This window comes from Camellia sinensis, chromosome 10 (genome assembly GCF_055761805.1).
Source record: "Camellia sinensis isolate YWXY chromosome 10, ASM5576180v1, whole genome shotgun sequence".
Lineage (NCBI taxonomy): Eukaryota > Viridiplantae > Streptophyta > Magnoliopsida > Ericales > Theaceae > Camellia > Camellia sinensis.
The window spans coordinates 308,900-370,363 of NC_138970.1; the positions used below are offsets into that span (position 1 = coordinate 308,900).

At 35.0% G+C, this 61,464-nt stretch overlaps 3 protein-coding genes across 14 annotated transcripts; 1 reads left to right on the forward strand and 2 right to left on the reverse strand.

Annotated features, from left to right (window-relative positions):
- The first annotated feature begins 7,551 nt into the window (after nucleotides 1–7,551).
- Nucleotides 7,552–35,606, forward strand: LOC114290587 (conserved oligomeric Golgi complex subunit 3). 11 transcript variants are annotated; one of them, XM_082890698.1, is made up of 30 exons: nucleotides 7,585–7,708; nucleotides 7,884–7,931; nucleotides 9,044–9,174; nucleotides 9,302–11,390; nucleotides 11,631–11,805; nucleotides 12,399–12,482; nucleotides 12,583–12,690; nucleotides 14,283–14,327; nucleotides 14,416–14,490; nucleotides 14,650–14,745; nucleotides 15,267–15,344; nucleotides 16,191–16,276; nucleotides 16,872–16,938; nucleotides 17,092–17,154; nucleotides 17,230–17,331; nucleotides 17,527–17,631; nucleotides 17,710–17,802; nucleotides 19,172–19,260; nucleotides 20,791–21,010; nucleotides 22,820–22,906; nucleotides 23,522–23,638; nucleotides 23,735–23,767; nucleotides 26,507–26,593; nucleotides 26,676–26,738; nucleotides 28,549–28,665; nucleotides 30,879–30,971; nucleotides 31,162–31,287; nucleotides 31,556–31,656; nucleotides 32,185–32,558; nucleotides 35,580–35,606. In XM_082890698.1, exons 5-29 carry the CDS (start codon nucleotides 11,704–11,706, stop codon nucleotides 32,315–32,317), a joined length of 2,370 nt encoding a protein of 789 aa, XP_082746824.1. In that variant the 5' UTR covers nucleotides 7,585–7,708; nucleotides 7,884–7,931; nucleotides 9,044–9,174; nucleotides 9,302–11,390; nucleotides 11,631–11,703; the 3' UTR covers nucleotides 32,318–32,558; nucleotides 35,580–35,606. The 11 variants fall into 11 exon arrangements, with proteins under 11 accessions (XP_082746826.1, XP_082746833.1, XP_082746834.1 ...); XM_082890700.1 differs by lacking the exon at nucleotides 9,044–9,174 and having other exon boundaries at nucleotides 7,552–7,708; nucleotides 11,277–11,390; XM_082890702.1 differs by lacking the exon at nucleotides 9,044–9,174 and having other exon boundaries at nucleotides 11,274–11,390.
- A 1,681-nt stretch (nucleotides 35,607–37,287) lies between these two features.
- LOC145800935 (1-phosphatidylinositol-3-phosphate 5-kinase FAB1A-like) lies at nucleotides 37,288–39,768 on the reverse strand. The gene is made up of 3 exons (XM_082890711.1): nucleotides 39,631–39,768; nucleotides 38,457–38,723; nucleotides 37,288–37,908 (listed from the first exon to the last, which is right to left on the reverse strand). The coding sequence occupies exons 2-3, from the start codon at nucleotides 38,538–38,540 to the stop codon at nucleotides 37,576–37,578; spliced, it is 417 nt and encodes a 138-aa protein (XP_082746837.1). The 5' UTR covers nucleotides 38,541–38,723; nucleotides 39,631–39,768; the 3' UTR covers nucleotides 37,288–37,575.
- Nucleotides 39,769–47,724: 7,956 nt separating this feature from the next.
- LOC145800934 (1-phosphatidylinositol-3-phosphate 5-kinase FAB1B-like) lies at nucleotides 47,725–50,385 on the reverse strand. 2 transcript variants are annotated; one of them, XM_082890709.1, is made up of 2 exons: nucleotides 49,473–50,385; nucleotides 47,725–47,975 (listed from the first exon to the last, which is right to left on the reverse strand). In XM_082890709.1, the coding sequence occupies exons 1-2, from the start codon at nucleotides 50,111–50,113 to the stop codon at nucleotides 47,786–47,788; spliced, it is 831 nt and encodes a 276-aa protein (XP_082746835.1). In that variant the 5' UTR covers nucleotides 50,114–50,385; the 3' UTR covers nucleotides 47,725–47,785. The 2 variants fall into 2 exon arrangements, with proteins under 2 accessions (XP_082746835.1, XP_082746836.1); XM_082890710.1 differs by having other exon boundaries at nucleotides 47,725–47,972; nucleotides 49,473–50,378.
- Nucleotides 50,386–61,464: the final 11,079 nt, after the last annotated feature.

A 61,464-nucleotide genomic window follows, 5' to 3' on the forward strand; every position in this document is an offset into this window, starting at 1 on the left:
GTTGTACACATTAAAATAAAAGATAATTTACACCAACATCCTCGAAGTTTCAAACTAATACATTAATAACCACCGGGATGGTGGTTCAATGGAGCTTCGCCCTTCTTCCATACAAGATGTTTGCATTCAACCTTCGAGAGGCACGACTTTCTTTAAAAGACTGTGTTGTAATCTTGTTACAAAAGCCCTAAGATCAAAATTTTAAAAAGCGGTGTTATGTAATGGTTGCGGCGGTAGACGCTACCCGTTACACCCGCTTTGTAGTGCGATGAAAATTCGCATGTATAACAATTGTTTCGGTATTAAATAACGGCCATAGCGATACTGTAACAGCCATAAAGGCTCGCTACACACCGTTACACACTTTTACAATATTCTGAATAGCTTCCTTTCTAAAAAAAATTTTAAAAAAAAAAAATTACAAAAAAAAGAATACTCAAGTGATCCAAGCCTAAATAAAAACTTTGTATGACTATTTTTTCTTTATATTTTTTATAAAAAATTATTTTATTACATTAATATGTAAAATAAAAAAATTATATAAACAACGGTTGTATTATTTTTATAATCATTTTATTTAATATTTTATCGTAAATATTTTTTTATTTTATTACCGTAATGTGTTGTCTAAAAAATGTCTTTTACAAAAATAAATAAAATCAATAGCTCAAAAATGATTTTTGTTTATAGCATAAATTTTATTTTTATAATCATTTCATTTAATACTTAATTGTAAATAATTTTATTTAGTTAGGTATAAAGTGTTGTCTAAAAAATATCTTTAAAAAAAAAATAATAGCTCAAAAATAATATTTTTTTATGGCACAATTTTTATTTTTATAATTATTTCATTTAATAATTATAAATATTTTTTATTTAGTTAGTTCAGTTATTGTTCAAAAATAATTTTATAGACATTTAAAATCAAATATTTTTAAAGCCATTAACTATTGAAATAAAATGCAAAAAAACTTTTTTTATAGTGATTTAAAAATATGAAATATATTGGATCATATTTAAAAACTAACAAAAATTTATCAAAATCTATTTTAAATCCCAATAAACGTGATTTTGAAAGGGAAAAAAATGAGTACTAGTAAGTTTTTTCAAATTGTATGAAAAATAAAAAAATCACGGTTTCGATTACTGCAACTATTATGCTACAACCTTTACACCCTTCAATTGCAATTGTTATAGTGGCCGCAATCGTTTTTCAAAACATTGCCTAAGACCCTTGTTATAAAGTGGGTGTGGATCCCACTACTACTCCGGTCGAGAGTCCCTTCCTTTGAGTTGGGGTAAATTTAATCGTCAACCGACTATATCAAGGCTAAGGTATGTAGAAGCTATGATATACCCACAGAACTTTTCTTTTTTTGTAAAAGTTAGGGTTGGGCGTAAGGTTATCCAACTCGTCCAAACTGCCATACCCAATCCGAACCGCACACGTATGGACGATTTTGCAAACACATTATGGTAGGGTGCGGTTTGAATTTTATATAAGTTTCGGATTGTGGGCGGGTTACAGGTTTGAACCGCACCCGCCCAACCTGCTCGCATTAACCCTTATTTTATTTTTATTTTTTTAATATTTCAAATTTGATCGTCCATCTCATCTCACTATCCATAACAAACAAACAAAAGAACCCTAATCTATCTCAACCCTCACTCTCTCATCTTATCAGTCCCTGGCCCTGTTTAGCACAACGTATAAGCTGTTTATTTCAGCTTTTAACTTAATTTAAGTTATAAATATGTGTTTGGTATAATTTAAATCCTCAGATTATAGCTTATTTATAATCTATTATCAACTTAAAAGAGAAGCAGCTCTGAAGGTGCTTTTGCACATAGCTTATGCGCTCAGAAGTGTTGAAATGACTTAAATGCCCCTCTAAAACTTCAAAAATTACAGAATTGCCATTATATAAACCCTCTTTCGGTTGCCCTAGCACACTCCTCTCCCTCACAACACTCCTCACCTCTTCTCTGCGACCGACGCCTCTCCACACTCTCCTCTCCTCTTCTGCTTGTCTCTCGACGATCGACGTCTCTCGATGATCGACGTCTCTCCCTCACACTCCCCTCTTCTGCTTTCCTATCATCGACCGACGCCTCTCCCTCACACTCTCCTCTCCTCTTTTGCTTTCCTTTCGGCGACCGACGACGAGAACTCCGGCACATCTGGAAGATCGCAGCCGATCGAACTCCATTCCTCCCTGTTTTCCGTTGATCTGTACCAAAAAGGTAAGATTTCATGGCCTTTGTTTGTTATATGTAGATATATATATATACACACATCGATCTCTTTTCCTTTCCTCTCTGATTTTGGGTGATCTCTTCCATGTTTGAAATCAACAAACAAAGCTACAAACCCTAATCTTCCCTTGTATATAATTAACTTCCCAATAATTAATTGCTTCATAAATTGTATATAAATGTTGTGTTAAACACTCTGCCCCATATTTTAATTTTTTTTAAACAATAAAGTCATAAAAAAATAATTTATAAATAAACTAAGAAATCTTACAAGTTTTTTCCTAATAATGCGAATCCGTAACAGTATTGTGAGCTCATGTACGGATTTTAAAATTTTCTTATTGCATGACACATTGATTGAAAAAAATTATAAAATTTATTTCTTCACATAGAGAAGAGCTAATGGTATACAAAGTTTTCTCTTTTAAGACTGTCGCAATAGGGAAAAAAAAAAAGAGAAAAATAAACATAATGTGTATATATGACTATGTTGCAGTCATATATGCATTATCCCTGTTCCAGGATCCCATTTGGGTATATACATAATGTGTATATATGAGTTGAAGATTGAGTTAAAAAATTGTTAATATGTGGTTTAATTTATGTTAATGTTGGTTTAAATTGTCCAGGGCGTGGTTTAAATTGATTAATAAGTGGTTTAAAAGAAAACAAGGTATTAAGGTCATTCTACAAATTTTGTTAACAGAATTAGCATTGCATTTAAGTCCAAAACCATGGAGGGTAGATTTATAGAGTGCAGAGATTTTAATTTATAGAGTGCACTAAATTGATATTTTTTCTAATAAAAATTCCATAAGCAAAAAGAGGAAGGAATTGATGATGATGATGATGATGATGATGATGATGATGATGATGATGATACTTCTTGTTATTTTTAGCTCTGATTATAAGGGAAAGTAACTTTCATCCCCATAATTGGTTGGTTGATTGCATGTGTGTAGTCATAATTCTAAGTCAAAAGACAAATTTAAGGTGGGAAAAAGTAGAAACACAAGAAAGAATATGAAAATAATAAATAAAAAAAAATTAGCCAACTCTGAGTTGTAAACTAATGATAACATTTGACAATAGCATCATTATCAAAGACATTTTTTTGGTGAACAAAACTCCTTTTCATTGTGAGTATGAATATGTTGGAATTAACTTATCAATAACTCCTTTATATATGTTGGAATTAACTTATCAATAAGTTGTTTTTAAGCTCCCACCAATCATGGAAGCTAATAATGAATAATTTCTAAACTTTAATTTCTTTTTGCATCAATCAACATTAATTAGAAAAGTATATAGGATATGGATCACTTGTCCATGTTCAACGACATTTAGACACTTTGCAAAATGTTTTTACAGTTTATTTTAATGCATCCAACTTTAATTCATTTTAGGTGTAATTTTTATACATTGGTGATGAATATGGACTTTAGTTAGTTCGTTGGTGATATGAATTCCTGTCTCATTTCAGACTATGAATTTTAGTTTATATTTTCAATTAATGTTTATATGTTGACTGTAGTGATATTTTGAACAAATCTGGTATGATATTCAATTAATGTTTAAATATGATAATGAATTAATGTTTAGTTCATTAGATGTTGTGAGGTGTGTGTTTATAGTTGTGTGAGAAGTATTATCTCAATCATCTTTCACAAAAGAGAGAGATACCATCTAGCTCAATTTGAACAAGGTCAACCCCCCCAAAATGCAGAAAAAAAATTCAACCAGGCACATTCATCACTTAGAAGTGTAATAGAAAGAAAGTTTGGGGTTTGGAAAGCCAGATGGCCGATGATAAAGGATATTCCACCGAACTACAAGTGGCCGACCCAAGTTAAACTTGTTTGTGCAACAGCGGCAATTCATAATTTCATCCGACGAAGTGAGTTCCGCGATATTGCATTTGACTCTTATGATAGATTCACGGATTATGTGCCCCTCTAAAACTTCAAAAATTACAGAATTGCCATTATATAAACCCTCTTTCGGTTGCCCTAGCACACTCCTCTTCCTCACAACACTCCTCGCCTCTTCTCTGCGACCGACGCCTCTCCACACTCTCCTCTCCTCTTCTGCTTGTATCTCGGTGATCGACGTCTCTCCCTCACACTCTCGTCTTCTGCTTTCCTGTCAACGACCGACGCCTCTCCCACACACTCTCCTTTCCTCTTTTGCTTTCCTTTCGGCGACCGACGACGAGAACTGCGGCACATCTGGAAGATCGCAGCCGATTGAACTCCATTCCTCCCTGTTTTCCGTTGATCTGTACCAAAAAGGTAAGATTTCATGGCCTTTGTTTGTTATATGTAAATATATATATATATATATACACATCGATCTCTTTCCCTTTCCTCTTTGATTTTGGGTGATCTCTTCCATGTTCGAAATCAACGAACAAAGCTACAAAACCTAATCTTCCCTTGTATATAATTAACTTCCCAATAATTAATTGCTTCATAAATTGTATATAAATGTTGTGTTAAGCACTCTGCCCCATATTTTAATTTTTGTAAAACAATAAAGTCATAAAAAAATAATTTATAAATAAACTAAGAAATCTTACAAATTTTTTCCTAATAATGCGAATCCGTAACAGTATTGTGAGCTCATGTTCGGATTTTAAAATTTTCTTATTGCATGACACATTGATTGAAAAAAATTATAAAATTTATTTCTTCACATAGAGAAGAGCTAGTGGTATACAAAGTTTTCTCTTTTAAGACTGTCGCAATAGGGGAAAAAAACAGAAAAAAATAAACATAATGTGTATATATGACTATGTTGCAGTCATATATGCATTATCCCTGTTCCAGGATCCCATTTGGGTATATACATAGTGTGTATATATGAGTTGAAGATTGAGTTAAAAATTTGTTAATATGTGGTTTAATTTATGTTAATGTTGGTTTAAATTATTCAGGGTGTGGTTTAAATTGATTAATAAGTGGTTTAAAAGAAAACAAGGTATTAAGGTCATTCTACAAATTTTGTTAACAGAATTAGCATCGCATTTAAGTCCAAAACCATGGAGGGTAGATTTATAGAGTGCAGAGATTTTAATTTATAGAGTGTACTAAATTGATATTTTTTCTAATAAAAATTCCATAAGCAAAAAGAGAAAGGAATTGATGATGATGATGATGATGATGATGATGATACTTCTTGTTATTTTTAGCTCTGATTATAAGGGAAAGTAACTTTCATCCCCATAATTGGTTGATTGATTGCATGTGTGTAGTCATAATTCTAAGTCAAAAGACAAATTTAAGGTGGGAATAAGTAGAAACACAAGAAAGAATATGAAAATAATAAATAAATAAAAATTAGCCAGCTCTGAGTTGTAAACTAATGATAACATTTGACAATAGCATCATTATCAAAGACATTTTTTTGGTGAACAAAACTCCTTTTCATTGTGAGTATGAATATGTTGGAATTAACTTATCAATAACTCTTTTATATATGTTGGATTAACTTATCAATAAGTTATTTTTAAGCTCCCACCAATCATGGAAGCTAATAATGAATAATTTCTAAACTTTAATTTCTTTTTGCATCAATCAACATTAATTAGAAAAGTATATAGGATATGGATCACTTGTCCATGTTCAACGACATTTAGACACTTTGCAAAATGTTTTTATAGTTTATTTTAATGCATCCAACTTTAATTCATTTTAGGTGTAATTTTTATACATTGGTGATGAATATGGACTTTAGTTAGTTCGTTGGTGATATGAATTCCTGTCTCATTTCAGACTATGAATTTTAGTTTATATTTTCAATTAATGTTTATATATTGACTGTAGTGATATTTTGAACAAATCTGGTATGATATTCAATTAATGTTTAGATATGATAATGAATTAATGTTTAGTTCATTAGATGTTGTGAGGTGTGTGTTTATAGTTGTGTGAGAAGTATTATCTCAATCATCTTTAACAAAAGTGAGAGATACCATCTAGCTCAATTTGAACAAGGTCAACCCCCCAAAATGCAGAAAAAAAATTCAACCAAGCACATTCATCACTTAGAAGTGTAATAGAAAGAACGTTTGGGGTTTGGAAAGCCAGATGGCCGATGATAAAGGATATTCCACCGAACTGCAAGTGGCCGACCCAAGTTAAACTTGTTTGTGCAATAACGGCAATTCATAATTTCATTCGACGAAGTGAGTTCCGCAATATTGCATTTGACTCTTATGATAGATTCACGGATTATGTGCCCCTCTAAAACTTCAAAAATTATAGAATTGCCATTATATAAACCCTCTTTCGGTTGCCCTAGCACACTCCTCTCCCTCACAACACTCCTCGCCTCTTCTCTGCGACCGACGCCTCTCCACCCTCTCCTCTCTTCTTCTGCTTGTCTCTCGGCGATCGACGTCTCTCCCTCACACTCTCCTCTTCTGCTTTCCTGTCAGCGACCGACGCCTCTCCCTCACACTCTCCTCTCCTCTTTTGCTTTCCTTTCGGCGACCGACGACGAGAACTCCGGCACATCTGGAAGATCGCAGTCGATCGAACTCCATTCCTCCCTGTTTTTCGTTGATCTGTACCAAAAAGGTAAGATTTCATGGCCTTTGTTTGTTATATGTAGATATATATATATACACATCGATCTCTTTTCCTTTCCTCTCTGATTTTGATTGATCTTTTCCATGTTCGAAATCAACGAACAAAGCTACAAACTCTAATCTTCCCTTGTATATAATTAACTTCCCAATAATTAATTGCTTCATAAATTGTATATAAATGTTGTGTTAAACACTCTGCCCCATATTTTAATTTTTGTAAAACAATAAAGTCATAAAAAAATAATTTATAAATAAACTAAGAAATCTTACAAGTTTTTTCCTAATAATGCGAATCCATAACAGTATTGTGAGCTCATGTTCAAATTTTAAAATTTTCTTATTGCATGACACATTGATTGAAAAAAATTATAAAATTTATTTCTTCACATAGAGAAGAGCTAATGGTATACAAAGTTTTTTCTTTTAAGACTAGGGCTGGGCATAGGGTTATCCAACCTGCCCAAACCGCCCTACCTGAACCGAACCGCAAGCGTGTGGACGGTTTCGCAAACACATTAAGGTAGGGTGCGATTTGAATTTTATATAAATCTCGGATTACGGACGGGTTACGGGTTTGAACCGCACCCGCCCAACCCGTCCGTATTAAATTAATTAATTAATTATTATTATTTTTTTTTCAAATCTAACCGCTCAATGTCCATCATCATCTCACTTACTTACCTCGTCCATACACCAAACCAAACAAAACAAAAAAACCCTAATCTAATCGTCTCCCTCCTTCACTCTTTCAGTCTGCTCTCTCTCTCTCACTCTCGTTGTTCATCTCTGCACCGATCACTCTCTCACTCTCACGTTGTTCATCTCATCGCACCGATCATCGCACCGCCGATCTACTCACAGGTAAACTCTCTCTCTCAACCTCTGTCTCTCTCTCTCTCTCTCTCTCTCGGCCCGATGGTTGATTTTTGTTTTGTTTTACATATATATATATATATCAAATATGATCTAATCTCATCAGATCTTGAACCCTATCTCTCTGATCTAATCTGTCTCCCGCACTCTCTCATCTCATCAGATCAGTCTTATCTCTGTCTCTCTCTCTCTCGCCCCGATCGACTCACAGGTAAGCCTCTCTCTCTCTCTCTCGCCGATCTTTGATTTATTTTGCAACATATCAGATCTGTTAATTTTTTTTTTTGTAAGCAACAGATCTGTTTAATGTATGTGTCTGTGTATTGAAACAGATTTTTTGTATGTGTTTTTTTGTAAGCAACAGATTTTTTTTGTGTATTACAACATATCAGATCTGTTTTTTTGTTTAATGTATGTGTCTGTGTATTGAACCAATCTATTTTTTGTTAATTTTTAAATTTGTAGCAACAGAGTTTTTGATTTAAATCTGTCTGTGTATTGAAATTGAAATTGGATTTAATTTTTGAATCTGCATTGAATTTTTTGATTTAATTTTTGATCTTTGAATTGAATCTGTGTATTGGATTTGATTTAATCTGTGAATTGAATCTGCATTGATTTTTGATTTTTGAATCTGTGTATTGGATTTGATTTAATCTGTGAATTGAATCTGCGTTGATTTTTGATTTTTGTATTTTGAATCTGTGTATTGAATCAATTGGATTGGATGAGCACTTTGGTGACACAGGTTCTTAGTGCCTTGTGGGTATTCTCAGCTTTAACTGCACTGGTCCTTGTAATTGAACAACAAAATAGTATTATCTAGGAATCATTCGTTAGTGTGCTATTGTGTTAATTCTCTTAGTTGTAATTTAAACATGGTTGTTACTGCTAATCTGGATATCAAATCCTTGAACCATTTCAGAAATTTGTCTTGAACTCTGAGCATGCTTGCTTGTTCATGTTTCATGGAATTTTTTACATGTCTTCTTGGTTTTGAAGAAGCTAAGTAATAGTAAAACAAAATGGGTGGAAAAAAAAGGGTCTAAAAATAATTTTTGAAAAAAAGTTTAATCCGCAACTGCCCGCACATCCGCGAACCCTATCTGCACAAACCGCAAACCGCATTGCGGGCAGTTGTGGGTTGACTTTTCTCCAAACCGCATAGATGCGGGCAGGTCCAAACCGAACCGCAAACCGTCCCAAACCGAGCGTACACCCCTATTTAAGACTGTTCGCAATAGGGAAAAAAAAACAGAGCAAAATAAACCTAGTGTGAATATATGAGTATGTTGCAGTCATATATGGATTATGCTGTCGCAGGATCCCATTTTATCAAACGGGGCCCCTTTTTCACTCTTTGGTTTTGCATTTGCACTGCGCCGATCGAATTCTCTCGTTCGCAAGATCGATCGATCGACCTCGCTCTCTCATCTCACCGATCGACCTCACAAGTAAGCCTCTCTCTCTCTCTCTCTCTCTCTCTCTCCCCGATCTTTGATTTTTTTGCAACATATCAGATCTCTCTCTCCATGATCGGTCTCCCTCACTTTCTCATCTCATCAGTCTCTCACTTTCTAGGTTTGCATCTGCAGATTCTGCACCGATCGACTCTCTCTCATCGCAAGATCGACCTTGTTCTCTCATCACACCGATCGACCTCACAAATAAGCCTTTCTCTCTCTCTCCCCGATCTTTGATTTTTTTTTGCAACATATCAGATCTCTCTCTGATTTGTCTCCCTCACTCTCTTATCTCATCAGATCCGTTTATTTTGTGCAATCAGATTTGTTAATTTTTTTTGTAGCAACAGATCTGTGAGAAGTGGAAATTAAAATAAAATATTCAACTTTCTTCTTATCTCCACTCTCCACTTTCTCCACTGGTCAATGACTTGTCCATTTTCTAATCCCACCAAAAAGAACTGCTTCTGTATTCTTTTTTTCCTCAAGAGTTACTGCCATGACTGTCAAAAAGAGTGGAAATTGAATCTGTGTTTCTGTATTGAATCTGTGTGTGTTTTTTTTTGAAATTGAATGTCTTTTTGGAATTAAATCTGTGGTAGTCGTACGGTGTTGGAATTAAATCTGTTGTTAAATCTGTGAGAAGTGGAAATTGAATCTGTGTGTTTGTTTGGAATTAAGGCCTTGTTTGGGAACGTGCTTTTTTAGTAACTTTTTTGGCTTTTTGGCTAAAATATGATGTAAAAAAAGTTATTATATTTGGGGATGACTTTTTGATTTTTTTCGAAAAAATGTGCAAAAAAGTAGATAGAAAAGGGAATCTTTGACTTTTTGGTATAGATTGGTGGCTTTTTGGCTAAAATAGTAACTTTTTGGCTTTTTGACTAATTCAGCCACTTGCCAAACGAGGCCCAAATCTGATTTTTTTTTTGTAGCAACAGATCTGTGAGAAGCGGAAATTGAATTTGTGTTTCTGTATTGAATCTGTTTTTTTTTTTTTTGGGAATTGAATCTGTCTTTTGGAATTAAATCTGTTGTAGTGGTATGGTATTGGAATTAAATCTGTTGTAGTGGTATGGTATTGGAATTAAATCTTCTGTTGAATTTATGAGAAGTGGAAATTGAATTTGTGTGTTTGTTTGGAATTAAATCTGATTTTTTTTGTAGCAACAGATCTGTGAGAAGTAGAAATTGAATCTGTGTTTCTGTATTGAATCTGTTATTAATCGTGTTGAATCTGTAATTAAAATTGAATCTGTGATTGTGTTGAATTTGTAATTATGTTATTGAAACTGAATCTGTAATCTGTTATGTTATTGAAATTGAATTTGGAGTATTTTAGAAAATTGAGGAAAAATGGTCCAAAATAAATAGACAAAATGGGGGGGAAAAAAAAGGTTTAGAAATGAATTTTTGAAAAAAATTTCAATCCGCAAACCGCCCGCACATCCGCAAATCCTATCCGCACAAACCGTAAACCGCACTGTGGGCGGCTGCGGGTTTGACTTTTTCCCAAACCGCATAGATGCGGGCGGGTCCAAACCGAGCCGCAAATCGATCCACGGGCACTCCTAGTAGAAGCTATAATTATTCTTATTTTCTTTAATTAAATTTAAATTTAATAAAATATATTAAAAAAAATTCTAATAATTTCATCAAATGTTTATCAAATTAAGTAATATTAAATTTTTTCATTAAATTGAGAACTTATCAAATTTAAATTTGATAAAAATTTAAAAAGATGAAGTATTGGAAATATATATATATTTTTTTATAAAGAAAATTTTGGAATAAGATGAGATTTTTTTAAAAAGATTTTGATAAAAAAAATTGACAAAATTTAAAATAATTTATATAAAAGTAATTTTGAAATAAAATTACATCTAAAAATTGTTGAATGATGGCCGGGGGATGGTTTGAGAGGAATTTAGATCCAAGTGACCCCAACAACAACAACAACAACAACAACAGAGATTGAGTTGCTTAAGTGAATTCAAGCGGTAGCGGTTTATGACAAAGCGGTCGGTTGACTAGCTTAGCTAGCTATTTAATTTCAATTTCATTTCATCAGTCTATTATCAATTTATCAGCAGCATCGAGATCGAGATCGAGAGAGAGAGCGCGCTTTGAGTCCCCTGAATCGCCAACAAACAGGCAGTGAAAAAGCAGTCCTCTGATCTCCGGAACCCTCCCACTCTCCGTCCTAGGTAAGCACGCCCAATCTGTCTCCAAAATTTGAATCAATTTGAATGAGGTAGAAAGCGAGAGAGTTCCTAGTTTTGAGATATCTCACAATAATTGAAAAATCAGCATATCTCTGTTTTGATTTTAGTATTTTGAATATAATTTAGTTCCTCATACATTTATTTACTTGTGACGAGATTTGATATCATAGTTTATCTTGATCACGAATAACTATCGTTAAAATTGTATGAATGCTTCTACAGCACAGACGACCAGAGAGCCATTTGTAATTATACAAGTATAAGTATCAGCCGCAGATCCCTGGGAGAAAAAAAAATGTCGACGACCAAAGCAGCAGTAGCAACAGGTGCCTCTCCAAGCCTTCCAAAATCCGGAGCCATTTCAAAAGGCTACAACTTCGCTTCTACTTGGGAACAGGTTTCATTCTTCCTTGTTTCTTTATCCATTTTTTATATATCTATGTTTATATCTATATCTATTTTTGGTGTCTTTGCAAAATGTTTGCTTTTTGTCAAATATTTTAAGGTCTGCATATGCCACAATGGCATCTAAGGAGGTTGTAGTTTTCTTCATTTTCCCCCTTTTTTCATTTCTCCTTCATTTGATCTGTGGTTTTCTTATGTGTTTTGATTTTGTGATTTGGTTAAATTTGGTTTGCTGATTTTAAAAATAAATTATGAGGAATTGTGTTGTGTTATGGCTGGTCATTATAGGGACAAGAAACCCATATTAGGATTTTGGAAATCGGAAAACGAGGGTTTCTATTTCCTAAAAATATGCAAAAAATTAGTTTTCCATTTCTCAAATTAGGTTTTGATGATATATTAGATATACACACTATACAAAATACATGCCCCCTCTCGATAAATTTCCCAGCTTTGCCACTGTGATCTGTTTGTGTGTTTGGGTGTTTTATTTATTTATTTATTTATTTTTTTATAGTAGTAAAACCACATTTGGTAGAGGTTTTGTGGGTGAGTCATTATGTCCTGCAATTTTTGTTTGTGCAGAATGCTCCGCTGACAGAGCAGCAACAAGTAGCAATAGTAGCACTTTCTCATGCATTTGCCGAGCGACCTTATCCTGTCAAATTGGTGAGACTCATCACTGTGCTATAATGCGTTACAACCTCTGTGAATGCTTATGTTTCAGTGCAACAATTTCATGCCAATTAGCGAGCTTTTGCTTTTGTAGTCCCAGGAGCATGTACATGGACAAGATAATGGTTTGTCCATTTCAACTAAGCACTGCACTGTGGAAGAATCGGGGGCTATTGAAGCAGTTTTGGTCAATACGAATCAGGTAAGCCACTTGATTTCTTGTCTTCGTTTTTTTTTTTTTTCCTTCTCTCTTTTTTAAATAAGCAAGAAAATATATCAATTGAAGACTGCAATAGGAGAGTAGAATCCATTTGCATATACAAGGAGGGGCTAAATCTTATTTCTACCCAAAAAACTGAATCTAGCAGTAGACTCCACAAAAGGATCTATAGTAGAAAGCCCATGCTTTGAGAACCAAAAAATGTAGAATATTCAAAAAAAGAGGTAGCGTAAGATTTCACACTAGCCACTCAACATCCTCAAATGACCTTCTATTATGCTATAGCCAAATGCTTCCAGAAAGACAAAGAAGGTTCGTTTTTCAAACAAAGAAATGTTTCGCTTGTTGCCCATCCTTTTTGGATTCAACACCCATTAGAAGCACCTTCTCCCTATTAGCAAGGTTTTCAACAGAAAAAACAATGATGACAGCTGTCTTCATAATTGTTTAGCATGCTTTCTTAGACAGGTAAAAATAAATTTATGGGAATTGAATATTTTTTTTCATATTTGACTCTGAACAACATTTTTACTACAAATGATCATCATTCTTTCTCAGATTCAAAGAATGTCAGTTTTACTGTGATATTTGTCTTTGGGTTAAACTGCCCTGTTATATCAAATGGGAGTCCTCTTTTTCAATCTTATGGCACCGACTTTTCTTCCTATGTAACAATTCATGGAGTGACTAAAGCATGGGAGCTTTGTGCATGCTGAAATGCATTATGACATGTTGGGTGAGATTGTTTCATTGTTCAAAAAAGACCAATTACTACTCCTTTAAGATGTCAACTTTTGTTGAATGCATTCTAGGAAAGTTGATGTAACAAGAAAGATTACAAAAAAAGCATCACTATATACACTAACAGTGAGTACAGCCCTAGACAAATCAAAATGGTGAAATAGGGTTTATGTAGCCAAAATGCTATGTTTGGTAGGTGAGAAAAAGAGAAGAGAAGTTAAAATAAATGAAGAGAAAAGACAGGAAAGAAGGGAAGGAAAATTATTTCTCATGGTTGAGAAGAGAAAATGTGGAGAAATTCAAGGGCAAAATCTTTAAATTTTGTTTATATATTTGTATCTTTTGCTTAATGTATTTCATGCGACAACTTTTGTGCAAATTTCCTCTCATTCGTGGTGATCCTATGAAGAAAGTTTTAAAATGATTTTTTCCATCATTTTTCCCTCTATACTCTTTTAAAATGGAGAATCGTAACAAGAGAAAAGAAGAGAAAACAAAAATATTATACTTTTCTCTTCCTTTCCCATTTAGCAAGCACAAAATGAATATTTGGCTGGGGCACTCACCCAAAAAATATTTGAGTAGGCCATTCACTTTGTAATTGTCATACTTTTTGTAGTCCTTGGTTCCCTAAGTTCTCTACCTTATTGCTATCTCATTTCCCACCATGTACCCCACATTTGAAATGCCATTAAGAGCAGTTTGAGAAAATTTTGATAGCAGTATATAGTTCCTTATGGTTGTTTTATATGTGCTAAGTTTTGTGAGTGCTTTGTAATTCAGATTTCACTGTGAAAGATAATTTTCTATATCTGTTGCTTCTTTTGGTGTAGTTTTACAAATGGTTTACAGATCTTGAAGCAGCCATGAAATCAGAGGTTAGTGTTGATTTCTTACAAAATATTTATTTTCATAGAGAAATTGTGATCTTGATCGCTATTGTCCCTGGTTTTTTTCTTTGCATAGACCGAGGAGAAGTATCAACACTACTTAACCAGTTTGACCGAACGCATACAGACATGTGACGGTATACTCCATCAGGTAAAGTATCTATGAAAACACTTGTACATATTTTTCTACTTTTGTCTATTAGTTGTTTTTAACAATTATACAATCTTGTCATATGGTTGAACTTTTCTTGGGTTTTAATTCTTGCCTATCAAATTAACAAAACAGTAAATTGAACTAACTTTTTTGTAGGTGGATGAAACCCTGGATTTGTTTAATGAACTACAGCTGCAGCATCAAGCAGTGGCAACAAAGACCAAAACTCTTCATGATGCATGTGATCGACTGGTATGGACCTCTTTCTATTCACTTTGCATTGATACTTCACTCGATTAGATTACCAGTGGCAATTGTTGTTAATTTTGACCTTATAAAGTGTAGCTTCAAGGTTTTTTTAAGTGTTAAAAGCTTAATTTGGACCTTTTGTAACATGATAGGGCACAGGCTTAGAACTCTGCTGACCATGGCATGAGATAATTACATTTCTTTAGGGCCAAATGTTCAAAGCTTATTCAAATGGTTAGATAATCAATGAAATAGGCCCTGCTTTTGTTTAGCATTGGAACAAGCAATCTTTGGGTGTCAGATTATATGTGTGGCATTTTCCGTTGCTTCAGTTAAATTGTTTTATTGCGTTTTCTTTTTCCTTTAAAATCCAGTTTTGATAATTGTACCTCACAGGTTGACTTAGATGGTGATGGTTAGTTTCTTACATGATTATTTATTTATTTTATTATAAAATGGAATAATCTGTGTACAATGTTGAATGCCCTAGTTTGACTTGTTTTAGTTGCTTGCTTTTGTTGCAGCTAATAGAGAAGCAAAGACTCATTGAATTTGCAGAAGCACTTCGTAGTAAGCTCAAGTACTTTGATGAATTGGAAAACGTAAGGTTCGATTGCTATGTTATCTAAGGGATTCATATTGCACCAACTCATATTTGTGTGGAAGCGACAAATTCAAAATTGAAGTTAAAAGTAACAATGGAGTGACACATTTCATTTGAGATTATAGGTTTTAGAAAAGTACAACATATAAAAAATGAGTCTACATGGCTTGTGAGCTTGGTGAGTAGTGGCTAGGCGGTTAGGTCAAGCTCACACAAATTTTTAGGAGCTCAACCAAAGCTTGAACAGCCTTTAACTCATGACCCATGCTTGAACAACTATTAGATATTTGGGCTGGCTCAATCCAGTGGCTTCCCTAAAGGTGGATGAGATGAGATGAGACACATTTTCCGTGACTTTTCTATTGTATTTAGATTCTAAAGTTTTGATAAAAGCTTGCTTAATAGACTAAAAAAATTAATTAAGATAAATGGGGTACACACACACACACACATGTAGTACTAATGTTGATAAAAAAGAATGGGTGTCAGTTTCTGAAAAGATGTAGATATTATGAGGTGTCTAATTGTATGTGCCAAGATTCTTGTGTTTTCACATTGCTTAGTAAGTTTGTGTCATTCATAATTGTTAGTAGCTTATGACCCATGATGTGATATAAACGATGTATGTTGCAATGTTTGGAAAAATATAAAAAGAGTATGTTACGAATAATCGATCCTCATTTGGCAACTATGATTTATTCTTGCTTTTTCTGTACTTGCAAAGTTCTAGATGGACTTTTCTATATTGTTTTGGCATTGAGGAACAAGATTTTCACTTATTATGTTTAGTAATATCCATGTGCTCTTGTAAATCTCAGGGATCTTTTATTGTGCATGTTTGTAGGTTGCTACCAATTTTTATTCTCCAAACATGAATGTTGCAAATGGAAATTTTCTCCCACTGCTCAAAAGACTTGATGAGTGCATATCGTAAGTCTATTTTTTAAGGCCAATCATTTTGTGTAAGTAACCCTGTTTATCTGAAATTAATCAGTTTAGACTATCCTGGTATGTTATTGATACTGGAGACTGAAAATGTTTTTGTTAAGCATATCATTATGTGTAATCTAATAATGAAAATTGCTGGCTTGGGTGGGGCTGGGGTGGGAAAGAGGCGCCGAAAGGCCTAGGTGCTTGCTTCACGTTGTTTGCTTTGGTCGGTTTGGTTAGAACGGAATAGGCACGTGTTTCAGGCTGATTGTCATTCCGTTCCATGGTTAGAGAATAGGTTGTTGATGGTGTTGCATAGTTGGGTTACGGGTACAGTTGATCCCAATGTTTTGGGCTTTGTGGAGGATTTGATTGGTTAGTTTTGTTTAGTACGTTTGTGGGCTGCCCTTTGGTATTCTTTGCATCGTCTTGATGCTTTCTAATAAAGTTTTGTTATTTATCAAAAAAAAAAAAAAATTGCTGGCTTCTTGCAAGCATGCTCTTACAAGAATCATTATACTGATATTGTTAAACTTGAGATATTTATGTGAGCATATAAATTTGCTTTTCTTATTTATTGTTGAATTGAATTTAGGTACGTTGAAAGCAATCCACAGTATGCAGAATCCAGTGTATACTTGGTCAAATTTCGACAACTCCAGGTACCAAAGAGAATATATTATTAATAGCTTTCAAATTGTTCAGTGGCAGATAGTAATTCTCTTTTACTTTGTTGGATGGTGCTTTTGATGCCTCTAAGGTTTGATTTGGATTTTAAAGTTCTAAAGAACATGTTGCATGCATTCATTTGGCAGTCTCGGGCACTAGGGATGATTCGTTCTCATGTACTGTCTGTTCTCAAAAATACTTCTTCTCAGGTAAAGCCCCCTTGCAGAAATGAAAATTTGTTTTATTTACCAATGCAAAACTTTGTCAAATATTTCATTCATCAGGTCCAGGCAGCAATCCGAAGCAGTAGTGGCAGCAAAACAGCTGTTTCAGAGGGTGTAGAAGCATCTGTCATATATGTCCGTTTTAAAGCAGCAGCAAGTGAGGTAATGGTGTTGATTCTTCATCTCTTTGGCTTCAGACCAGGCTATTATTTGGGTTCTAGGAGGACGATGACTTACAACAATAGGGAATATATTGGCATGAAAGCAGGATTACATCTGAAACTCATTTTGGGAAATGATTATTTTGCATGATTTGTTTGTTAAATAGATGTGACTAATAGTTGTAAGCATTTGCAGCTTAAGCCAGTGTTAGAGGAAATTGAAAGCAGATCACCCAGGAAGGAATATGCCCAAATTCTTGCAGAATGCCACAAACTATACTGTGAACAGCGGCTCTCCTTGGTAGGCTGGTCAAATATTTTTGTTTCTAATAATTATACACTTCCATTCACAATTGCCCTTTTTGTTTATTTTATTTAGGTTAAAGGCATAGTGCATCAACGGATATCTGAGTTTGCCAAGAAGGAAAAGTTGCCGTCATTGACTAGATCTGGATGTGCATACCTAATGCAGGTTCTGTGAAAATTACATGTTTAATATTTACCAAACCTAGGTTGTTCTCCGTTTTGGGTAATGGTAGGAAGCTTAAATTAGCCCTATTTAAAGTTCGAGACATGAATTTCCTAGGCCTTTGGGATTATTAGGTGCTGTCTAGAGCATTTGTGTTTCTATTTATTTTTTGGCGAAAGTTCAAAAAGAAAACCAAAATTTGACCCTTATAACAAAATAAACCCTGAGTTTTTAATTTTGTCAATTTAAACCTTATTCTTTTGATTTGTTTTCAATCTAAAAGTAAAACTGCTGGAAAAAGGGTATTTTAGCCATTAAACTCAATGTAGGTGTACATAAAGCGTCTAAAATACCCCTTTTCATTGAGTTAAATGGCTAAAATATTTTTTTTCCCCATCGGTTTTACTTAACCGAAAATAGACAAATGATTTAGATTGAAAACGAATCAAAATATTGGAGTTTAAATTGACAAAATTAAAAATTAATCGTTTATTTGTTACAAGGGCTAAACCCTGTTTTTTTTTTCTTTGTAATTCCCCCCCCCCCCCCCCCCCTTTTGTGTGTGTGGAATTTCATACATATTAGAAGTTAATTAATTAATTTATTTTTAAACAAACGTGTTGCAAAGCAGGTAATATGTTGAACTCAAGTTTATCTATATTTTGATTCACTGGTCAAAAGGAAATTTGGATGCTACTATCTCAAATTACGTTCTACTCCAGTTTTACAGGGTTCAATTTTTATCAAATTGCATTCCTTGACCTAGTGTTTCATATATTCCATCTTAGTAGTTACATCTTCAACTTGAGATTAAATCTCAAGTAAGGTTATTTCTACATGCATATTTTTCCTTCTGTCTGGGTAGAGTGGGGTCAATGATAATCCAGAGCATGTGTATCAACAATCATTGTTTAATTTTGATCCTAACCCTCCCAAGACAACATGCAATAAGACCACTTACTGGTTATGCTTAAGCTGGAAATTCATTCTACAATTACCTTTTACCTTTTGTTATCATTTTATTTCCATTTTATTTTATCAATAATGCATATGTGTTGTCATTCCTTTATTGGCTCTCAAATATTTTGTAGGACGATATCTTTTTTTTCAACATCTTTGTTGCTGATAATAAAAAATAAAAATAAAAAATCATTGGATTGGTGTCAGAAGCGCTTATATTATGGATATGAAAGCATAAACCGTTTAATTCCAATTTTTTTTTAATCACTCATGCATATATTCTGTAATTCCTTTATTGCCTCTAAAGTATTTCGTTGGACATGTGTTGGAAGCACATATATACTATGGAAATAAAACCTATGCAAGGGATATAGCTTTGAGGCATTTTGATTGGCTAATATTTAAATTGCAGGTATGTCAGCTTGAGCATCAACTCTTTGATCATTTTTTCCCTTCGTCTTCAGAAGATATTTCAAGTTTGGCTCCTTTGATAGATCCCCTGTGAGTGCCCTTTATTTTGTCTTGCTTGTTCTTCTTGTCTTTGCTCTTATTCTTTTCCTTTACTTTTTTCCTTCTCATTTGGCAGGCACTTGTGTTTCTATAAATTAATGTATGGTGTATCATGCTACATTCTAGTGATAAATACCAAGCTATCAGTGAAAATTATTTCCCTTAGTTTTTTGCAAGTGTAGAAGTTTTTTCAAGTTAATGGTTATGGCATAGTTGGACCCTTAATTTGGTTCATAGGTGACACAGGCTGAACTTGCAATCCTTCATTGGTTTCACAGTTGGTGAACACATGGTTATAGACTTAATGATCTCCTCTAGCCAGTTTCCATGATTGGTCTACTCAGGAGTTTGCCAATGGTAAGGGCTAATTTGGAGTGAGAGGTGGGTCTGATCCAATGTGATCAAGTCTTTGATGGGATCAATAATGGGTGGTTTTTTGATATAGTGGATGGTTGATAAGATTGACATCAAGTTGAAAGAGCAAGAGAGAGAGAGAGAGAGTGCTACATTTGCCTGAATTTTTTTCCTCCATTAGACAAGTTAACAGGGAATTCTCTGATTCCTTCTCTTTTATGAATTTGCTAGGTGACTTGTGCTCCTTGACAGGAGCTTAGCTTTGGCACGCAGTTTAGTCCTATAGTTTTTTGTAATAAAGTATTTTTATAGGTTTTTATATGAGACATACATTTTCTGGCTTGCCTTCTGGCATCATCTAATATCATGCATTACTCATCCAAAGAAAAGGTTAGACCTGTGGCGCAGATTGAGGTAAACACATAAGCATTAACGAAGAGGAATGGAAACTGTATTTGCATCTGCACTAGTAAGTAAATACCATAGTTTGCATCATGATAGCTCCTAAAGTCGAACAAGAAGTTCAATCAGTTCTTGGGGTGGGGATTTTTTTTGTAATGGTGTCTTGCTTTGGTTGCTCTTTTCTGTTCTGATTCTACTTTCATGTATAAGTAGTCAAATAGATGAATTTCTACAAATATGATTTAAAATTATCATACTTGAAGGGCCTATAACTGCTGCAGAGAGACCTTCCACGGCATCAAAATGACTTTTGATTAGCTTGGAGCCCAGAACAATGATTGTGGGTGGGCGTCCAAGAGTTTGTTCCTTTCTAACCAAGCAATTTCCATGTCATTGTTGCTAGCTCAGAATATTATCTAATAGTTTGAGAGCATGCTAATTTTGGTCCCAGAATGTACTGGGTTCTTTGATGATTATATAGCTTTGTTCTTTCATCTTTGTTTCGAAATTGCCAGGTTCAGAACCTTCCACTTCGTTAGCACTAGACATTCTCTTTCAACCCTTTCAAATATTTGGTTTATCTCACCCTAAACCTGCCTGTGGATTGAACCATCGCACCCCATTACATTGAAAGTTTATTTGTGACACCAGGAAATTCATTTTTTTTTCTTCTATAAGAATTTGCATCATATTATGTTTTGGTGGGTTTGGGTGCTTCACCTTCACGCCCTATGCCTACTTACCTTGCTGCTAACTTACTTGCAGGTGTACATACTTGTACGATACATTACGCCCAAAACTTATTCATGAAGCAAATCTTGATATTCTTTGTGAACTTGTTGATATTCTTAAAGTTGAAGTCCTTGGAGAACAACTCAGTAGACGAAGTGAATCACTTGCTGGATTACGTCCTACATTAGACAGAATTTTAGCCGATGTTCACGAGCGATTAACTTTTCGGGCTCGAACCCATATTCGTGATGAAGTAGGTATCACACGTGAGATTTTTATTTTTATTTGTTCTTCAGTAGTTTCACTTACATTAACATTCATTTGTTTTCTTGACATTTTGATTTTTTCTAGGATTATATTTATTCTATTACATAAAACCAGTCCTAGAGTTGGTATGTCACTCAATTATGGAACTATTTCTTAAGTTGCTGCCATCTGGCATTCTGTGAGAGAGTGTAATATATATATATTCATACTGATGTGGCAATATTTTTAAAACGTTGAATCATAACTATGAATAGTGATCACATAAGCAAAAAAAGTAGAACTGTGTTCAGGTAAGAGATAAAATGAGGGCAGAAACTGTGTTACATGGTCTATTCTATTTTCCACAAAGTAGCAGTGTCCACCGGATATGACAAGGGTAAAAGGTGTGGGATAATGTGTCTTGACACCCATAACCAATTTAGACACTCAGGGTCCATTTGGATAATTGTGGATTTCAAATCAATGGATTTGAGGTTAAACAGATAGAAAAACAATGGAAGATGATAAGTTGAAATAGAAGATGTATATATCCGTTTTGGTAGGATAGGATCCTTAATAGTTAGAAAGATAATTCTTAGCATGATTTCAAATAATTAGTTTTTATGGTGATTTCAAATTCATCAGGATTAAGCTATTTAATTGTATCTTGAAATTCATAAATAAACTATCATATCTAAATTTGAGTTATTGTCCTTGAATGATTAAGATCAAATCCTTTGATTTGAAATCCACATCTATCTAAACGGACCCTTAAATCTTTTAACTTTTTATGATATTTGAAAAAGACATTCACGTTTGTTAGTAAAGAAACATTTTTAGCCTCTCACATTTATGAGAGATAAATTCCATATATATTTTTTAAAATCCTACTATTTAATTTCAATTACATTTCTACATAATTAACAATATCTTATAAATAAATAAAAATACTATACAATATGCCTTATATGTAAGTGACCATGATGTGAACCTGTACCAATATCTAACTTTTGAATACATATTCCAATATCCTAAGATTTAGGTGTGTGAAGCTTTGACGCTTGAATATGCATCCACACTCGATAATTGTCCCCGAGTCCATATATCATTGGTGAGGAATATGCACGTTGTCGGTGTCCCACCTCTAGTTGTACATAATATTGCCAGCTTTGATTTTAATTTTTAATTTTTTTTCTGAGTTTCCACTGGTGGGGGATGCTAGGAGCAGCAAATCCTAGCAGACTAATTATGTAGACCTCTAGTTGTACATAATTAATTTATTAGTGAAGTATTATTTGTTTTCCAATTTTTTGTTGTACCTGAATGTAATCCATTGCAGAGGAGTTTCTTGAATCAGCAATCAGAGACAACAAACTATATTTTTAATTATGTAATTATTTTATACATACAAACTAGCTCACTCATTAGTTTACAGGACATTGCAGGAGTTTTTGAAGGGTTTAGATTATCAGAATTATCATCCCTATGCTTCCTGCTTTACTGTCAGTTGATTTACATCGTTCAGTTGGTTAATATTTTAGTAGGCTGTCTATTAAGTCAATTGGAAATTGAAACGACTTGCAACCACTATGGAATACCAGCATTCTAAGATGTGGAGAGTAGTATCCATGTAAAATGCATCCAAGGAGAATTTTGATGTTCTTATCCTAGTTGATTGTCATTATGGTATTAGTGTGTTTGTTGTTGCTTCCAGCATGCCAATTGTATTTATCTATCTTGATCGTTCTTCTGATAAAGCTATTATTCCGTCAACTATGCTAGTATCTTTTTGAACCCTTCTCTTGTTGTTTTCAAGATTGCAAATTACATTCCTTTCGATGAAGATTTGGATTACCCTGCAAAGCTGGAACGATCTCCTGAGATGATATCAGAAACTACTGCTGTAAGTCTAACCCTACCATTTCCATGTATAATCATGTGTTTATGTCATTATTAAATAGTTTTCATTAGGCTGCACAAGAGAATAAATATTAGTGAGCTAATGCTTTAATTAAATAATTTTTGCTACCATTTTTGAGTCTCTCATTTGATTTCAAGATTCTGTTCAAGTTACATTGGACCTAAAAGGAATCATATACACATGCCACAACAGAATTTATTTGTTTATATTTTTAATCTGAATACCTATCATTTTTGTAATGTATACAAAACACAAATACAATAGACCATAGATTGTGGCGAGATTATTTCCTCAAATGCTAAATCCAATTCAATGCTTGAACCTCTGAAACCACTCAAATCCAAAGGTTGTTCAAATGCCTGGCCTCTGAAAGTATTGACATTGAACAAACCATGAACCCAAAGTCATCCTCAAACTCACCGGCTATTTACAGAGTATAGAAGATGGAGAGACAATCAACGGTGGACAGGTTGAGGGACAAATTGCTAGTTGAATTCCTATCGTGGTTTTGTCCAGATATTTATTTACTTTATGATTTCTCGTGTAAAGTTGTCATACAACTGTGCTAAGCTCTATATTTTCTGTTATAAAATGCAGGCTGATGAAAACTCAGATGTTTTCAAGACATGGTACCCACCCCTGGAGAAAACTCTATCTTGTTTATCGAAATTGTATCGCTGTTTAGAGCCAACAGTTTTCACGGGTTTGGCACAGGTTTTTTTTTAGAAATCTTTTCTGCTGAACTCCTGTTGTAGATTTAGATGTATACCTCTATTTTCTAATCAACTGACTGGTTTCTATCTATATCAGGAAGCTGTTGAAGTTTGTTCCGATTCCATCCAAGTAAGTGAGCTAACAGAAAATTTCATCAGTACACTTTTTAGTGATTAGAAGTTTGTACTGCATTACTTCTGCTTCTGCTTTATAAACACTGGAGAGGATGCCATGCCACACGTGATAGATATACACATGATCAAACCTCTCATGATAAGACAGCTGGGAGATAAAGACAGAGTGAATGTTGGGTAGTAGTGGAGAGTTATGAAAAAGATGGTGATGGGGAACGTATAGATTTAAATTTTGTTGAAAGTACTAAAAGGTCTTCTTCTCCTGGCAAAAGTAGGAGGGGTGTTTGGCTTTCTAATAGTAATATATATATATATATATAATATAAAGCATCCTCTTTTATGCATAACCCGAAATTTGATCAGTGACTTGAGAAAGTGTCATGACCCAACCCGCACCCTATATGGAATTAGAGGTGTGACCGGCACTGGATGTCAAGTGAACCTATTTATTATTGAATTGTTTATATTATAGTGGAAGCATGTTACAAAATTTGAGGGTAATTATGTGGTCGACATTACAGAGCATATTCTTAAGTCTCAAATCCCTTCACAAAATGCTAATGAAATACATAAACTATTTGCATAATTCATTTAACATACCAACCCAAAACATATGTATGTTACATCACAAGTCCACACTTACACACTAAGTAGCACAGACATGGGCACGTGACACGACACAGGCTCACAGACATGTCAATTTTAAAAAAATGGTAGACATGACAAGCTTGCGACTTGTCAAAAATCTTACAAATTTGTTATATGTGATATATATGAACAATTTATTTAAAGATAATGAAAAATATTTAACATAACAATAATTACATTAAAAAGTATATATTTCATAATTTAAGCAACAAAATATCATTCACGTAACAATTACATTATAAAGAATGTAAAACAGTTATAGAACATTGCAATATACAAGATATATTTATCTTATGAAAGTTGCAAAACATATTTAGAGTGCATAAGTTGTGTTTTGAAGAATGTAGTGTGTTCATACTGTCCAAGAAGTGTCCCCAAAATGTCAATAAAGTGTCCGATATTATAAATTTTATTTTTTTAATTAAGACATGTTGAAGAAGTGAGGTAAAGGGTGAGTGCCACATAAGGTGGAACCCACAATTCGAACCATACCTGTGAAAATATTGTGTTCTACTAAGTCTTGACCGTGGTTTAAGTTAATCACTTTATCAACCTTAATTAATCATGTTCAAGCGCAACGTTCCTTGTTTGGAAAAATGTAAATCTAGCACTAGCAACGGTCCTTGTTTGGAAAAATGTAAATCCAGCACTAGCACATAAGAATGTACTAAAAATTCAAGGCAATACAATGTATGCTTTATCCACGTGGGTCCCATGCGGTAAGGGTGCTGCATTGTGACCTTGACATCCTGGGTTCAAAACCTTAGTTGCAGTAATCGCTCAAAGAGGTGACGAATCTTCGTAAGAAACGCGATTCCGCGTTTCTTAGAAGGAAACGTGTAAGAATTGCGTTTCGGTGGAGACAGAAACGCGATTCAGTCCATGGTAGGATCGTAAAGGGGAGAGAGAGAGAGAAACTTGGCCTTCGACGTCGACTGTCGATCTCGATTTCTGAGGGCTTCGATCATCTGAGATTAGGGCTTCGACTTCGTCTCTATTCTCTCTCTCTTTTCGTCTTCGTCTCTGTTCTCTCTCTCTCTCGTTTTGTCTTTGCTCTGTCTCTCTCTCGTTTGATCATATATATATATAATATAATATGATTTATCATATATAATATATATAATAAAATTTATAAATATCTAATTATTATTTCTTAAAATATCATATATAATAATAATTTTTGTAAATTATTATTTCTTAACTTTTTAACATATAATAAATAAAATAAATCATTCAAATATTTTAAAAAAAATCTAATTAAATCATATATAATAAAAAATTATAAAATAAAATATCTAATTTTTCTTTTTATTTATTTTAACATATAAATAAATTAAAAATATTATCAATAAAAATAATAAATATATTTAAGAATAATTATTTAACTTATTTTTATATAGTAAATATATTTTAAAAATAACTGTAAATATATATATTATCGCTCCCCAAGGCGCTAACTTAAAAAACTTCTATCGGCTCACGCTTTTCCGCTCTTGCTCCCGCTCCCGCTTCGTGCAACTAAGTTCAAAACATAGAAACAATCTTTCTGCATGTGGGGGTAAGGTTATGTGTATTTAACCCTTCCTAGGTCCAAGAGTGGCTTCCCCTTAATACATTTTAATTATATTAGAGTTGCTTAAATGCCAATAATTAAATTGCTAATCTCCCATAGATTCCAACTTGAGGCTAATTATGAAATTAATCAATTTGGTTTATGATTCAAAATGTTTACGCAATAAGTTATATCACTTGATCACAATTACAATTAAACATAAATGATACATAATTAACCATATGAAGCATTTGCATTTAGGAAATTAATTAGGATGATAAATAATGAGAATAGTAATACCTGGGATGGAAAAAGCAAACACATATCCTAGGATAAATTTTACAATAACCAATTATATCTTTCATGACAAAATTTTCTTGGGGTTTCTTTCATCGCAAGCACTTAGATTCAATCACACTTGAGATGGAAAATGCTCATAAACAATGAAAAGGGTAACACCTGGGGTGTTAAAAGGGAGTCAACCATGATGTGGAATGAACTGTATAAGATTGGTTCTTTCTTCATCTGTGGCAGAAAGCAAGCAGACTGATTGCAAAAAAGGCATCACCAATGGATGGGCAACTTTTCCTTATAAAGCATCTCCTCATCTTAAGGGAGCAGGTTATCTCCCACCTTTTAATATAGGTAAATATTGTAATCAGTTTGAGTATATAATTCCTAACTGTGAAGCTTGGATTTTCAGATTGCACCATTTGATATAGAATTTTCAGTCACGCATAAGGAACTTGATTTCTCACATTTACTGGTTAGTAAGTCTGAACCTGCTGTTATTCATATGATGCATTGTCATGTTTCACCATTTCTCTTTTGCACTCTAATTGCATGACTGACGATGAAATTATCTTGGATTCGAGTGCAATATTTTCCTTTTACCATTGCTGCACCATAAGTGAATATCATCAGTGTGTGCATCTGTTCTGGACTTATAATTTGTAAGAAATAGAATTACAAGCATAAATAATTTAAATGGGAACAAAAACAAGAATTCAATTTAATTGGTTTCTATGTAGAATTTTTTTTTTTTTAATCTTCTAATTCTTGTTCTTATTTATTTTGTTCATAGCTTTTCTCACTTTTTTTATCCCCTATTCTTCATAGGTTGGATATAATAAAATAAAAAAAGTTGTAGCCAACATTATTATATTTCTGCTGAAACTGTGGGTAATGGATCTGGTCTTGATTTTAACACGAGAGAGAAAGAAATGGGAAACTCTACATGTTAAATCTTTAGTTGTTGAAAAAGCAATTAAATCCTATGTTGAATGCACTCTTCTAAATTTGTGAAGTGCCCCTGCCTGATACTTGATACTTGGATTAGTATATGGGATATGTGTCTGCTATGCCTAGTTGGAGATAAACTCAACCGGTACAAGTAGTAGCGTTTGTTATATATGTAGGATATGCACAAGACTTCTACCTTATACATAAAATTCTGTATTTTTGTTTATAAACATCATTTTACCCTTTAAAATAGAAATATTAAATATGGTTGTGTCCCGGTGTCCTCGACTTGAAAATAGATGAATTTGACACTCCGACACATAACCACACCTAAGTCCATGTAACATAGATTAAATATGTGGTTGGGTTATCATGAGCTTGCCAGATGTTGAATGACTTAACAAATGGACAGTTTATAAAGATCAGTTACCAAAATGTATATGAGTTCTCAATTGACAAAAATTAAAAAATGCTTACCTAACAAGGAAAAAAAAAATTAAAAATAATTCTACAGCACCGATAATTTTGATGAATTCTGAGATTAAGAAGAGAGACTGAAAATAAACAAGTCTATAATTATTGTTATCAAATTGCAAATCGAATCATGAACCATTTTGTTAAAATAGTAAATCATGAGCTACATTGAATCATAAATCGTAAGATTCACTATATTTGATATACTATATATATATATATATATAATATACACATTATTTTAAAATGAAATAAATATTAATATAACTAAATTATATATGCATATAAAAATAAAATTGAATATATCAAATTTAACTAATTGATCTCTTCTTTATTTCTTGATAGAACGGTGAAAACGATGCCGTTTCGTATATTATCAAAAAAAAAAAAAAAACAATTTGAATTACTGTCAATTTTTGTTTCAACAACATGATTCGAATAATTTTGGCTGAAACTGGAATTGAATGAATCACATGATTCTAAAAATTATGTCCATAATACTTGTGTTGGATCATGTAAAAGATGATTTTAGGCATTAAAAGTTATCAATATGTGTTACATGGAATCGGGTACCTGTGTCGGGTATGAGTGGGAGTCTAGAGATTGGACCCATCAAACTTCATATTTAAAGGTACATAGACTTGGCAAAAAAAAAAAAAATTATATTGTAACAATTTGATTTATTTTGAATAGTCCATGTAACATAGCTATCAGGGAGATACCTTTTGTAAAAATTTCTTTCTTATGCTGCAACTAGGTTTATTGATTGATATGTTTGTAAGATCAAATAAGTGGTTATTTTTTCATATTTACCAATGAAAAAAATTGAATGCTGCTTCATGTTTATATTCCGTTACCAGGATCATCTGAGACGGATTCTTAGAGGTCAGGCATCACTGTTTGATTGGTCAAGATCAACTTCCTTGGCGAGGACCCTGTCTCCCCGAGTTTTGGAAAGTCAAATTGATGCCAAGAAGGTGCAAGACTGCCTTTCAATTACTATTGTTTTACTTGTTGAATTGACCTGCATCTCCCTTGGTTAAACACATCATTTGTTTATGCATTTAAGTCACTTTGTTCTATATGATATCCTTTGCTGATGATTGTAGAGAATATATAACGAAAATTGAGAAATTAGCTCCTTTTAATTGAAAATGGATACTTTGTGCTAAGATGTTGAAAGAAAAGATGGTATTATTCTTTGACTCACTATGGGATAAAGTGAGTTATTGGCTTCGTTTTGGGCACACGTCTCCTCGTTGTTTAAAGGGGTATTACTTTTTTTGATCTCCAATGATTGGAGGGCTATTTGTATTCCTTGAGGCCCTTTTATTTTGCTTTATTAGTGGATTTTCTTTCCTTCTTTTTTCATTTGTTTTTGGAGGATGTCTTTTCCTCGCTTTGTACCTTTTTCCATTTTTTAATGAAATCTTTTTGTTGCTGATTAAAAAAGATGGTTTTATTCTCCAAAATACAAGAAATTGATCTGTTTCTTTTGAATTCATTCCTTGGCTTAGGTTGATAATTTTTTTTTCTTATTCATCTTTTAGTGCAATTCCAATAACAATTTGCTTCATCTACTGGCTCCAATCCTTTTTTTTCTTCTTGTATTTTGTTCCTTTTACTTTTCCCTCTGTCCAAGCAAGCACATCTACATTAATTAGCTTCTTCATGCCAACCCACCTGAGTCTAGGGGCTGTAAGTACTTGATGTTTAGGGCTTGCAAGGAAGTGCAAATAGTTTCTGATTTATTATCAAATGGAACCAATTAGGCATTTAAGCACCAGTGGCCAGGTTGAGGTAAACATGCCCTACCTTGTGCTTACCATTTGCAGATCAGGTCTTGAGGATATGGCTTTTTAAGGCTCGCACGGACTCGATAAATTTCTTAAGCCAACAATCCCACAAAATTCAATAAGCCTATACAGCTTGAAACTTTTGGTTGTAATTGAAGAATTTCCTCAAGCCAATCATATGTTTCCATTTAGAAGTATGAATCGTTGTTTGGTTTAAACCTTGTGATTTGGAATATTTGGCTTGCAAGAAGTAAGATCATGTTTGGATGGCTGGAATCAAATAGAAGAATTGGGAATCCTATCGCCAAGAATCAAACTACTTATAATGAGATTCCTATGTCAGTGCAAGCATTTTGTTTGGTTTGTTTCTCAGAAAAAAATTCCGAATTTTTTTGAAAAATAGAAATTAATTTGATAGAAATAAATATCAATTTTTTTTCCCTTAAATTTTGAAAATTATTTCTATCCTCACAAAAGATAAAATTATATAACAATGATAAGTATTTTTTTTTTATTTTTTCACCAAATTAATTTTTAATTTTTTAGAAAAAATTTATGAAACAAGTTTCTGGAAACCAAACCAAACATGGCCTTGATTTTAGGTGTTGTGAGACCATCTAAAAAATAACGCCCAATTAGTACACATTAATGTGTGTTGTGAGAACATCTACTTTATTTTATTATTAAATGCTTCATGTGAGATTCTCATGGGGGTGTGGGAATGAGATTCCCACTCAGTGTGGTGATGGCATTCCACCTTAGGAAAGTAAGCCAGAATTATATTCCATGTTTTGAACTCACCCAAAGAACAGAATGAAAGAGACATGGAGTGAGATTCCCATTCTATCGTGCCACTAAACATATCCTAAATTAAATGAGGAGACCAGGGATTTTAACCAATTAGAGCTTGTGCAAACCCCTGAAAGAATGCTTATTCATGTGTTTTAATTGTTTTCTTACATGGTTTTAGACCGTCTTTCAGAAACATGTCTCGAGTTATATATTGTTAAGCATGATAGTTAACCCACAATTTGAAAGCAGAATAAACCATCAAACTATGATGACTGACAGTTTTCTGCTATTTGCAAATTCTGAAGGCATTGGCCTTCAAAAACTATGATGATTGACATGTGCCTCTTCTTCAATAATCAGTCCTAACACATGCAACAAAACTTTGATGTTCCTGTCACAAAGTCTCATAGTAATCTTGTAATCAGCCAAGGATTATTGTTTTTCCCTCCATGAATACTATTAACTTAACCGAAATGTTGAGTAGGTTGTATATCCACGAGAACTTTGAATGTCTTTGTTATTATTTAGTTTGAACATCCAGTTCTAGTGATTTCCTTCCTGTCAATAGTGCAGCATGTGCATGACTATACATTTACTTGCAGGAACTGGAGAAAAGTCTTAAAGCAACATGTGAAGAGTTCATTATGTCAGTCACAAAGCTTGTTGTGGATCCTATGCTTTCCTTTGTTACCAAGGTTTGTTGTTTCCACTACTACCATATTTTTGCAAAGAGAACACTTGTTGCTTAAATATCCATGTTAACTTTGCTTGCGTATAAGCAAACATGACTAATTGAGAGACCAGTCTGCTGGATAGCCAGGAAGTAAAGAATTCAGACTAAGGTTTTTTTATCATGATTAATTTTCTCAACTTTGTTCTTATTAGGTGACAGCTGTGAAAGTTGCATTGTCTTCGGGAAGTCCAAATCAAAAACTAGAGTCAGCTTTGGCAAAACCACTCAAGGATCAAGCTTTTGCTACACCTGATAAGGTTGCTGAACTTGTTCAGAAGGTATGTGATATTTACTCAATGTCTCTTTTTCCGAAGTTTATGAATAAGTCGCCTTATGTGATTTTCCGATGGGACGATAAAGAGTTGGGTAAAGATTGTCTTATCTGGTGCTGTTTCCTGAATTGTTGTGTGCATAATTATTTTTATGTATGTATTTATGTATACTTTCTGAGATTGATTGATTGGATCAATGTGTTTGATTTTCCACCTTGACAAAGCGCTGGAGCTTAACTTGAGTTTAGTTTAATGATATTCATCTCTGTAACAGGTTAGTGTTTCTATAAAGGAAGAGTTACCAAGAGTGATGGCAAAAATGAAGCTTTATTTGCAAAACCAATCAACACGTACAATACTTTTCAAGCCTATAAAGTAAGTTACTGATTGCACAGAGCATGTTTAATCTACTGTTCACTGCATTCAAGGCAAATTGTTCAATATTTAATGTTTAGATTTGATGGGGACATCTCTCTTATCAAAAGAATGATCAAGCATTATCAACCTTGCAAATACTATGCACAATCACAGGGTTTTTGAATAGAGTATTTCTAATGGTTTAGTGTAGTAGGTGGGTAGAGGTTCAAATACTATTATGTTGGATGGGTATTTGCTACCATTGCCAATTTCCAACAATTTTCTGGGGAAATTGTTCAAAACTTCTGTTTGTTTCCATTTTTGGGTCATTCTGTTGAGATATAAAAATTGTGTTTTTCGTGGGGGTTTTTTTTTTTTTTTCTTCTCCTACTTAAATATTGCAATTTTATGTTTGTAAAAATCTTCTCAAGGATGCCTTCATCAAAATTTTATTCTTATTTCGCGTGAATGAGTTGTATTTTAATTTGGTACTAAACTGGAAATATTTATTCTAATAATCAATTACAAACTATTTTTTTTATGCAGGACTAACATTGTTGAAGCCCATATTCAAGTACAATCCCTCCTAAAATCAGAGTACTCCCCTGAAGAGATGCAAGGAATTATCAATATGGTTTCCATACAAGATCTGCAAATGCAACTTGACAACCTCCTGTAGGATATGCTTCTAGTTCCTAGCCCCTTGTAACTCGGCATGGGTCATTTTCTGTCTTAATGCCATTCATCACATATATATATATATATATATATATGTATTTTTTTTTTTTTTAAAAAAAAGCAGTTTGATTTCCCAGAAAGGGAAAAGAGGTAGAAAAAGGTGCAAAGATTGGATCATTTATTTGAGTTGTCTTTGAGCTGTTGTTTTATTTACTAAAGGTCATGTAAACTAATTTGATTTTGTAAAAATTTATGTATTATTGATTGATGTTATATTGATATGTTACAATGATTCCTATATATAGAAGAGTAGGTGGTAGTAGGTGGTAGGTGGAGTAGGTGAAGTGGAGGTGGTAGTGGTGTAGTGGGTTAGGTTTAGTGGAGTAGGTGAGGTGGTAGTGGTGTAGTGGGTTAGGTTTAGTGGAGTAGGTGAGGTGGTAGTGGTGTAGTGGGTGGATTTTAACAGCCCCCCACAAACTCAAGGGGGATAGGAACTAACCAACTTGAGTTTGGAGAGAGTAACAAAACAAGAAAATACATAAAAATAAAAGAGGATAGGAGACACTGTATGGTCGTGTCAGACCATTGGTGAAGACACTGGATGGTGGTGTCATAACGTTGTAGAAGACACTGTATGGGGGTGTCATAACTTTGTAGAGGACACTGTATGGTGGTGTCATAACGGTGTAGAGGACACTGGATGGCGGTGTCAGACTGATGTAGAAGACAGTTTATGGGGTCATGTCGGACCGTTGTAGCAGACAATGTTCTGACAGTTGTTGAGACAGTTTACGGAGTCTTGCCGGACTCTTGTAGAAACTAACCGAAATCAATGTCGGGACAGTTTACAGAGTCTTGTCGGACCCATGAAGGAGCTAACCGGAATCAATGTCCGGACATTTTACAGAGTCTTGTCGGACCCATGAAGGAGCTAACCGGAATCAATGTCGGGACAGTTTACAGAGTCTTGTCGGACCCATAAAGGAGCTAACCGGAATCAATGTCGGGACAGTTTACAGAGTCTTGTCGGACCCCTAAAAAGTCGCACCCTCAAAAGGTGTGCCCAATCCATAAAAAGACGTGCCATCAAAATGTGTGCCCAATCCATAAAAAGACGTGCCATCAAAAGTTGCGCCCTCAAAAGGCGCGCCCATTTCATCAAAAGTCGTGCCCGACAGAAAGCGTCGAGCCATCAAAAGGTGAGCCGGAGACGCGGCGAGGCACGTGAGCGACAGAGTGGCGTGTCGGCCGCGTCGTCAGTGTCGATATAAACCAATGCGGAGGCTGTGCTTGAGGCAGAAGCGAAGACAAAAAAACCTGGGAAAAAACTTCTGAAAAACTCTTCATTTTCTGAGAGAGATATTCGTTTTTCTGAGAGATTGCCTCTAAGAGCTGCAAATCTTGAAACACTCTCCTTCCGAACATTATCAGTCTGAAATTGCTATTTCGCTGAAACACTCAGCAACCCAAAAAACATGGCCTCTTCTTCCCGTTCAGCTACCCAGAATATGGCCTCTTCATCCCGTGGTCTACTCACTCTCTTTCCTGACCTCAACGAGTCAACAAGAGAGATAACTGGTGCGGAGGCCCGTGAACCTCAACCAAACACCTCTGGTTTTGCTCCGTTGAACTTTCCGATGCGGTCGGTGGAGCAAAGAATGGCAGTGCAGTCGGATGTGGAGGCCAATCAGTATACATTGAAGTCATGTGTGGAAACCATGACTGCGGTTACAAATTTGTCGAACCGGCTGCAGAGTAGGACAAATGAGGTGCAGCAGTTAAACGCCCAACTGGCTCTGCTCCAACGCATGTATAAGGATGCGCGAGCAGAGTTAAGTGTGCTAAAGGCGGAAAATAAGGAGCTGAAGCGGAAGGCCACCGTGATGTTCCGATTTGGAGATCCACCGTATGCTGTAGTGAAGGAGCAGGGAGGAGGCAACTTGCTTGGTGGTCTAGGAAGCACGGAGGCAACACCGGCAAGGACCACCCAGGACGGAGGCAAGAAGAAAAGACCGGTGGCTGAGTAGAGAAGAAAAATCCCACTGTGGGTGTGGTAGTTTTGTTTTTGTTTGTGTGGGTTTTTTTTTTTTTTTTTTTTGATGTAAAAGTGTGATCGGGGTTGATCCCCTGATATGAATAAAATGATAAGGTTGTGGAATGTTGTTGGTGTTATTTTGTGGTGTTGTTTTTTTTAATAAGAAAAATAAAATAAAAGAAAATAATGGATAAAGAAAATAGAGAAAAATATTTGTGGATGGAATAAATTAAGAGAAAGGAGAGATATGATTAAAGTGGGTTTGAAAGTGGGAAAAGATGAGAGAGAGGGAGATAGAGTGGGTGCATGATGATGATGTTGGGTCCATGGAGAGAGAGAGAGAGGGGGATGTCCAAGAAGCTTGTGCTTTTGATAGTTACACATTACCCAAGCTGTATGTGAAGATGCATGTTACTGTCTTACACTTCTGCAGGCTTGGTATTCTTTGTGGGGCACTTGCAACACGTGACATTGAAAATTGTATTCGAAAATGATGACATCTCCAACATGAAACGTCTTGGAAGCAGCCCAGGCCTTGTAATCAATATTCCCAATGATGGTTCAACCAGCGGAGTTCCCAACCTTGTACACTGCTGCCATTGAAACCTTCAATCCAGCAAACATGGCTACCAACAACAGAGCCACAGCTCTACACCCCACACCCAAATCCATGGCTAAGAGAGAGAGAGCAAATCGGGAAAAAAAAAAACAGCAGTGACGAGCAGAAAAACAGCGCCAGAAACGCCAACGACGACGACGAGTAAGAGTACAACCACGGATATGTGAGAGGCAAGGTGAACGGCGATAGAGGCTAGACGATGATGCGGGTGCCGCCGCCGACATAGCGGAGGGGTGTAAGAAAATGTTGAAGAAGTCAAGGTATGTGTAGAAAATAAGCGGAATAGGTTGAGGTCCGGCGGGCGGCCAAGGCGAGGTTGCCGCCCGCCGGTGAAGCGAGAAATATTAAGGTCTTAACCTTGCTCTGATATCATGTAAAAATTTATGTATTATTGATTGATGTTATATTGATATGTTACAATGATTCCTATATATAGAAGAGTAGGTGGTAGTAGGTGGTAGGTGGAGTAGGTGAAGTGGAGGTGGTAGTGGTGTAGTGGGTTAGGTTTAGTGGAGTAGGTGAGGTGGTAGTGGTGTAGTGGGTTAGGTTTAGTGGAGTAGGTGAGGTGATAGTGGTGTAGTGGGTGGATTTTAACAGATTTAAAAAAAGAAAAAAGAAAAAAAGGGTTCATATCTACTTGTACTCTGGTGCTAGTGTTGTTTCACAAGAAACATATATATATTATGTGCCTTGGCCAAATGAATTGGTTTTATGTATTAGTTTAGTGCCGAGAACTTTAGCAAGCCAGTTTCTAACAGCTTGAACCTGGTTTAGAAACATGCCATTTCTCTATTCCAATGTTGATTAGAACTGAGGGTTGGTAATAGCCCCACATAATTTCTTAGGATGGCTCGCTTTTTTGAACACCATTAACTAATTTCAAATTTTGTAAAAATTCTTTAGATACCCCGCTTAAAACCAAAACCAAAACCAATTCTTACCCTCTCAAACTACCGACCCACTCCACTCCTCACCAATAGCAAATTCTCTGGCCACCTTCCTTTGCCCCTCTCTAGCTTTGGCGGCCACCCTCACCACTGCTCTTTCCCCTCTTGCCTCCATCTCGTCATATTTTGCCACCACTAGATAATCTCTCCTTTTAGTTGATCTCCAGCCAAGTGATCTCTCTTTGGTTTGTATTGTATAGATGTGGAGGGTTGGGGTGGTGTCGAAGGGTGAGATGGCTGCATGAGTGGGAGTTGCGGTGTTGAGGGGGTGGGGGTTGCTAGAGAGGAGGGAAGGGGCTGGGAAGGGGTTGGAGGGCAGTGACCAAAGTTAGCAATGAGTGGGAAGGGCAGAGAGAGGCTGGGAGGGTAGAGCGGTTGGGATGGTGACATGAGGTGGGAAGGGGCTAGGGGTGGCAGCCGATGGTGGAAAGGTAAACCACATATGAAGGTAAAATGAAATTTGATCTAAAAAGTTCATTTAAATGCTTCAGAAATTTAATGTTAATGAAGGAAAGAGTTGTGTATTCAAGCAGTTTTTGATCTGTTATTTGCCTCCAGTGGCGATATTGTTTAGCTAGTTTGATCTTCTTATGTTGTGCTTGGTTAGCTCCTTTAGTATCTGAACTTTGTACCTGTTTCTTTCTATATAATATGTCTTTGCATCTTTCCACAACAAAAAAAATAATAAGAGATTCAAGTGTAGATCTTAATAGATGTACTTATTATCCAATAGGTCCTATGATAATTAATAGTAGTTTTCATCCAACACTATTAAAATACATTACTAATTGTTAATTTTCAACGACAATTTAAAAATTGTCGTGAAAATGTCACTAATTATAAATTTTAACAACAGTTTAAAAAAAAGTCATTAAATGTTAATTTTCAACGACAGTTTGAAGATTGTCGTAAAAAATGTCACTAATTATAAATTTTAACGGTAATTTAAAAAAATCACAAAAAGTAATTAATTTTTAACTGTCAGCGACAATTTAAAAATTGCCACATAAAGTCAACAATAATTTATAAAAATCGTGACAAATTATTTTTAACGACGATCTTATTAAGATTTATTTTTAATAAGACTTGATGAAAATTAAATCAAATTATTAAGACTTATTGATAGTTGACCCAAAAATAAATAAATAAAAAATTAATAATAATAATAAATGGTTGTGAATCTTGGGTCTAAGTGCAACTATAATTTCCAATACTTCAGATGCACTGTTTTTTTTCCTGGGTAATAACATTATGGGAATAAAATAATATGGATTAACTTTATTTATCTTTTTTTTTGAATAGTGAATTTTACAGTAATATGCAAAGTTGAAATCAAGAAACTAATAGCAACATTTACAATATTACTCTGATGAAACAATAAAACGTGTATATACACATGAAACCATTTTATTGCAGAAATGTTATCAAAAAATGTGCTCCAATAAAAAAAAAATTAATAAAAAAATCTCGGCATTAAATAGCCATTTATTGCTTCTTATGTGAGCAATTAGCAGTCCTCTTTTAGGAAATATGATGAAGCAGCCATCCAAACATTTATGAGAGGGAGAAATGGAAGGGTAAGGCATTATGGTATACCAGGAAACTGAGAGGCAACTGATATTCCAACTTACAAATTAACAATATACAGCAACACAGCTTTAATCCAAAGATGCACCTCCTTGTGAGTTTTCTTTGCCGCAAAGGTTTGACTGGGATCCACTGGCAATGATTGTCGGCCGCGGAGACCACTGATCTGGCACCATAATGAAATAAGCAGCCATAGCTTTTCTAAAGCGTTTCTTGTGCTGCATGGGAGATATCACTGTTGGAGGTGTGTTTTTAGGTCCACCAAGGATGCCGGACGCCTTCACCCAAGTTTCAAGGTGTTTGTCCCATGTATATTGCCTCATGAAATCAATAATCCCAAGGACCAACTCGTGCTTTTCTTCATCAACGCCAGCTAGTAAAGAGTAATCCATTACATAAATTGACTGCAATAAATCGATAGTCATTACATTAGGGAAGTACATAATGTAAGTCACTACAGAATAAAAGATCATGATCCAACAGAGTGAGCAAAAAAAACATCACAATTGGCCTAAATGAACAGAATGCCAAACAACTGACTTTATTATTCAGTCTTAATCTTGTAGCAGAAAACTAAAATGTCTCTCCCAGACCACACAAGTAATTCGAGTGGAAATAAAATGTATTTGGCAATGATTACCCAGTGTTTTAGAGCAAGGAAAATGTAACCAGTCAAAATCCTTAAGATGCACAAGGATAGGTGTATAATAATCATCTAATTGAGTTTTATATTTTTATTATTATTATATATATATATATATATATATATATATATTTTGCAATAGTACCAAACCCTTCTCACCATCATAATAATGAAAAATCAATTCATCAACACATACAAATAGTCTCCTACTAGCATAAAATCAAAGAATACCACAATACCATTTAGGCACATATGAGCACATTTCAAAAAAAACAAAATTCAAGGCAGAGAGTTAGTTCCAAAACTTACAGCAAGAAATGCAGTATCATTCCAAACAGCTCTCTCCAGCAACCGCTTCGCCTTGTTCCCCACAAAAATTGGAGAAGTTGGCATGGCTTCAATCAGGTTCTGGTCAAGGAGAACTTTATTGCTTCCACTTGAATCTGGATTATACCGTGACCGAGAAGATCCCTTAAGGTCCTACAGTCTTGTGACATTACGTCCAAAGAGAAGATTCTCCATTACCAAAACATCTATTCTTGACTCCTTTCCTCCTTTAAGATGCTTTGACGTAACCTTCAAGAAACCAAACAACAAAAGGAAAAACAAATTACAAATTTAAAGGGAAAAAACTTTATCAAACCAATAAGAAACGCCGGGACACGTAAAAAATTTTAAAAGAAATAATTAAGTAGAATAAAAAACTTGAAGTTGCTGCAAGTACAAGAGAAACAAACAAGAATGTTTGGTTAAGATCGTGACAACAGAAATAACATATATGATATAACAGGGTATATGGAGTTTTATGAAGCCAACTCTAATGGATTAATATTCCCTGGTTAGTTATGCGGAGTTGTCTCCTTAAACAAGTCCGACAACTTGTCTAAAATATTTTAATTTCCAGTATGAAAAGGTGAAGAGACTGGAAGGGCACATTTATGACATAAATGAAACCATTACACGTTTGCAACCAAACACTTTCTTAGATAGAATGACCAAATATCCTGAAGTGGTTGACTTTGTGTAGCTAAACCAGACTAACTTGATCGACTGTTCACATGCAACTCACCATGGATAATATCCAAAATAAACAAATAAATAAAATCTGAAAGTATCTTCAAACATCCAATTGAAAACACTTTGTGCATCCATATTGCGTCAATCAAGACATAGTAAGTACCATGGTAACTAGTGAATTTTTTTATTTTTTTGGTTAGTCGTAACTGCGTGAGATAACAGGTGCCTTGAGATAGAAAAATATGTAGATTCCATCACAATTGGTTGATTGATGCATTAGGAAAGGAAAGGAAATGAAAATGGTAGTCAAGCCAAAATGCACTTCACAACATGGAATATGGCTTTCGAACTAGAAGATTGGAGTTGAGCCAGCCACCCAACAATTCTAAAGACAATTTCAAATTCCAATTATTTTCTAGATGAATTGGCAGTCATACTCTTCAGACATGGAAAACATAAATAATACCTGGTAAATGCCCAAGATCTTTGCCAGGCAAGTTGGGCTTCCTGAACTAATTGATTCAGACAAATACTTAAAATAAGCTGGTGCAAACTCGATGAATGACTCCAGCTCTTATTGATTGATATATGTTGTTGTTATGTATTACAATTACAAGGATTCCTATTATATAGGAGTGTGTTTGGGAGTAGGTGGAGAGTAGGTGAAGTATGGTAGGTGGTAGTGGTAGGTGGAGAGTAGGTGAAGTGTGGTAGGTGATAGTGGGTGAATTTTAACAGCCCCCCGCAAACTCAAGGGGGATAGGAACTAACCAACTTGAGTTTGGAGAGAGTTACAAAACAAGAAAATACATAAAAATAAAAAAGGATAAGAGACACTGTATGGTTGTGTGGTGAAGACACTAGATGGCGGTGTCATAACGTTGTAGAGGACACTGTATGGGGGTGTCATAACCATGTAGAGGACACTGTATGGTGGTGTCATAACGGTGTAGAGGACACTGGATGGCGGTGTCAGACCGATGTAGAAGACAGTTTATGGGGTCATGTCGGACCGTTGTAGAAGACAGTTTATGGGGTCATGTCGGACCGTTGTAGAAGACAGTTTATGGGGTCATGGTGGACCGTTGTAAAAGACAGTTTATGGGGTCATGTCGGACCGTTGTAGCAGACAATGTTGTGACAGTTGTTGTGACAGTTTACGGAGTCTTGTTGGACCCTTGTAGAAACTAACCGGAATCAATGTCGGGACAGTTTACAGAGTCTTGTCGGACCCTTGTAGAAACTAACCCGAATCAATGTCGGGACAGTTTACAGAGTCTTGTCGGACCCATAAAGGAGCTAACCGGAATCAATGTTGGGACAGTTTACAGAGTCTTGTCGGACCCTTAAAGGAAACTTGCACCCTCAAAAAGGTGTGCCCAATTTTTCAAAAGGCGTGCCATCAAAAGGCGTGCCCAATTCATCAAAAGGTGTGCCGGACATGATGGCGAGGCACGTGAGTGTCTTGGTTGGCGCGCCCGTTTGTCATCTGGCGTCAAGTGGCGCGCGATACGCGTGGCTGCCTTGGTTATTTAACCAAGACGAAGGCTGAGGCTGAGGCATACCATTCTGAAACCTCTGAAACCAACCCTTCTCTGAAAAACTCTGCCTCTGCGGAGAGAGAAACTGTGGAACACTTTGTAGCCCAGAAAAATGGCTTCGTCGTCCCGCGGGCTGCTCACCCTCTTTCCCGACCTCAACGAGTCAACAAGAGAGAGAACTGGTGCGGTGGCACTGGAACCTCAACCAAGCGCCCCGGAGTTTGCTCCGTTGAACTTTCCGATGCGGTCGGTGGAGCAAAGAATGGCAGTGCAGTCGGATGTGGAGGCCAATCAGTATACTTTGAAGTCATGTGTGGAAACCATGACGGCGGTCACAAATTTGTCGAACCGGCTGCAGAGTAGGACAAATGAGGTGCAGCAGTTAAACGCCCAACTGGCTCTGCTCCAACGCATGTATAAGGATGCGCGAGCAGAGATGAGTGTGCTAAAGGCAGAAAACAAGGAGCTGAAGCGGAAGGCCACCGTGATGTTCCGATTTGGAGGTCCACCATATGCTGGAGTGGAGGAGCAGGGAGGAGGCAACTTGCTTGGTGGTCTAGGAAGCAACACGGAGGCAGCACCGTCAAGGGCCGCCCAGGATGGAGGAAAGAAGAAGAGACCTGCGGCAGAGTAGAGAAGAAAAAATCCCGCCGGTGGATGTGGTTGTTTTTTTTTTTTTTTTTTTTTTTTTTGTGCGTGTAAAAGTGTGATCGGGGTTGTGCCCTGAGATGAATAAAATATGAGTGGTGGTGCAAATTTGTAAATTGTTTGCAATGGTGTTTGTTTTTTTTTTTTTTTTTTTTTTTTTTTTTTTTTTTTTTTTTTTTTTTTTTAAGAAGAAGAAGAATAATAATAATAATAATAATAATAATAATAATAAAAAATAGGTATGGAGTGGGCGGTGGAATGATGGGTTGGTAGTGTCAATAATAACCTGTCAAAAAGTAGAATAAACAATAATAATAATAATAATAATAATAATAATAATAATAATAATAATAATAAATAAGTATGAAGTGGGCGGTGGAATGATGGAGCAGGGGTGAAAAGAAAAAAAAAAATAAAGAAAGGGAGATGTGTATATATATAAAATAAACATAGATATATATATATATATATATAGAGATATATTAAAATAAGAGAAAGTGGAGTGTGGGCTGTCTTTGTAAAGTCCAAGATTATCTGTTCAGCCCGCAGCAGCGAGTTGAAGAACTTCAGCAGAGCTCGATCTGAAACCCTAGCCATGTCGCTTGTTGCAAATGAAGAGTTTCAGCACATTCTTCGTGTGCAGAACACGAACGTCGATGGAAAACAGAAGATCATGTTTGCAATGACCTCTATCAAAGGTATCGGTCGTCGTTTTGCCAACATCGTCTGCAAGAAAGCTGATGTCGACATGAACAAGAGGCCTGCAAAAGTACTGGTTGCATGAAAAATGCGCTCGAGCGTGGAATAGAGCGCTCGAGCTGAAGGCTCGTGTTAAAATTTACCATCACCTACCACCAATTTACCATCACCTACCACCACCTACTCCTCACCTACTACACTCACCCTCTCCTATATAATGAGTCACTCACCATTTGTAATATATAACATTATATCAATCAATAATACATCATTCATTCTCTATACAATTCTCTTTATACATTGATTTTTACATGGTATCAGAGCCATAAGATTTAGGCCTATATTTCTTTCTCACCGGCGGGCAGTCGGCCGGCAACCTTGCCTTCACTGCCCGCTGGAGTTTTCTAAACATACCTTCACTCCGCTGCCACTCATCAGAATCACTGTCGATATTCATTGGATAATAGATGTTCTGCTCGGCCCGCCTTCTCAGCACAAAGACATTAAAGTAATAGCTGACGATGTCTTTTTTGGTCCGGTTAGGGAAAACCATTGAAAGATGATCCCAAAAGTTCTTACCCAATGATGCGGGATTTGAAAAAAACCACCTTTTGAAATAAGTGTTCTTCCTCTAGACTCCATCTTCCTGCCACTACGTCTCCCATATCACAGAATCCCAGCTCCAAAAATCTCTCTGGGCCAAGTATTCTCCAAAGTTTTTCTCTGGCTTCTTTGATATGTTGTCTAACACATCTGTCAGATCCAGAATCCCTACAGCAGCAATCAGTTCTACCATCACCAACCGTGTCGCCGTTGTACGCAGACGGTCCAAATTCAGGCATTGGGATGACACAAATACCAGCCAGCTTAGTCTCATCATCATTATGATCACTGAGATCCAATTCTGAAGCTTGAGGAAAGTGAGTTAATGGTTCAGATCCATTTGAACCACCAGTAACATTCTTGGTACCCTGTGTACCCCATTCTGGTATATCAGCTTGAAAATCTGGTCCAACTGGAACTAGTTTCCGAGGAGGACATTCCAAGAGAGAGGTATATATCTCTTCAGAGTGAACTAATGTTCTTCTTGGAGGACCGAGACATCACAGTAACCCCCCTCACGGGTGAGGAATAGAATATGAAGTGATTCTGCAATAGTGGGGGTGTTCTAGGGCTTGTTCCCCCTCTCTCTCGCTGCCTTTGGGGGTTTCGGCACTGCCTTTTTCTCTGCAGCAAAATCTGGGTTTTGAAGCCGCATTTAAGTCGCCTAGTGGTTGTTCGACAGATTATTGTTTGGCTGGTCCTCTTTCAATTATTTCTGGCTACCATTTATCTCTCTCTCTCTCTCACTCAGCAATTATTTCTGGTTGTTCGAAACCCAACCTGGTATGACCAGCATAAGCACCCGTAACCCACTTCTCTAGAGTCTCAAAAGTGCCCCATTGAATCATTAACAAGTTCCTTTCTTCATTGGCAACATAGAGTCCTTGAAAAGGAGTGCACGAGATAAATCTGAAATTTGATAGCATGCCATCATCCACTACCCTTTATTTATTTTTGAACCATTCTTCACCTTTTGCACCCACATGGGTTGGTTCCCCCTTTTCATCATCAATCTGTTCACACTCTTTTCCACTTTCTTTTCTTTTCCTTTGTTTTATATCACCCACTCCCTCTTTTTCTTATCACCCACGAGACTACTCACATGCACCACCCACTAGGGGTGGGCGCGGGTCGGTTGCGGTCACGGAACCTCCAATCCGCCATCCGTCCGCCAGATTGGCGGATTGAAGAAAATCAATCCGCATCCGTCCGCCAATCCGGCGGATGTGGATTGAGCGGATTGGCGGTTTGGCGGATGGATGCGAATCGGTTTGGCGGTTTAAAATTTTATAAATTTTTAACATAATTCAACTTGTGCACTTCCTCAAACAAAAAAAGAAAAAAAAGAAAAAGAAAGCATTACAGTCAATGACTTAAAAAAAATATTACAATCACTGTATGCCTTATCCAAAGAAAAAAAGTCTGAAACTTTAGAATATCATGATCACTGCATGCCTCATCCACATATTACAATCACAGTATGATTCATCCCCATAAAGTATTACAATCTGTGATTCTTAAAATATAATAACAATTCAAATCACCAAAACCATGAACAGAGCAGTAGTAGAGATTGAATGTCTCTGTATTGTTACATCTACATATGTTTTTGAAAACAAAAACCAACCAGCATATATCATATTTTCTATTTATTATTTTTAGAGTTACATTTAAAAACTAAAAAATATATATGAATAATACGTTTATTTTTTTCAATTCAAAAAATATATTCAAGTTGAAAACTTTTTTTCAACAGAATATTTAAACTCTTTTTCAATTGAAAACACAAATATAATATTTAAACAAATTAAAAATACAAAGTTTTATAAATTACTAGGGGTGCTCGCGATTTGGCGGTTTGGCGGTTCGGTTGCGGCCAAAAAATCTCAAATCCGCCATCCGTCCGCCAAATTGGCGGATTTGAGAAAATCAATCCGCAACCGTCCGCTAGTCATCACGCATCCGTCCAAAATGCGGCGGATCGGTTTGGTTCGGTCGGTTTTGGCGGATCGGTATATCCGCTGCTCACCCCTACCACCCACTATCTCTTTTCTTTTCTTTTTTCTCTTCAATTTCTTTTCTTTTTTCTCTTTTCTTTTCTTTTCTATCTATCATATATATATATATTATTATTATTAAAAAAAAAAAAAAAACTTTGCACACCAAACCATATTTTATTCTTATTATTTCTTTCTTTATTTTTTTTTTTCACATTTTTTTTTAATCTTTTTCAAATTTCATTCATACCATATAACTTTGCACACCAAACCATATTTTATTCATCTCAGGGATCAACCCCGATCACAATTTTACCCTAAAAAAAAAAAAAAAAACAAAAAAAAAACAACAACAACAAAAAAAAAAAAAAAAAAAAACACAACACCAACGGCTTTGTTTTCTTTTCTGCAGACGGCCACCCACCGACATCCCTTCTCTACTCTGCCGCCTGTCTTTTCTTCTTGCCTCCGTCCTAGACGACCCTTGACGGTATTGCCTCCGTACTTCCTAGACCACCAAGCAAGTTTCCTCCTCACTGCTCCTCCACTACAGCATATGGTGGACCTCCAAATCGGAACATCACGGTGGCCTTCCGCTTCAGCTCCTTGTTTTCTGTCTTTAGCACACTTATCTCTGCTCGCGCATCCTTATACATGCGTTGGAGCAGAGCCAGCTGGGAGTTTAACTGTTTCACCTCATTTGTCCTGCTCTGCAGCCGGTGCGACAAGTTTGTGACCGCAGTCATGGTTTCCACACATGACTTCAGAGTATACTGATTGGCCTCAATATCCGTTTGCACCGCCATTTTTTGCTCCACCGACCACATCGGAAAGTTCAACGGAGCAAAACCAGAGGTGTTTGGTTGAGGTTCACTGGCCACCGCACCAGTTATTTCTCTTGTGGACTCGTTCAGTTCTGGAAAGAGCGTGAGCAGACCACGGGACGAGGAGGCCATGTTCTGGGTAGCTGGACGGGAAGAAGAGGCCATGTTGCTGAGTGTTTCAGAGACGGGTTGGTTACCGAGTATTACAGAGTTTCTCTCTCAGCAAAGGAAGAGTTTTTTTCAGAGGATTTTCAGAAGTTTTTTGTCTGCCTCAGCCTCAGCATCAACCTTGGTTAAATAGCCAAGGCAGCCACGCGCATCATGCGCCGCTCGGCGCTCGACGCCAACCTGGACACACCTTTTTATGGCACGCCTTTTGATGGCACGCCTTTTGATAGATTGGGCACACCTTTTGAGAGTGCGACTTTTTAAGGGTCCGACAAGACTCTGTAAACTGTCCCGACATTGATTCCGGTTAGCTCCTTTATGGGTCCGACAAGACTCTGTAAACTGTCCCGACATTGATTCCGGTTAGCTCCTTCATGGGTCCGACAAGACTCTGTAAACTGTCCCGACATTAATTCCGGTTAGCTCCTTCATGGGTCCGACAAGACTCTATAAACTGTCCCGACATTGATTCCGGTTAGTTTCTACAAGGGTCCAGCAAGACTCTGTAAACTGTCACAACAACCGTCACAACAGTGTCTGCTACAACGGTCCGACATGACCCCATAAACTGTCTTCTACATCGGTCTGACACCGCCATCCAGTGTCCTCTACACCGTTATGACACCACCATACAGTGTCCTCTACAACGTTATGACACCCCATACAGTGTCCTCTACAACGTTATGACACCACCATCCAGTGTCTTCACCAATGGTCTAACACGACCATACAGTGTCACCTATCCTCTTTTATTTTTATGTATTTTCTTGTTTTGTTACTCTCTCCAAACTCAAGTTGGTTAGTTTCTATCCTCCTTGAGTTTGCGGGGGGCTGTTAAAATTTACCATCACCTACCACCAATTTACCATCACCTACCACCACCTACTCCTCACCTACTCCTCACCTACTACACTCACCCTCTCCTATATAATGAGTCACTCACCATTTGTAATATATAACATTATATCAATCAATAATACATCATTCATTCTCTATACAATTCTCTTTATACATTGATTTTTACAGCTCGTCTTACAAAACTCCACGCTCGAGCGTGAGGTATCCCGCTCGAGCGGACATCCAACTCTGCATTTTCCCGCTCGAGCGTAAATTACCCCGCTCGAGCGGACATCAAAATTCTGGGTTTCCCAGATTTTGTTCTTGAGCTCCAAATCGACTTTTCCAGCTACATTACTTGCATGCAATGGCTCAAATCACACATTTACACATGCTAACATGCTACTAATACAAGATTACAACATCAGGAAGCTCAATTTCATGATTTATCTACATGCATGTCCCAAAATATCTCAAACCCCTCATCAACATGCTCAAATTCAAACATTCAAGACTTATACTCCCATGGTTTGTGCATGCATGTGGGAGATGCTCATCATTCTCAACTCAGATGGTACAAATGGTGATCAAAACATGAGTTTCAACCAAAACTCTATATGAATCATGTGTTTCAAGCTCAAACATGCAAATTCAAAATAATTTCTTACATGCATGAGTTCTTAAGACTTCAAACTCAACAAAAATCAACTTATTACATGCTCTTGATCACAAACAACCCTTGAATTTACAAGATCACAATTTCAAACTTACGAATTCAAGACCAAATGCTTACCTAGAGGCTCAATCTTCCAAACTATAGCAATTTCTTGAGTTTAATCCTCCAATTCTTCACAAATTTGAGCCAAACACCAAACTCTCATCTTTTCCCTCTCTCTAGCCGACTCCCTTATCTCTTTCTTACGTTTAAGTCAGCCAAGAGGAATAACAAGGAGGGTATTTGAGTGTATAGAGCCTCACTAAGTCACAATATAATAATATAGAGTAATTGGGCACTCATTTTACCAACTTAATCAACTTAATCTGGTCCAAATCAATTTTTCAATTAAACTTCACCGTAGGCTCTAAAAATTATGCCAATCACAATGGCGTAATCAATTTCGGGTTCTGTGGCCGATAAGGCCCTCAATTTAATTTCCAAAGCAGATTATTCAAACAGATTTTCCTACGATGAACAGATAAAACTTCAAAATCATATATGTTCGCGTAATGGCACACAAAATCATGCTAAACACATAATCATAAACAAATTAAGGACCAATTTAGCATAATACAGAACAGGGGTATCACAGTAACGAGGAGGAACTCATGTTTTTTGTGCCATGGTTCTCGGCATCAGGATGCACTTCATGTAGTCCATAGAGGTGGTCAATCCCATCATAACTAACAGCACCATAATAGTCATCAGATTGAGGAAAATGACTGGTTCCAGACTCTGTTCCATAGATGCCATATCCATCATCCTCATCATCACTTCTAGCACACAGAATAAGCAGGAAATAAATGATCAATCAACAACTACAAAGCGTAAGTTCATGAAATTTGATGTGGTTGTGATTAAGATTATTTGTTGTGACAAATCACAGCTTCAGGATGAAATAGAAAAGCAACAATCGCACAAACACACACAGACTTTACATAGTTCAGACTGAAGCCTACATCCACAAATGAAAGACAATAGAGAAGTGATCACTGCGGAGAAAAAGAAGGCACAAGAGGATTGCTCTTTTACACAAACCCCAACCCCCTTTATACAATGAGTTCTCTACTCTCCAAAACCACCAAATCAATAGGTCCAAATACAAGACAAATAACCCCAACACCCTTTTTCCCAGGCCTTGAGGATTTCAGCCTCTTCATGGCCTTCAAGAAATGCCACTTGGATACTGAATTGAAGGCACCATTGAGACATTAGTTGTCGATACAGGGATGTGATCATTATGTGATGCCCATCACCTACTCAAATTCAACAAAAGAAAAATACCTCCAGGAAAAAATTTCAAGCAGGAGAAGGTATACTCATACTTACTGCGTGCAACTTGTGATTTAACAAAACATAGCATGATCAACAGCGCACAGCTGTACCCCAAATTTTCCAAATAACTACTGACAGGAGAAATTTGTTCAAATTTACAATAGCAGAATTTTGCTCCAACAAAATAAATAAAAATTAGAGAGATATGATACACTTTTTTGACAAAACCAGAGATCATGATTTTCAGGGTTAACTGCTGCTTTTAAAATACCACGTCTGTAAGTTGAATGGATACTTAAGGAGAATCAACTTGCTGGTGGATCTTGTTCATGCTTTCCTTTTGGAGCACTTTTCAAAGTCAACATGAAAGTCTTGAGATTAAAGATAGATAGCATACAGTATCAGATAATGCCAAATATTGTAACATGATAAAACAATATAGTTTTAGTTTCTATTTGTAACTTCAATTTTGTAAGTGTTTCAATGTCTGATTCTGGTTTACATTATTTTGTGATAATTTGTGCGTACTACAGATATCAACCACTAGCTAGTAGGTTGTGTCGAGGACCCCCATTAACATCAAGCATTGATACTTAAAGCAAGTTATCACGCACCATCATCCCTTGTATATATATAAGAGTCCAAACACTAGAAACACATACATAATTCTGGGTGCCAGATGCAACTGCCATTGTGAAGAGCATCACATTTACCAAGTGAAATTATACAAGGTGAGTTGAAGAAGTATATTATCACAACACAATACAAAGCAAGGGAAACAATGGCCACTTCCAAGTTTGAACCACACATCAAATCACTTGTTCTACTTATTTTAACAAGCATAATCATGAACAGTAATGCCCACAAAAAAAAAGTACATCTATGTAATTAACATTTCTGAATAGTAAACTACTGACAACATTTGGAGCATTGTAGATTCATTATTAGTGAAAAGGGGGAGGGGGTGGGGGGGGGGGGGGGGGGTGGGGGGAAGTCACCTGTTCACGCAAAAATCAAGTTGGTTAGGAAATGAATCGCCAGCATCTGCAATGGAATTTGAGCTCCTCTGATATGTTAGCTGATCTTGCTCAACTCTAAAAGGATCCTTTTGAAGAGATTTTCGAGTACTCTGGCCAGTACTATATGGTACCCGATGGTATGGACCAGTTGAGTACTGTGTTGAAGCAACACTGCTGTTGCTGTTGCTGTTGCTGTTGCCGCTGCAGTTAGAGTGGTTGCTAATCAAACTTGTGGTCGATGGGGACGGACTGAGGCCTGGGCTTAATGCAATTTTCCCACTGTCAACCACAGCTGTGCTCTGTTCCCATTGCTTAAGGCAATAATTACAGACCCTAATCCTCTCCCAATCTTCGCAGCGGGGGATCTTGTGGTCATCAGGAGGAGCAGGAACTGAATTAGCTGTGCACTTGGCACAGAAAACACGTCCACAGAGGCGGCAGTGGTGTCTGCGGTTAAATAGGGTAAAGTGGGAGTCACAGTCGTAGCATACCCTACAGCTGTGATCGGGCATCCAAAAATCCCTAGGCATATTTGCTGGTTCCATCATCCTTGGGATCCATGATTTGACAATGTCAACTATCTCAGACAGCTTATAATTGTAATTATCGGGGCTACCCATAGACAAAGATCCCACTTCATCCCATTCATCATTATAAAATGTTCATTGGTTACTTAATTTACTACTGTAAACCCCAAACTGCATATTCCTATTCATATTCCTATTCATATTCATATTCATATTGATTACTAACAGAGATTCGGGACACAACCATTTTTTAAAATAAAATATATAAATTTGAACAGAAACTAACTAGAGGGCCAAATTGGATTATACTTTTTTCTGTTCCTACAAATTTGTGAAGAATAACGAACAAAAAAAAAAAAAAAAAAAAAACCCACGCTAAGCCGGAATGACTCTCATGATTATTGCAGCAGTTTAAGTGCAAGTAGAGCTTAAAATTGGATACCAGTCAAGTCAGCATCCCCATGGAAATAATCGGAAAACAGAAGCAGAGAGAGAGAGAGAGAGAGAGAAGTTGATTGACGATGACGATGACGATGACGATGACGATGACGATGAAGTGAAAATCGAATCCTACTGGAATCCCCCAACCCAAGTCAATGCTTGGTTTGCTATTAAAACTTGTCAAAATTTATAGACCTCAGGAGAAGGAGGAGGAGGAAGAGGAGAGGAGGAGTGCAATCAGCAAGAATCGAATCGACAACCATTCAATGCGACACGAGCTTCACTCACAACCACACATTTGTTACTCGAAACCAAGCAAAGACTAGACTAGTAGTACTAGTACAAACAAGCACCAATTCAAAATCCCGTGAACACTAACAACTTCTTCGACTACCTTCTTCTTCTTCTTCTTCTCGACCTTCAACATGTGCATATATATCTCTATATCTCTACACGTCACACAGAGAGAGAGAGAGAGAAAAAGAGAGTCTTAGGAAATTGAAATTAGAAGTAGGGATTCATTCATTGAGTCTGAGAATAACCTAACCGCTAATATCTGTCGCGATGACAACCACTATTAATAAATAATACACACAAATTACGTATATAGAAAAATATTATGCAGATAAATTTTTTTTGCAAATCTTTTTTATAAATTGATGTAAAATGGATTTATACAATTTTAGAATATAAAATGACTCTGTTTGGCAAGATGGTTTTCAGGTTTTTTTGGCTATTTTAGCCACAAAAAACAAAATAGGCTATTTTAGCCATAACAAACAAAACATCACATCCAACCTATAATCATTACATTCTTCTCTCACAAAAAAAGTCAAAAAAGCCAAAAAGCCAAAAAGTCCTTCCCAAACCAAGCTTTTTAGCCCAGGCTAAAATAGCCAAAAAAGCCAAAAAGCCAAAAAGCCAACCTACTTCCCAAACCAAGCCTTAATTTGTTAAGATTTTAGGTGACACATCAGTTTATAAAAAAAGTTTGTAAGAAAAATTTGTTTATCACTACTCACGTATATATTACGTGACAATAATGTTAGGTATCATAAAATAAATGTCATGAAAAATTTTCATAAAAATTCTCTATCATTAAATTAATTTATAATGTTTGTTTTATTTTATTATATATTATATAATTACTCTTAAATTAATTTCATAATATTTATTTTATAATGCGTAACAATACCCATTACATGATAATCCAAAGGAAAATAGGTAGCGAAGCTTTAAGTGAAGAAGACTAGGGGTGAACAGCGGATATACCGATCCGCCAAAACCGACCGAACCAAACCGATCCGTCGCATTTTGGACGGATGCGTGATGACTAGCGGACGGTTGCGGATTGATTTTCTCAAATCCGCCAATTTGGCGGACGGATGGCGGATTTGAGATTTTTTGGCCGCAACCGAACCGCCAAACCGCCAAATCGCGAGCACCCCTAGTAATTTATAAAACTTTGTATTTTTAATTTGTTTAAATATTATATTTGTGTTTTCAATTGAAAAAGAATTTAAATATTCTGTTGAAAAAAAGTTTTCAACTTGAATATATTTTTTGAATTGAAAAAAATAAACGTATTATTCATATATATTTTTTAGTTTTTAAATGTAACTCTAAAAATAATAAATAGAAAATATGATATATGCTGGTTGGTTTTTGTTTTCAAAAACATATGTAGATGTAACAATACAGAGACATTCAATCTCTACTACTGCTCTGTTCATGGTTTTGGTGATTTGAATTGTTATTATATTTTAAGAATCACAGATTGTAATACTTTATGGGGATGAATCATACTGTGATTGTAATATGTGGATGAGGCATGCAGTGATCATGATATTCTAAAGTTTCAGACTTTTTTTCTTTGGATAAGGCATACAGTGATTGTAATATTTTTTTAAGTCATTGACTGTAATGCTTTCTTTTTCTTTTTTTTCTTTTTTTGTTTGAGGAAGTGCACAAGTTGAATTATGTTAAAAATTTATAAAATTTTAAACCGCCAAACCGATTCGCATCCATCCGCCAAACCGCCAATCCGCTCAATCCACATCCGCCGGATTGGCGGACGGATGCGGATTGATTTTCTTCAATCCGCCAATCTGGCGGACGGATGACGGATTGGAGGTTCCGTGGCCGCAACCGACCCGCGCCCACCCCTAAAGAAGACCATTCACGAAAAATGCATGACCCCAGACTATGACACCTACGTAGAAAAATTAAGTTAATTAATAATATAATTTTTATCAAGTTAATTAATAATTTATAATGATATTAAAATTTTATTTTAATTAATAATTTAAATAATTTTATCATTTATAAGAGAGTAGTTAAAAATTTTATTCTTTTAATTAATTCTATTAAATAAATAATTATAACCGAAAATATTTATAATTTTTCAAACTATAGTAAACAATTTATATTTTAAACAAATTTTAAGAGATATATTTATAATTTACTAAAAAAAGAAAAATAAACGCATGTTACACAATAAAAATGAAATAAAATAATGAATTTTGATATAACTCTTTACCCTTGGCTTGTCATGGGGATTTAGGCCTCGTTTGGTAAGGTCAAGTTTGGCTATTCTTAAAAAATTCAAAAAGTCAAAAAGTCACTATCCTATTTAAATCACATCATCTTATTTAAGTCACATCACCTCTCTAACACATCACTTCAAACCCAACCCATATTTCATAAAAAGTCAAAAAGTGCACTTATTTAGTCTTCCCAAACTTGGCCTAAGTGACTAAAGTAGTTAAAAAGTCAAAAAGTTACTATTTTAGCCAAAAAACTAATAACTTATACCAAAAAGTCAAAGATTCTCTTTTCTCTCTACTTTTTGCATATCTTTTTGTAAAAAGTCATACTAAATTTTTTTACATCATATTTTAAGTAAAAAATCAAAAAATTACTAAAAAAGTCTATTCCCAAACGAGACCTTAGATTTGCTATTATGTAAATTATTTATCTATTTAGGTGGTTAATTAAATTAAATTTTATGTTCTAATCAAGTCAACATCAAGGTGGTTAATTAAATTAAATTTTATGTTCTAATCAAGTCAACATCAAGGAAAGTTCACTATATTAATTTTTTATTCTTAATTAAATAGTGAAGAACTATGTGTTTTTTATTTTATAAATGAGTGATATTACATGCATCAATTAGTGTACTAATTAGTATACCAATACTAGTTATGACTTTATTATTAATCTCACTCATTATACAAATTACAAATACCAAAAATATATTAAATTATACCACATTATTAATTGATATATTAATTAGTACATTAATTAATACATATAGCATTACTCTTTAAAAATAGGACATTAAGGTCCGTTTTGGTGAACTTTTTTGATAAAAATAATAAAAAAGACAAAACAGTTGATTAAAATAATTTAAAAGACAAAATAGCCAATCGTACTATTTTTTTGATTTTTTTACATATTTTTTCATAAAAAATTTAAAAAATTAATTAAAATAATCAATTCCCCAGCCTAAGTTTAATATTTTTAATAAAAGTAAATGGCATTGAAATTGGTGTGTTGAAGTAGTGGCACGGTTAGAGGCCTCAATTCTAATGACATGGAAGAGAAGTTATTTGTGATTTTTTAATAATGTTTTTCACATAATTTATATAATATTTGTTTTATTATCTCTTAAAAATTAATATAAAGTGATAAGTTTTACCACTTAAATCAATAGAAATCAATTTGGGCAATACAAGCCCACTTTTTGTTAAAAATAATTATTGAGTTCTCTTTCTTGATGGAATTTTTTAGGAAGATGGTAAAAAGTCATCTTCCCAACTTTTTACCCATTTTGAGTCACATCACCTCTCACAAAACTCAACTACTAAAAGACAAAATAAACTAAAAAGGTCAAAAAGTCAACTTTTTACCAACTTTTCAAAATACTCTAAAGTCAATTGATGCTAATGTTCTAATTTGATATAAATTAATTTAAATAACAAAATCTATCACTTTTATGTTAATATTTATACTTATATTTTAGACAAGTATCATTTGATAATTAGGAGTATTTTGAAAAAATAATTAAAAGCTTACTTATAATTTTTTTTAAACTTTTTTTTATAAGAAAAGAAATGAGTTAAAAGTTGAAAAGTGACTTTTAACTCACTTTTCAAAATAGGCCTCAGTGGAAGTGTCACTCTAACGTTCTCTTTTAAGAGTACCACTCTTTTCTTTTCTTTTTCTTTTTTGGTTTGGAGAGTACCAGCACCTGACACTGTAAATTCTTGTATTTTTTAAGGGACAATTATGACATGTACCATCCTACCAGAGAAATTGGATAAATTAGAGCGTTGCAATTAGTAACTTATTAGATTTTTTGGCTTTCAAAAGTTAATAGTGTAAATTTAAATGTGTTAATAAAGATCAATCAGTCCTTACAGAGAATTTAATTGCCAACCAATTATCAGACGATTGCGTTAAAGTTCTTTCAGCCTCAATGAAAATGACTTTTACTGATGGCTTTGTTTAGGAGAAACTGGCAAATAATAAAAGGTATAAAACAATTCAAAAACTGAATTTTATTAAGTAAATGAGAACTTACAATGAAGTTACAATAACCCTACCTCGAAGAGGTTCACAGCAACAAACTACTTGAAACTATTCCTAGGGAATAAAGTGCAGTGCGGGAATTGAAGAGCTGGAAATGTAAAAACTGGATAGAAAATATGAAATAAATAAACTAATTTCTAAATCTAAGTCTGTGTCTCTCTTCCGTTGGCCTTCTCTTCTATTTATACTTTCTAATGGTAACCGTCGAAGTGGACTTCTAACCGTCGAAATGCACTTCCATGATATCTGGTCATGGCCTCGCACAGTTAACTTCCACTATGCCATTCTTTCAATTAGGCTTCCCTCTTGAATTTGAATTTGAATTATGAATAACCGTTAAGCCACGTCATTTTGTGCCTTTTAACTGCTTCAGTGCTGCGCAGATCCATCATTACCAATATGAACTGCCACATGTCTATTGCTGATTGGAGACTTGCATTAACTCCCTGAATTACTCTTTGCAATCCATGTGTTAAGCTATGATTGACTTATACAAAATATGTAGCCAACATAACTTATTAATTATTTTGAACTCTTTATTTTCTTGGACCACCATTTATAAATTGTAAATTTTTTTAAATTTTATTTCGTTTTTTAAATAATATCAAAATTATCCTTATAAAAATATTCCACCCATTCAAATGCACACCCCAACACCCAAAAAGCATTTATCTCAAAACCCTAACAAAACCCACGACGTTAGAACCTCCAAAAACTAGTGAAAAAAATTTGTAATGATTAAGAAATTTTTTTCTTTACTTCATTACGAGGCTTGTCAATCTGTTTGATCTTTTTTTTCCTATTACTTCTTTTCATACACACAACAATTTACTTTCATACTTCTCTGGTTGGTTTTATGTCATTCATCCATGACCTCACTGTACTTGTATACTCTTTGTGTGAGCAAAATTGGACAGGATTTCACTTCTGGGTCGATCGGCCAGTCGACCACCCAATGGTGGTTCAACTTCCTTTGTTTGCCTATTTCCACTGCTGCTTTGGTTATCTATTCCCGAACAAATAAATAATGTTCAGTTACCTGTTCCTACACAAATAAATAATGTTCGGGAGTTCAATCCTAAAAAAATAACGAACAGTTTTTATTATTGTTTTCATTTTTTTCAAAAAACTTATCCTTACAAGGCCAATCTCCTCTAAGCTAAGAACACCATGAAAGCTATGAACCTCTTTTAAACTTTTATTGTTTTACTCCTTCGTCTCATAGAGTTGTGATTGTCGAAAAAAATTTCACTCATTGTCATTATTGAAGAAGTGTATGTAATCAAATGGTTGCCACCGAAATATTGCCGCCGAAATATTGCCGCCAAAAGATTTTTAAGGTTTTGAGGGTGTGTAGGTTTTCAAGGTGGGATTTAGGAAAGATGAATGAGTGTTGATGAAGTTGAGTGCTTTCATAAAACCTAACTCATGATATAATGGGTATGTAAGCTTAATTGTGAGATGGGGTGTCTCAAAATTATTGATGTCATTTTTAATAATTTCACTTGAGGTTATTATTGTAATAAAAAAAAAGCTAAAAAATAGGAGGTGTGCTGCTATTAGCATCCTATCAATTATTTTGGATTCTCCATTTCTTTGGACCCCCACTTATAATTTTGGAATAATTTCACTTGAGGTTATTATTGTAAATAAAAAAAAGAACTAAAAATGGTAGGTGTGCTGCTATTAGCACCCTATCAATTATTTTGGATCCTTCATTTCTTTGGACCCATACTTATAAATTTTAAAATCCTTAAAAAAAATTTATCCCCTTAAATAATATCAAAATTATCCTTGTGAAAATATTCCACCCATTCAATTGAATGCACACACCCCACATCCCAAAAAAATCTCTCCTAAAAACCTTAACAAAATTCTCGAAGGTGATTCTAATCCATCTCCAAATACTTGTTCATGACCCTATAGTGAGAAAATATATGTATTATTTTTAATCTTCAATCCTTAGAATATATCAACAAGAAATTGGGTTGGGGTTTTTATGCTTGAGAAAGAAGAAGAATAGCCAAGTGTGATTACTCTCAATTGCCCTAGCTTGGGTTGTGATCTTTGTTGCTTCATCATTTTCTTTGGTCTGACCATTGTCAGAGTTAGTTATTTATTACCGAACAAATAAATAATGTTCAGAGGCATGTATTCCAGAATTTTGGTCATATGTTTGGGAATTTAGTCTAAAAAAATGACGAATAATTGTGTGTGGAATTAATTATGAGATGGGGTGTCTCAAAATTATTGATGTCCTTTTTAATAATTTTATTTGAGGTTATTAATGTAATAAAAAAAAATTAAAAAATAAGGGGTCCAAAAAAATTAATGGGGTGCTAATAGCAACACTCCCAAAATAATTGATGGGGTACTAATAGCAGCACTTATAAATTATTGTGGAAATTACAATTTAGTACATGTTTTTTTTTTAAAAAAATAATTAGTGTAAATTTTATTAATTTTAATAATCAAAATTATAATTTTTTTTTATATAAATTTACAAATATTTTGTGAAGGTACTATTAATTTGTAATATTTTGGATAACTTCATATCAGTGGATGTTGGGAAAAATATCTTCAAATGAGTAGTAAATATTATAAACATTAAAAAGTAAAATCATAAATTTTTTCATGAATTTATAATTAATTTTTGAAGATATCTTCTTACATGTAAATTTTTTATTTTTTATTTTTTCCAAGTTATTTCATTTCTCTTATAACCTATATATATACTTCGAGAGTATTATATATATATATATATATATATATATATATATATATATATATATATATATATATTTATTTAAATAAATTATAATTAGTGAAAAAGATGAAACTCACTAATTTCTCTTGGTGATAAAGAAGACAACAAAGAACTATAACATTTGGTTATTGATACATGACTTTAACCACGTTGTAGTCCACATGTGCTGAATAATTTGAAAAATGTTATAGAATATAAATTTTCCATCGAATAAATGATTAAATGTCTTATATGGACATGGGGTATACAAAATTACAGACTCCACACCTATGTAAAATATTTGATCATTTATTAAAAAAATTTATATTCCTAACATTACTCGAATAATTTTTATCCAAAATATATAATCAATTTGAACTTCTTATTTAAAATGTCCATGGAGGTTAGCAAAATCCTTTCAAGCATAAATAAGGTAATCCCAAAAAATGGAACTGACGCTGCTTCCAGCAATAATTTCAATCTCAAAGTTCAAATATTTTATGAGTTGGCAATAAAAAATAATGTATCCACACTCAAGACTCTTATATGAATCCCCCATTCACTGAAATTTTAACACAGCTGATTTTGAAATCTCAGTCACTCATTTGCTAATGAAAGAAACCATCAAGCATACAAGAATCATAAGAGTTAAAAAAATAGGTTTAGAAAGCCCCATTGCGTAAAATAGAGAAATAAAAATAAATAAAATTGTGCACTTTTTTTTTTTTTATTTCTACCATTAGCAACAAACCACTGCACCCAGTGACCTCAACAACTAATAAGCTTATGCATATTGTGATTATGATTATGATGCACTAAGGTTGGTCCATTAATCTAAATCCTCCAATAAACTAGGTTTACTTATTGGTTTTATTATGGCACACAAAAAATGTCAGAATAGCCAATTTTCCTTCAACTGTGGTACAAAACATGAAAGTATTCAAGTAAAAGCCAGTAGAGGACCAGGAAGATGGCGCAGGCGACACAAAATCAATTCCCCTCATAACATGTCTTAAAATTTTAATGGACCAGCTGAGAAGCAATTAACATCCACAAATCCCCTTTTTCAGGAATATTATTGTTGAGGGAGAACCAAACCAGGTTAATGAATACAGTAATAGCCCAAATGGAACTCTCTGATTCACATCATACCAGAGATAAATAAAAACTTGAACTTGCATGGATTGAAATATTTCACACACACAAACAAAATCCAACTATATAATATATTTCCATTCAAATTTCAATTGAAAGTTGAAACAATTGAAGACCATGCTTCAATTTGAAATATATACTTTCACATCCTGATTTGTTTTCCAATGACTCCATAGATACACCTAAATAATAATATTTCCATTCTCTGCGCACCATATCATGCACTACTTTTCTACATTTTAACTTGCAGTAGAAGAGCAAAAAGGCTGGCATCTATGAGGACTTAATGCTTACATTTACTACAGTAGTGGGCTATTAGAGGAGATCCGTAGTTGTAACAAAAAGTATGTCCGCACCTGTGATAATCCACAAAAACACAATATACACATATAAGTAAGCAGATAATTGAAGGTAAAAAAAAAAACAAAAACAAAAATTTAAATGAATCAATATAATCAATTGGAAATGGTTCAGACTGAGTTTGAATCTTCATCAACTGAAGAGAAGCCATGCTTGCTAAAGAAGATCAATCAAACACTACAAATGATATTTATGTTCTCAACTTGAAGACCAAGGTCATATGACATAGGAAGTAGAAATGGAAGAAGGAAAAAAAAAATGAGAGGAAGTTTGACAGAGTTGAGAACTATATCAAGAACAGTACTGTTTATACACCAAACTTACACCATAAGTCGCATTGTCTTTACTTCAGAATAACAAAATTTTGGATCAAAAACATGGCAGCACCATTCAAATATGAATAACCAACTACGAAGATCAAAAGTACAGGACCAAGAAGCAGCTGTCCATGCCACATGAACATTATAACACAAGGGCTACAAAAAGTTATGATCGTAGTTTCTCATCCGGTTAAGAACATAAAATAAATTACTTTTTCTTTCTTTATATATTGATGTACAATTTTGGCATTATGAAGATATACACCATCCATTTTTGTTTGTCACTAAATTTCACCATTTTTTGTGAGAAATGAAACACAAAATAAGAGAAATTTCTTTTTCTTTTTTCCCCTTTCTATTCAGTTCTCATCATTTTTCACTATTTCTCACTTAATTTATAAAGCAAACATGAAAAAGAATTCAGTTTCTCATAATTTCTTGTCAAATTGTTCAAAGCCACTCTGGAAGCCAAAATTTTAGTTTATAAAGCAAACGTGAAAAAGAGTTCAGTTTCTCATATATATATATATATATATATATCTACATATAACAAACAAAGGCCATGAAATCTTACCTTTTTGGTACAGATCAACGGAAAACAGGGAGGAATGGAGTTCGATCGGCTGCGATCTTCCAGATGTGCCAGAGTTCTCGACGTCGGTCGCCGAAAGGAAAGCAAAAGAGGAGAGGAGAGTGTGAGGGAGAGGCGTCGGTCGCTGACAGGAAAGCAGAAGAGGAGAGTGTGAGGGAGGGACGTCGATCGCCGAGAGACAAGCAGAAGAGGAGAGGAGAGTGTGGAGAGGCGTCGGTTGCAGAGAAGAGGCGAGGAGTGTTGTGAGGGAGAGGAGTGTGCTAGGGCAACCGAAAGAGGGTTTATATAATGGCAATTCTGTAATTTTTGAAGTTTTAGAGGGGCACATAATCCGTGAATCTATCATAAGAGTCAAATGCAATATCGCGGAACTCACTTCGCCGGATGAAATTATGAATTGTCATTGTTGCACAGACAAGTTAAACTTGGGTTGGCCACTTGTAGTTCGGTGAAATATCCTTTATCATCGGCCATCTGGCTTTCCAAACCCCAAACGTTCTTTCTATTACACTTCTAAGTGATGAATGTGCTTGGTTGAATTTTTCTTCTGCATTTTGGGGGGGTTGACCTTGTTCAAATTGAGCTAGATGGTATCTCTCTCTTTTGTGAAAGATGATTGAGATAATACTTCTCACACAACTATAAACACACACCTCACAACATCTAATGAACTAAACATTAATTCATTATCATATCTAAACATTAATTGAATATCATACCAGATTTGTTCAAAATATCACTACAGTCAACATATAAACATTAATTGAAAATATAAACTAAAATTCATAGTCTGAAATGAGACAGGAATTCATATCACCAATGAACTAACTAAAGTCCATATTCATCACCAATGTATAAAAATTACACCTAAAATGAATTAAAGTTGGATGCATTAAAATAAACTGTAAAAACATTTTACAAAGTGTCTAAATGTCGTTGAACATGGACAAGTGATCCATATCCTATATACTTTTCTAATTAATGCTGATTGATGCAAAAAGAAATTAAAGTTTAGAAATTATTCATTATTAGCTTCCATGATTGGTGGGAGCTTAAAAATAACTTATTGATAAGTTAATTCCAACATATATAAAGGAGTTATTGATAAGTTAATTCCAACATATTCATACTCACAATGAAAAGGAGTTTTGTTCACCAAAAAAATGTCTTTGATAATGATGCTATTGTCAAATGTTATCATTAGTTTACAACTCAGAGCTGGCTAATTTTTATTTAT

Coding starts and splice junctions, on each gene's coding strand:
- LOC145800935 (XM_082890711.1), bottom strand. CDS start 38,540: ATGCCAACTTCTCCAATTTTTGTGGGGAACAAGGCGAAGCGGTTGCTG. Junction 37,909..38,456: donor ATGATACTGCATTTCTTGCT/GTAAGTTTTGGA, acceptor GATTTATTGCAG/TCAATTTATGTAATGGATTA.
- LOC114290587 (XM_082890700.1), top strand. CDS start 11,704: ATGTCGACGACCAAAGCAGCAGTAGCAACAGGTGCCTCTCCAAGCCTT. Junction 14,491..14,649: donor GTGACGGTATACTCCATCAG/GTAAAGTATCTA, acceptor ACTTTTTTGTAG/GTGGATGAAACCCTGGATTT. Junction 19,261..20,790: donor GCTCCTTTGATAGATCCCCT/GTGAGTGCCCTT, acceptor ACTTACTTGCAG/GTGTACATACTTGTACGATA.
- LOC145800934 (XM_082890709.1), bottom strand. CDS start 50,113: ATGGGTAGCCCCGATAATTACAATTATAAGCTGTCTGAGATAGTTGAC. Junction 47,976..49,472: donor CTTGATTTTTGCGTGAACAG/GTGACTTCCCCC, acceptor TCTGTGTGCTAG/AAGTGATGATGAGGATGATG.